At 35.3% G+C, this 72,089-nt stretch overlaps 2 protein-coding genes and 1 long non-coding RNA gene across 3 annotated transcripts; all 3 read left to right on the forward strand.

Moving 5' to 3' along the window:
* Positions 1 to 15,968: 15,968 nt before the first annotated feature.
* On the forward strand, positions 15,969 to 16,983 carry LOC145112488 (Tautomerase/MIF superfamily protein). Its single transcript, XM_079048653.1, has 3 exons — positions 15,969 to 16,177; positions 16,381 to 16,581; positions 16,751 to 16,983. Exons 1-3 carry the CDS (start codon positions 16,067 to 16,069, stop codon positions 16,784 to 16,786), a joined length of 348 nt encoding a protein of 115 aa, XP_078904779.1. The 5' UTR covers positions 15,969 to 16,066; the 3' UTR covers positions 16,787 to 16,983.
* Positions 16,984 to 26,169: 9,186 nt separating this feature from the next.
* On the forward strand, positions 26,170 to 28,225 carry LOC145116742 (uncharacterized). Its single transcript, XR_013712284.1, has 3 exons — positions 26,170 to 27,066; positions 27,174 to 27,851; positions 27,945 to 28,225. It is a non-coding gene; the product is annotated as an uncharacterized LOC145116742 (long non-coding RNA).
* A 5,038-nt stretch (positions 28,226 to 33,263) lies between these two features.
* Positions 33,264 to 34,385, forward strand: LOC145112647 (uncharacterized). The gene is made up of 2 exons (XM_079048787.1): positions 33,264 to 33,757; positions 34,361 to 34,385. Exons 1-2 carry the CDS (start codon positions 33,264 to 33,266, stop codon positions 34,383 to 34,385), a joined length of 519 nt encoding a protein of 172 aa, XP_078904913.1.
* Positions 34,386 to 72,089: the final 37,704 nt, after the last annotated feature.

The following is a 72,089-nucleotide window of genomic DNA, read 5'->3' on the forward strand; positions in this document are numbered from 1 at the left end:
TTTATTATATACCAAGATATGCTATTCAAAATGATACATACTTTCATAAAGTCAATACATGAGGTATATAAGAGGTATGGAGTCAAAATATTTAACAAAAACCAAATCCCTCTCTTAAAGAGAGGGACCTATGTTTTTGACTACCAGCTAATCCAAGTTGGTTTGTCTTTCATTTAATTTATAACTAACTAGTTATACGTAGTAACTAGATGGTTACTCAAAGTGACCAAATAAGTGTACATGGCTTATATATTCATACCTTATAAATATAACTAATTTTTCTTCTCTTTTGTTATTATTGATGGGTTTTGAGGATCATTAGACCACATTAAAGGGACATTGAAAGAAACATATTTCAATCCTCAATAGGCCAAAAAAATAGATCTATAAACAACCTATCAATTACAACTTTAATATGAGGGAAATCATACCTCTTAGGATTTGTAGAAATCCTCATAGATCTTTGATTGATTGATGAGAGTTTAAGAGTACAACATAGAACTCTTTTTTTGTAGTCGCACCCAAGGCACTTAGGTCAGCAACACGCGACATCAAGTAATCCATCGAACACATTGAACGAGAACTCCAAAATACGTAGCTGTTGTAAACAGTTCTGCTGCCACATCGTGGCCATGAAGCCACCACGAAGTGTTGTCTAGAACTTGGTGGTTATGGGAATAAAGAGAGGTAGCTGGATCTTTTGTTAGGGTTTTGAGTAATCTCATCATCTAAATTCGTCCATAGTGTCCTTTATTTATAGGGAAGGATATAAAACTGTAAAAGATATTTATCTAGTCACCTAATAATTATCCATACAAATGGTAATTATCTGACTACTTAAATTATCTTATTTTATCATCTAGAACATTCCAGAATTTCTAGATTTCATTTAATTAAATGAAGACTATTACTTAATTCACAAATCAAGTCCTGATATTTTCCCATGTCATTTATTACTTATTTCAATCCTTGTGTTTAACCCAAAAGGACCCTACTATTAATAGTAATATTACCAATTGTTGTGACTGTGGACACTATTCTCCACCATTCCCACTTGCACAAGCTACCAACATTATATGGTCTAATATTAATTAGTAATGAGTAGAGAGTATACAATCAAAAGTATCTATTATACTCACAACTTAGAGTCGTGATACAACCCATATATAAGTGATCAAATATTACTTTGTTCTTAAGGATATCTATATGAATGTGATACATGAATATATTCAATATCAAACATTCAAGATTATGCTCCCCAAAACTTAAATCTGTCAATCAAAACAAAACTGCATAATTGATCCATTAATTCAGTCTGAGCATGACCATGAATTTTAATGTCAATACCGAATCATTAAGGGGCCCAAAATATATCGAATCCAAATATTTAAAGACAACATGAACAAATAAACTTTGACTACATAGATTCCACCTATTCCTTATGTCATATCTAGTCAAACCCTGTAAGATTGCCATTTATGAACAATGTTGGAGAGAAACCAAGACACAACAGATTGTAAGAGAACAACTCATGCATCTCCATTTGAAGAATATATGATATTACCATCTTAGAGTTACTTGTGACAGAATGCATGAAGTAATCTCTGAGTACGGGTTACTCCAAAACTCTAGAATATCCATTTAAAGTACTCATGAGTATTGGTTGCAAGCTTTGCTATGTTTATCTCCATGAGCAATCTTCAAATGCTCCATGACAATCTTAAATCACTACTACTTCCAGAAGTAGGACTGATTGTGGAAGTTTGAATAAATTAATATTTTTAAAGTGGTTCTAATGTAAATAAGATGATTTATCTTCATCAAATATTAAATTCTCCACTCAATAATCATCAAATCAAATAGAACTTATATTGCTTCAGTTCCTAAATTAAAACAAACTAAACTAAAAGTGCTAAGGTTAATACACATGTAAGTCTAATGATATTAGATATATATGTGACTATTAACCTTGGTTACTGATTTTAGTTTAAAGGAATGAATCGTCAAGATTCTCTTCATTTGACTATGACGTCCTCATAATTGTGAAGGTACTTACTAAGTATTTACAATGCGATTTATGTGACTTGGGATCTTTACTTGAGGTAAATTGAGTATTTACAATGTGATATTATGTGACTTGGGATCTTTACTTAAGGTAAATCACCTTACAGTCACCGGAAACTTCAAGAGAACCACCAATGATTGAATACAATATCGGGGTCACTAATAAATTTCTTTTAGACACATAGTTTGTCTTTGCAATCTAACCAAATGCAATATACTCTAAGCTTATTATCAAATCCAGTTATGTGTATTACTTGGTACTCTTCTATGTTAATACTTTATTATATATTATGAGCAAGAACTCCGACTGCTAAACGGAAGCGTCTCTATTGATAAGGAGCTCATCATCAATGTAACTCTTTCATTGATTGCTTCCATACTAACAAGATTATCACTTTCATCCTTTTAGGATTCCAAAGAATATTATTGGTTCCTGATTTGTTGATTATAGCTAAAATGATATTATACAACTTTTCAAGCACAAGGCATACAAGTCATTAGATCCAAAACATGTTATGAATTTTACTAGCACAAACTCTTTAAGAATTCTACATCTCGAGTTTCCTCAAGATTCCGAGTATTTGGCTTAAATCAATGATTCACTTAGATCTATCTCCATAGAATCTAAGTGTGTTTTCTTGATTCTCTTATGTGTTTCATAGAGAAATAATTCCTAATTCATGTAAAGCTTTTACACTTAGCAAGGTTAGGACATCATTTCCTATTTCAATACTAGGGACAACATTGCTCCCACTATATTCGATATATATATGTACTATCTTTTATTTCTCGTAATTCAACTTTTGAATTTCTCATCAAAGCAAATGATCCAAACATAAGATGCTTGTTAGATTCCATCAATGAACTTTTCAAGCTTACATATCTTTCAAAACCTATCTTGGTTTGAATATATGTGTGTTCCTATCCATGCTTGTCATTTTTTTGAAAAACTACAAACACTATATGGTTTTAACACCAAGTGTTGGATCAATTCAACTTTTAGTCATAAATGGACAAAATCTCATTGCTCATAGCTTCCTCCAATTTTGGCTTATTGGGCCTTCCATAGCTTATGATAGTTGATAGACTCTGATTACAATCTATCAGTGACTCATGGAGTCAACAAGTTCCTTGAAGTCTTTTATTAGATCTATGTGGAAGAGGTGGATGTGTGTCTTTTTCTTAATAGGTTTTAACCTCTGATTAAGTGCCATTGTTTTTCTTTAGGTTCTTTGATTCTTGAGTCTTATCAAGATCAATGTACTTGCCACTAGTTCTTCTAGATATCAAATGTATCTTTCAAAAGACTGCTCTTAGAGAAACAAATACTTTGTTCTCATAGAGTTTCCAAAAAAATATTTGGGGCATCCAACAAAGAAAAACCTATCTCACAAACCATTCGGTAAGAACTTTCTTACGTTGTACAAGAACAAGGACTCTTGTAACACTTATTCATGGTATAAACCGTGAAATGTTTGTAAGCATAATACGAATCATTAGTTACAAATCCGACAATGATTTGTTTCTTTATCCAACTATATTGCTTATGACAATACTTTGGTTTGAGACGAGTTGTGAAACTGTTTCACAATTCCCTTAGATGATTGTTAACCTTTTGATCAAGATTCTCACTATCCTATTGGATCTGAGTTCCTTATCTTTTGACAATTGTCTCTAAACTTCATTTTGTGACCAATTTAAACGGACAATTAGCATGAACTAGTTCCGACAAATGATAGCATCATGAAGTGATGTGTTCATCATTTATCTTGATACTATGAGATATGTAACAATCATAAGACTTTGGTCTAATGATTTCCAAAATTCTATCCAGTTGAATATTTGGTGATGTACTTCTCATTCACGTATTCAAGACTATGATCTAAACATTTTGGATCAACATGTTTCGTGGTTAATTTGAACGTCTAATTAGTATAAACTATTTCCAACATATACTTTGCCACCAGGTGGTGTTAGTGTCATCATTCTTGGCAAATAAGATTTGCATTTATCATTAGAATTAGGTCAATTGATTTCCAAAATCTGATCCAACTAGATATTTGGTAATGCAACTCTTATTTATAGGTCGAAGAAGATGATTCCATAATTGCATTTAATCCAACAATGAATCTTCATTAAACTACTCTTACTCTACTAGTTTCAAAATTTCATGACTTACTTTTAAGTAACAAAACATGTGAAATATTGTATATTTAAATAAGCTAGAACAATCTTACAAAACATTGTATAAACAATTTTAATCGTAAGACCTTAGAGTTAACATTTAAGAGAAAAAATCAACTTATAATCCTAAGGATGGTAAAGGGACTTGATTCGATGTCCTTGATCATAATAACTTCTCTATGTTATAGTATATTACTTCCTTTTGATCACTGCATATTGTTGAAAATGTCGGTACTCATCCTTTAGTGCAACACTCAAGGATTTGAAGTAATATTCCGATAGTCTTATGGATTCATTATTCTGATTATAGGCTAAACACTTGGAAGAACGAAGTAACTCTTGATCTTTAAAATTATTATGGGGCCTCATTCTCGATGAATAATCAACTCTTCTTAACTTTCAGTATATTTCAAATACTTTGGTCATTTGTTCTTTTCTTATTTCTTTCCCTTAATAATCAACTTAGCCTGTCAGAATATGTCTCAAAATACGGCTACCAATTTTCCTTTGCATTAGATTTTTTAGTTGGGTACACCAACTTAGAACACCTTTCTTGCCTATGGAAAATTTTCTTTCTTCTTCATGACACTTCTTTCATGATAGCTAATCATAAAGCATTTGAAGCTTTGAGTTCTATTCTTAGCCATGTTTGTCCCAAAAGGTTCTCAACATGCTATGCAACTCCATAATGGATCTTTCCAAGTTTTTCATGTGTATTCAGAATCACTTGATCATAGCCAATTCCCAACGGGTGGAATTCTACGTTTCTTCAATCTTGTTAATGTACTTAACTCTTTGAAACTTGGAGTCTCTCTGTTTTGCCATGTTAATTCCAAAGGTCCTTAAAATGCAATGTAGTTCCACAATGGATATTTCCAAATAGCTCATATCAGAATCACTTGATAATATACACTAGTTGGTTAATTGGTTATGTCACCATATTCATCTCCCAATGTGATGGAATTCCATAGGCTTCAATTTGTATAGTTAACATTTGCTAAGATGGATCTTTCCAAGTTGTTCATATCAAATCAGAATCACCTGATTATATGCACAGGTTACCTAGTTGGTTATATTTCCACAATAACCTCCTAATCTTGGTGGAATTCAACGTTGCATTAATTTTATAAATGTACTAAGTGTATTTGATACTTGCTACTTCCTTCAGCTAAACAATAGCTGGAGGAACCTCAAGAAGATCTTCACTAAAGGTACGATCTTTCATTTCGTTTAAGAGAGCTATTCTCAAACACGAGTAAGATTAACCATGCCTACTAGTTTATCCTTTTAAAGGCTTCGTAGCAATTAACTTTTAGTTGATACTTTTATGACATCATTCCTACTAGTTTATCAAATCATTTCAAATAAGGCTAGGATCCATATTTCACTCCATGACGCGAAGTGGATTAGCGAAAAATCGCACCAAGAAGCTACTTATGTAGTCAAACAACTGCCAACCTCAATATTTATTAGATTCCTAGATCTTTCTAGATTTATTAACACTATGTCAATAGCATGTTAATATCTTTTTATGCTCATTTAGCATTCGTGACTGAATTAGTCGAGGATCATGAATCCAAATTGAGAATAGAACATGAGAAGCTACATGATATTCAGCTAAAGTAACGCTTTAGAATTGCGATTACCATATACCATACTTCGATAATTCTCATTTGACGTGCCAGTAAACCACCATACATAACGCCAAAAGAATATACGGTAAGGCATAGTTTCCATGGGAAGCATAAGATTCACGTTTTTATATAAAAAAGGATTTTGTTTTGATACTTATAATGTTAGTACTTATAACAAGCCAAGTATCCTATCAAACCATTTCGGCAACTCTACTCACAAAACACAAGATGGCGGTGAAGGTGGCGATAAATAAATGCCACTTAAGAGCCGATCTCATTGGGAATCCAAGAGACCTCCTTAAACCTTCCTTTTAGCATTTAGAGTAGGTGAGCGTAGTCATGGTGAGACTGAGAATGCTTTTAAACATACGAGGACACAATGTTCATATATATATATATATATATATATATATATATATATATGTGTGTGTGTGTGTGTGTGTGTATGTGTGTGTGTGTGTGCATAGCATAATTTAAACCATTTAAAATTTACTGTCTATTAACACTAATTGGACACACGAGGACGTAATGTCTATAATTAATACATTCAATCAAGATCTAGTTCCTTGACTTTTAATTAATTAAATAAATAATTAACTGACTAATTAAACCAATAATGCTTTCCAACTATAGTAGAGGTGACAAATTTTCATGTTGAACTAAATCGAGGCAGATAACTTAATGGGAAACAACGAGGCAACTAATATATTTTATTTTGTGACGAAATATGTGAACAGTGTCGCCACGCCGTGACAGAGAGATCTCCATGACATGGTGTAACACGGAACCGCGTTTTCTGATCAAACCCACCACGTCATGGAGGAGGACCTACCACGTGGTGGTGATTAGAAAAAATTATGCATAGTCGATTTCTCAAGTATCCAAGTTTCTAAAACAATTAAAAACATTTAACATTTAGAAACTAGATCAGATCTAAGCATGAAAACTAAATTAAAAACATAATAATGGAAAGCCTAAAGTGCAATAGTTATGTACAGACTGGTCTGATACCACTGATGGGTTTTGAGGATCATTAGACTACATTAAAGGAACAACGGAAACAACATATTTAATCATCAATAGGACCGAAAAATGGACCTATGAACAACCTATCAATTGCAACTTTAATATGAGAGAATTCATACCTTTTAGGATTTGTAGAAATCCTCATATATCTTTGATTGTTGATGAGAGATTAAAAGTACAAAGTAGAAATTCTCTTTCATAGTCACACCCAAGGCACTCAGATCATCAATGCCCGACAAAAACCAATTCATCAAACATGTTGAACAAAAAATCCAAAATTCGTAGTTGTTGTAAACAGCGCGATCACATCGTAGCAATGAGGCCACCACGACATGGTGTTTGGAACTTGGTGGTTATGGGAATAAAAAGAGGCAGTCAGATTACTTTTAGGGATTTGAGAAAATCTCATCATCTACTCCCGCTCTTCATTCATCTTCACCAGTTGCTCTGTTAACCCTTGGACCTCAGCTAGGAACTCTTTGCCTTTCTTGATGAACTAATCATGGTCCTATTGGCGTTGGACATCTAGTTGTTGGATACCCATATCTATACGTATAAGGATGCGATCAGCTGTGAAATTTTCTCTTATTTCAATTGCCAGGACTCGTTCTTCCAAAGATTGTAGTGTAGCCGGAGCGAGGGTCTGCGGTGGCTTAGAAGTTGATACTGCAGCCAATATTTGGTCAATTGCTCCTTTAAGTTCAAGGAATTCTTTCCTTGACACAACTGGCTTCTTCTTCTTTTTAGGATTGGGTTTTGAAGTGGAGTGTTGAGATCCACTTGACTCATCCTCTTCAATAAACATTAGGAAGTATTTACACTTCCTTTGCTTTTGCAACTCGCCCTCTTTGTTATCGAAATCAATCCCAAAGATTTGTTCTTCGCTAAGTTGCACCTCGGTGCCATCATCGTTAGAGTCTCCTACTTTAGTTGATGTAGAAACAAGTCTTGATCCTCCAACTTGGTTTGGTATAGCTTTATGGGCTCTCCTCATCGTTTCCTCCGTTTTCTCTACTTACTTGGGATTTCTCTCCAAGTCATTAGCCATTTTGGCATTGTGAAGGAAGTTTGCCTAATATAAAGCAACTTGGTGATTTTCTTCTTCCTTCGTTGTTGTTGTTGGGTCTGTCTTGCTTTTCTTGCTCTCAGTGCTCTCTTGAAAGCTTCAAACTTCTTTTTCATTGACTTCGTGCTTGGTTGATATCGGTTACAGCTGTCATCTGAAACATAACCATCAAAACCGGTAAACACGGGGGTGTGCCCCGGGTTCATGGATCCTCGCACAATGGGGCTCCCTGTGTCTAATATGCTTGTAAGTAATGTTGGCGATATAGGATTTCTGGAACTTCCTCAGTTTCCTTGGTCTTGAACCAAGTTTGGCCTAGGTTCCGTTCTGTCTAGGGCCTCTGAAAAAAGGACCATGCGGTGCATTCAGTGTTTGTTGTGTATGTGTTATTGAAAGAAGAATGTAGTTCATCTCCTCGGGTGAAATAACATGTAATTTTTTTATCTCGAGAGAACTTGGGATGTTTATTGATACCAGAATCCACTTGGAATCCTTATTGGGCTTTGTAGCGGAGTGGATGAATGAGGTTTTCTCAAGTAATTCAACGTTGAATCTAATGGCTACCAAAGTCTTTTGAGAGGCTCTTGTATATGCCTTGGATTGCTTTTGGCTAACCGGGGTAGGGAGTTTCAACTTTATTTTGCGGAAAATACCTTTGAAGTTTGATTGCTCAGGCTCTTCGGTATTTACATTGACTAGTTCTTTAGAGATGATGGGAGTTTGTTCTTGCTTAGGGTCAGTAGTGTGAGTTTGTTCTTCGGTGGGTCTAGGCTCTTCAGTGTTCATTAGGCCTCCAATATGCATGGGCACTTCGGTACTGGTTTTTGATTTCTTTGAGGCTCCAATACGCTTTGTTACTCACATAAAGCTTTTTAGCAAGAAGGAAGAAGATGAAGATCGTTGATTAGGGTTCAGAAAGCGTAAAGATTTCATGGAAAGAAATTAGGGTATTTAAACCTCCAGATGTAAAACCTAGTTTCAAGCAGGAAAATGATTTATGTATGAATGTCTTTGCAAAATTCACACAAATTAAGTTTAGTCGAACCCACTAATAAAGTCCTTTTGATATATGTATGAATGGTCACACTTCAACTGTAAGACTTTATTATTCTAGAAAGGGGATTTTGATTTGGATTTAGTATTTGGATATTGGAACATTGTGACAACAACTACTATATAATATTTTGATATACTAGGATATTATCATAACATCAATACTTTTTGTGTTCTGTATTAACATGTTTAATCCATGAATAATCTTATTATTTTAAAATTTCATAGTTGGTTATAATTGTGGGAGCAATTATGAAGAAAGACTAATGTGAATTGGATTGGTTGAATTTCACTAAGTGAAAGTAGGAAAATGGTTGTAACCAAGTTTCGTAGGTACTTGTCAGAGAGCTAGTATTGAACTGACCCCCATCAAGATCACCTCATGGATTGCTATCATGAATGATACTTGATTAAAAGGTACTATTTTTGTATTCATAAACACCTAAGATACATAGTGGGACTTAAGTGTAAGGAGTGCTATGTTTTGATATGATCAAATGTTGGTCCTTAATCGGGCAGTTATAAACGCCATTTTAAGGTATAATGTGAACTATGCAAGAGGCTTGTGTAGTCAATATGAGACTTGTTCCTATCATATGTTGAGAGTTGGACATCTAAGGCGCCTTACCAAAAGTTGAACAGCAGATGAGATTGATTGCGATTTGTATCTCATGTTTAACATGATGTCTGTGACAAAGGGATAACTGATAACTTACCTTATACACCAATTGTAGCTATGAGCTTCTAGGGAATTGGGCGTTGATAGAATGATCTTTTTACATGCCAAAACCGTGAGTATTATTAACATACTTATTCTCTCTTGTTTTTGCTTTTACACTTGAAAGAACACTTGTATTTCTCTCTCTTTAAGTTCATACTTTGGTTATGAACTTAAAGCATAATAGTTTTAAGAGTTTTACACGACTAACATCTTAAATCAAGTTGAGCTCTTGTTGGTGTCTCAAAGATTTCCACATTCTCCATCAACTTCCAAGCCTCCCAAGAGGACCCAACGAACTACAAAGGTTGTTATTTCTTCATTTCTTTCTTTGGTTGTACTTTTATCTTTCCATTACTTGTAAGATGATCCTTGGTGGGTGTAATTTGTATGTTATTTTTCGAAAAACACAAGTGTTCCGTTTTCCATTTTACTAGTTTATGAAACTAATTTTGAAATAAAACCCAACAAATTCGTAGCATTTTATAGTAAAATTTGGGATGTTCGCCGCATACTTGGTCGGGGGTGTTGAAGTGGCGTCATCTGGGTGGTGACATCTGTCATGATCTTGTCGTATATCAGAGGCGCGTCACACACCTTGTTGGCGGGCGCACCTGCGCACGAATTTTTTTTATAAAACTTCAAAAATTCGTATCTTCTTCATACATGCTTTTTTTTCGATGCATTTTATATCCATGTGGGTCTACTTTCATTCAGACTCCGTCGGCTAATTTTGACTTTATTTTTAGAGTTATATTTTTAAGAAGTTTAGACTATTAAATTCTGTTAAAAATTCATAACTCTCTCGTACAATATTCGTTCTCGACTGTATTTATATCAAATGATAGGTACTGACGAGATCTTCAACTCTCATTTAGATTGTTTCGACTAAAAATCGACCAATCTAAAATTTGATTTCTATGCTTACACACCTGCGCTGAAACTTCGAAAAATCATAAATTCCTCTCACGAAGTCAGATTTAGGCATTCTTTATATACACGCTCTTGGTTTTATGAACACTACGACTTTTGTTTAGATTACTTAGGCTAGAAAATAATTTATCAAAATTTCAATTTTTAGGATACACAGAGTTGTGTCGGTTTAATCGTGAAACTTCGAAGCAACATAACTTCTTCATACGAAATCAGATTTCAGATTTCTTGATATGTACGAAATCCTTGTCACATACAATATAATTTTGGTTAAGGTTAATTATCCTAAATAACCTTCTATAAAAATGTCGTTTTTTTGCTTATTATATCTTAATTGCTAGCCTGAATATGTGGGCATTACAAGCTTACTGGTCCAAACTATCTTGATTGGATTCATTCGTTACAGATCACCCTTAGGTATGAGAAGAAAGATTATGTTCTGGATGATGATATACCTAAGGAGCCTTATGAAGAAGCTATAATTGAAGAGATTGTCGATTATGAAAAACATCGTAATCACTTGACTCAAGTTGCATGTCTTATGTTGATGGCCATGGTTCAGAGCTCCAAAAGAACATCAAGAACCTTGGGGCATTCGACATGAATTAGAAGCTTAAGAAAGTGTTACAAAAGAAAGCTAGACATTAGCGATTCGATTTCATGAGGTCTCTTCTAGGGTGCAAGCTTCAAGAGGGAGGATCTGTCACTACCCATATTCTTAAAATAAAGGGGTACATTGACATGCTTGAGTGTATAGGTGTTCCATTTCCTTAAGAGTTGGATATATATACGTAATGCTCAACTTTGTAAATGGTTTGTATCATCAGTTCATCTTCAACTTTAATATGAACACTATGGAAAAGACTTTGATGGAGCTTCTGGTATGCTGAAGACCGCCAAGGCGAGCATGATCAAGTCTCGCATTGTCAGCTCTACTACTCCCGTTATGGCCATTAAGGAAGGTGGTTTCAAGATGAAGAAGTGTTGGTTTTTCTATGCAACTATACACTAGATTAAGGCAACAGAAGCATTCAAAATTCATCCTAAGTGTTCACACACCCTAGGATCTAAGTTTTACTATTATTGCAATGTACTTTTAAAACTAACCTAACAAGCTAAAAAAGGAAGGATTGAAACACTAACCTTTTGAGAAATTGAATTGTGCTTAAAGCTTGATTCCTTTGATCTCTTGTTGCTCTTGGAAAGACTAGTACCCAAAGTAGAGTACCTCTAATGGTTCACACCCAAAATCCAAGAACCCTAGAAACTAAAAGAGAGATATATGAGAGAGAGAGGTGGGATCATATTTTTCAGCCTTCCAGGAGGTGTATTAGAGCCGAAAATATGAGCACCCCAAGGCCTCTTTATATAGATGTTGTCATGACAAGATAACCTTGATTTGAATCAATTATATATTAAGATTTAATCCAGATTCAAATCTATTCCTTCTCTGTTACTTGTATTGATTTTGGAAGCCTCCAAGGAGCCTCCCAAATCGTCCACCACCTTTTGGTTCCAGAATGTTCCCTTTTTTCAACTACTGGAGAATTAATACTTAGTCTTTGCACCTCCATGTTAATTCCAATTAATCCCAAATTAATTCTAAATTAATTCTAATTAATTTCACCTAGTTTCTAGTTAATTTATTAATCATGTAATAAAATAATAAACTATTTTCTCAATCCTCTAAAATTATTTCTAGCTATTATTGCTCTTGAGGGCAACCCAAAAAAAGAATTTGCTATTATTCCCAAAGTTACACCAACTAGTTATGATATTAGATACCTATTTCCAACAAGAAGACATCTCATCCCAAAACAAAGGGAAATGGCAAAGTTGGACAGTCCAACCCAAACCCTTAGAAGGTAAACTCTGACATAACACCTATAAGTGACCCTAATGAGGCCATCTGCCTAAACTTCCAACAAAAGGGACATCAAGAAGAACAAGCCTAATAAGATTAGCACCTCATGTATTTTAACGACCGAACTCCGTTTTGCTTCAACTTTTGATTCTTAGATCCTTGACACAGGATATGTTACTCACATTTGGTCTGATATGCAGGGACTAAAGTGAAGTCGGTAGCTAAGGCATGGTGAGCTTGACTTGATCATGTGAAACAAGAGAAAAGTTGGATAATTCACAATGATGTGGCATTGTCGACTTGGTCATATAAACAAAAAACATATAGACAAACTCTAGTTAGATGGGACCTTGGAATCATTTGACTTAGAATTAGATGATGTATGTGAGCGTTGTTTGCATGAAAGATGAAAAAAACGCCATTCACAATTAGCTGTGAAAGAGGCAAGGATTTGTTGGACAATTCACAATGATGTGGTTACTGATGGGGATTACAAACTTATTATGTCTAGTGGTTTTTCAATTAGATTATTAGTTTGTTACTATTCACCTTACATGGAACGAAACATTATTTCCTTTCTTGCATTGTACCGAGATGCTTTTACATTTGGAATTCATAATGGTAGTATTTTGGTTTTCAAAATAAGTGTCTTTATTTTAAAAAAAAAACCCCATGCAATGGCATATATGAAACCATTATAGGTTTGAGGGAAATGTTAGCTTAATCTAAAATGTTGATTCTTCCAAGGATAATTTTGATAAATCATGTTTGTGGCATTGTCGACTTGGGTCTTGTTTGTTTACCTCTTAATTGAAAAATTAAGAGGTAACCTCTTAAAAATTCAGATATAGCTTGTTTGGTATCCTCTTATAAAATACATTTGAATTTTATAAATGTCTCTTAAAATTTCAGACTTCAATAAGCATCTGAAAAAGAAAGAGACGTGTGCTGCCCTCCCTAGTTCTCGCTCTTTTTTTTTTCTTCTCACGCCTCCAGTTTTTTTTCCCATTGACGCACACGGCCACACCTCCATCCGATACTGAAGCTTTGTTCCCTCCCTGCCATCGCAATCGTCGGCCTCCTCTCCTCCTCTAGCTCTGTCGTCGGCATCTTCTCCGCCCCAGCTCTGATTGCTGCGCCACAACGACACCGACTCCACCCATGACGACTTATCCAGGTAATGTCTCCGACCTCCCTCTTTCTCTTTTTATGTAATCTCTTTCTCTATGTAATCAGATGTGCTATGTCGATTAGGGCTTGAAATTTCAAGTTTTTGTTTCCCCTAAAAGGTACGACTTCACAGAATCGTTGGTTTTTTTTTTTAAATCACAGCTGGAATCATGTGTTGTATTTGTTTACTGTATATGTTGAAATCAGATGGGTTATGCTAATTAAGCGATGTGTTCATCAAGAAACCCAACCAGAGCTCTAAATATATCACTAGAGGGATTGCTTATTTGATTTTAAAATTCATGTAAATATATTTTTTGATTGGATTCAAGAATTTATCTTCCATCAATATATTCTTCAGACCCTTTTAGACCTTTTTAAGGTCTCCATTTTTTGAAAGCAGATATATAAGTTTTAAAAGTTCTACAAAAAGAGTAGAAGAAGATAAGAGAAGGAAAAGGTTATTGATGTGAAAAAGCTGAATAAAATGAGACGTGAGAATGTATCTGCTTGGACAATGAAAGGGTTGATTAAAGTTGTAATGAAGTCATGGTTTTCTTCACTTTCTAATGCACTTGAGGAAAATGAAGATGTTGTGGGACAAGAAGAACAAAAGGATGGGATAATTACACAGGAAGCTATTATGCTGGTTATGCCATATTTGAGACACAAGTATTTATTCACATTGATTTTTGTTTGGATTCTATGTATACAAGTAGTATTGGTATTGATCAAATATATGAATTTTGACCTTATTTGATTTGTATTTGTGTTTAATTTTGATTTATGTTTAATTTGAATTGTGTATGGCGTTTATATTTTTCCTTATAATTATTCAAGAGGTTGATTCGATTATTTTATAAACAAAAACTTTGAACTTAGCAAAAATTAATATAGAAGGGTAAAACGGTCATTTTCATAATTCAGCACAACAATTCAGAGGTTCCAACCAAACAACATATTAAAAATTCAGATCTTAAAAATTCTGACCTCTTAGAAATTCAGACATCTTAAAAATTCAGATCTTAAAAATTCAGACCCTGCCAAACAGCCCCTTGGTCATATAAACAAAAAACACATCGGCAAACTCTAGTCAGATGGGACCTTGGAATCATTTGACTTAGAGTTAGATGATGTATGTGAGTCTTGTTTGCTTGAAAATATGAAAAAATGTCATTCACAGTCAAGGTTGTAGAACTCGTTACTCGGTACCTGTTCGGCCGACTACCGAGTAGCGAGTACCCGGGAGTACTCGGGGAGTACTCGGATTCGGTAATTCATGTAGAAATACTTTTAGGGAAATTATATATGTCAAAATCATAAGTTGATTGAAATATATAACAAAATTAGATACATGTGAATTCACAAAAGCTAAAAAACACATAATGGTCTTACTTCATGAATAATTACTGTGAAATTTACGATATATATGTACCAATAATCACATGTGTGTTAAATAATAAATCATTAAGTATATTATACATATTAATCACTGAGTTGATCGCGTTTTACAACACTACTCAGTTCAGTAAGGGGCTGATCACGGAGTACCCGATATTCTGTAACTCGTCTCGGTAAGGAGCCGAGTAGCGAGTACTCGGAGGAGTAATCGGCCAATTCGGCGAGTTTTACAACACTGTTCACAGTTAGCTGTGAAAGAGGCAAGGATTTGTTGGACAATTCACAATGATGTGTGTGGATCGTTCAGATCTAACATGAGAAATGATGAGAGATACTTTGTCGTATCTACTTATGATTTTAGTAGATATGAGTATATTTATTTGATTAGAGTTAAATCTGAAACCAATGTTGTAGAATTTATTACGTTAAAGATTTTAATATTATTAAGAAGACAAAAAAGGAAACTAAAAGTTCTTTGCTTCAAATTTCTCTGTTGTGCTTTTGATTCAAATAACTTTTTCAAACTCAATGATACCAATTTCTAGTGTTCTATGATTGTATGAGATTTATTTTATGTTTAGCAATCAAGTTAATATGAATTCTCCTTATACTCTTGGGCCAAGTAATAAATCAAAATAATTGTTCAATTTTTTTTTCAATATACATTAAGTAGTTGTACGTAACACATACCTTGCTCTTCTTTTGTCCCCCACCTCCATGAATGATACCCAAGAAAAGTTATATAAATTTTTATTTCGTTTATTAGTAATTTGGCTTAAAAGGCTATATAAAAGAAAATGGATCGGCCCACATAAAATAACCCACCAAAGAGGCTCTCAATTTATCTTAATCTTTAAACTACGAATTTGAGGCCATCCGTTTCTTTTAAAACTTCTATCTTCTTCAGAAAACGGTGGCCTGTAGAAATTCAACAGAAAAATTAGGGGAAAAAGATGCCAACGTTGAATCTCTTCACCAACATCCCAATAGACCCAGTGATAGCCTCCGACATTCTCAAGGATGCCACTAAAGCTGTCGCAAAGATCATCGGAAAGCCTGAGTCAGTTAAGTTTCATAATCAACCCTAAAGTAATGCTCTCCAACTGTTTGTTTAAATGTCTCAATGAATAGCTTGAAGTATCTTACATTGTTGCACCTCATTTTTTTTACACAGTTCTTTTATTTTTTCCATTTGAAAGAAACAAAAGTGCAAATACAATCGTTTAAAAATTTAATCACTTACATAATTTGTGTCAAATTTGGGCAGTATGTTATGATTTTGTTGAATGGTGGTGTGCCAATAGCATTTGGTGGCACCGAAGAGCCAGCTGCATATGGTGAAGTGATTTCAATAGGGGGACTTAATTCAACTGTCAATGGAAAGTTGAGTTCAACGATTGCAGAAATACTTGAAACAAAACTTTCTATAAATAGTTCGCGTTTCTATATCAAATTTTACGATGTTGAGGTATTTTTTTTTTATCTGGACAGACTTTCTAAGGCTATTTTTAGTTAATTAAGATGAGGAGGAAATCGGTCTGTACAATACATGTCTAACACAGTACAACAATGTCCTGTCCTGTCCTATTATGTGTTCATCAGGACAGACTTTCTAAGGCTATTCTTTGTTGTTTCAGCGATCGTTTTTTGGGTTTAATGGATCGACATTTTAAGTGGAACGTGAATACAAGGATCATATTAGTGGTACTTGTCTTTGGACAAAATTTATCATTATTGTTAATGTTGTAAGATAGTGTTGTAATTTATTATTATTGTTCTTGTTTATTTTACTCTTCCTAGTGAACTTTTTTGTTTAATAAAGCCATTGAGAAAATATGAGAATTTATATTCTTGTCTTTGAATTCATAAACTTGTGTATTGAAGTTGGTTTTCAGATTTACAAATGAATAAATAGAAGTATCTATATATGTGTGTTTTTGGAAAATAATGTAATTTCATTTTATTTAAATTTTTTAGTGTTTGGTAGGGGTGTGCATAAAACCACACAAACCGCAAGCAAACCGAATCGCATAATGCTATTTTGGATTTACGTAGTGCGGTTTGCGGTTTTTAGTTACAAAATTGCAGACCGCCAGTGGCGAATCTAGAACAAAAAATCATGTGGTTCCCAAATTAAGTGAAGCCAATAAAAAAATAACAACACTTTTGGCGGTCGGGTCGGGTCGGTCATGTACCTTAAAAAAACTGAACTGGTTCAATTGGTTAAAAACGATCGGCGCCACCGATTAAAATTTTTAAAAACCGATTGAAATATAACTGAAAAACCCGTACGGTTTAAGAAAAAACTAGTTGATTATTTGTTCATTGATAAAGCGGCGAACGGAGAGTAAGAGTCTTTGGCACGTGGGCTTCTTTTTATTAGAGCAATTTATTTATTTATTGATATTTTGAAAGTGTCGATTAAGAATAGTTAAGTTTTTGTTATCAATCTCATAATTTAAAATAACAAATTGTCCTTAATAACTTATATTTTCCTACTTCTAAATTTTTTTTAAGACATTTTTTTATAAAACAAACTCTAGGTAGGTCTTCTATTTTTTTTTAAAGTAGTTCCTAGTTTTTTTATTATATATATTGTAAATGAAATTAGGAACTTAGTAGGTCCTAGGACCTACCTAACCCCTTGCTAGATACGCCCCTGCAGACCGTTGATTTATATCATAATCTTAATTTCTTCCAACCGTACAACTGTTATATAAATCGTATATATGTTTGGGAAACTAAAACATGTAAATATTTGTTTGCGTTAATCTCTACATAAGACGATCAAAAAGTGTTAAAAGGAATAAACGTTATTATTTTAAAAATATCTACGGTTTTTATTTTCAAAAACAAAAGTATGTATAACTCACAACATTACTAGCTCTTCTAGACATGTTGGACCTTATGTATAATTCGTTATGCTTTAATAAGTAAATATTTACATGGAAATTTACACAAGAAGTTATTCTTATACTTCTTCTGATTAGTTTTTATAAAATTGTTTTTTTTTTTGGAACAACAAAATTTTATTAAAAAACTAGCAAGATGCTAGAAAAGAAACATTACAAAACAAGACAAGTAGAAACAGGATTATGTAACCACATGGTCCATCCTATCTTAACCTTGCTACACCTATTGGAAATCCAAAAATCAGACTTATGCACAATATTACCAAAAGGTAAGATTTCCTAGGAATAACCGTTCCAAAAATGATGGAATTTCGAAAATTCCACAAGCACCAAAAAGTTGTCATAATGACCGTATCGAAGACCTTCCTTTGTCCACTCCATAAGTTAACCGCATCTGACCAGTCTACAAGAGACTGCATAGAAAACTAAACCGGGCACCGGACATTCCACCAAGTAGCAAACGGGTCCAAACCTCAATCAATTCGGTACACCCAACAAAATATGGCCAACGGATTCATCAACAGATAAAGAACAAATAGGGCATAAGATCGAATCAATGGTAATCCTGCATATTAAGATATTAATCTTAATAGGGACGAGATTATTCCAACGAGTTTTCGTGCCTCCTAAAAAAAGCATACAACCATCAAGGAACCGGCGAGCAGAAAAAACCGAAAAAGTATCAGAAACATCAAGAATCCAACCCAACCTGTCAGTGGCCTTAACTAACTGTAAATCCTGCAACAAGATACATAAACCATCCCACTGAATCTGCTCAATACCACCTCTAGGAGTCCGCTTGAAGTTATCCATTCCCCAGCCATTATGAATCCTCTCCCTGACCGACCCCTGACCGTAACATGTCCAAAACTGTCCAACACATAGATCCGATGAAACGAAACTGCAAGGGGCAACCCTCCTAACCACACGTCATGCCAAAAAGACATAAAACTTTCATCACGCACCCTAATAGGACACAAGGAGTGGAGATCAAACCCCTGGTCACGAAGTTGATACATCATACGAATGATCCCATTCCAAGGTCAGATCCAAGATCTCTTCGGCTTCAAGGAAGTACACCCGTCGTCTTTACCATACAAAGCCTTGATTAGATGGACCCACAATAGATTAGGAGAGTGAAAAAATCTCCACCACCATCTAAAAAGCATAGCCCGATTAAATGAAAACAGACTACCAATTCCAAGATTGCCTTCTTCTGTGGAAGCTAGCACCCTATCCCACCGAATCCAATGCATTCTTCTCTCTTCCAAATCCGAACCCCAAAAAAATCTAGTCCGCATGGACTCCAACTCTGTCAAAACTAATAGTGGCGTAAGAAACGAGGACATCAAATGTCACACCCCCGGCCGCCGACTGAAACGACGAGGTGCGTGACATAAATTAGTAGTCACAGTTACTGAACATACATTGAACAGTACAAATATAATCTTCTATTATTACCAAAATAGAAATTACATTGACCATGACTATTGCTAAATCACGACACACGCTAACAGTCTGGTGTTTATAAAGGTATAATATAAGTAACAGAGAGTATTCCGAGCGAACACTTCCGACCTGCTAAATGACCTAAGAATAAATGCATTAAGATACGTCAACAAAATTGTTGGCGAGTTCTACAGGTTTTGACACAAAGTATAATTATAACCAAAAGTGCATTATAAAATTTAGTTGGTTGATCAACTTTTATAAATTTTTACTTTTCTATCAAAAGTATAAAATAAGTGAGTTATAAAGGTGTATTTTGTTCTCATTTAGAAATATCACACATTGAAATCCAAAAGTACAAAGTTTGGCAAAAAATATATATAAATAAGTCAGACTTATATCAAAAATGCATTTTTATATAAAGATTTTGAATCTCAAATTATATAAAAATAATATATGTTACCCTTTGTGAGAACGTAAAATAACCAACTTTACTCTTGAAGTTTCATACAAGAAATGGTATAGTTTATATGTAGAACCTATAAGTTTTCAATTTATAAATTTTGTAAACTCGTGTCGTGGCATTAATCAAGTGTTATCTACTTAATTTGGGAACTGACACTTAACCAGTAGGGCAGACTCCTCCCACATAAATATTATATTCTCGTATAATAACAAATGGTTTATAAAAATATCTTATTAACTATAAGTTATTAAAACTTAATCAGTCGTGTCATGATATTAATTAAATATTATATGAATTAATTTATTGTATTGACATTTATCGTTTTGGGTCAAAATTATCCCTCTACATACAGTCTCTTTCAACTAGTATAAGTGAAAAAAAAAACCCCGTATAAACCCAATATCGATTCTATACGGTAATGAAACAAAACTGGGATTTTATAATGAACTCATAACCGAACTCGTGACACTACACTTTTTGCATCGGCTCCATAGTAGGGCATGCTTAAGTCATTCACCCCGTTATAACACGCGATAATGTTCAATGGTACTAACATCAACACATAAATTCGTCACGTCAGACGTTAGTTGTAGCTAGCAACTCCAGGCGGGCGGTCAAACTGTATAAGATCAATAGTATAACAATTATATTTGTCGTTAGTCGTTTCTTGCAGATTAACGGTTATAAAAGTAGAGGGTTTTCACCAAGACACACAGTCTTAGTATACCCAAGAAGATAGCCCAAATGGCTTAGGAAACGAACATAATTCATATGACTTTAGAAACAACGTGACACCTATAGGGAGACCCTAGAGTGTTGGATCCTAACAATGTGTCTAGGCATCCTAGTCCTAAACTTCCCGTTATAAGATTGTTGAATATTTGTGATTTTTTTATTTAGGAATAATATTTGATTGAAGCCTTTTGGTATTTGAGATACGTAAGACTTAATGGATTTCCAAATTTCTATTGTTTGTTATGACAAAATTTGGGTAGTATAACGACTGCTTTTATAATATTTTCCAGGTTTCAACCAACGTGAAACCAACAATTCTCATGATATTTATAATTTACGTGATCAATACAGTACAACATTTCGCAAATAACGACTTTTAAGACTTTAAGTCGATCATGTTATTTATTGCAATAGAAACCCATAACGTAGTAAAAATTAGTTATATTTTTATAATTAATATATAATATATTAATAAATTTTACATTCATTTTTACATAACTTATGTATATTAAAAGTTAAATTTCGATAATTTTAACTATTAATTATACGATTTCATAAATTTGACTTCTCTACCAAATATGACAATGTACTTTCATTTTATACGCAAATAATATTTTTGGTCTTGCAACACAAACGATGGGGGAGGGGGTGTTATTATAGCAATTTACTTATAATCACAAAATATTTTTCTTTATATTATAAGTTACAAAAATATGAATTGTGTTATTATAGCAATTTACTTATAATCTTGTGATTTTTCTTTATAATGATATGCATATTTCACGTAGAGTATAAATATATCATCTTTTAACAATCTACTTTAACTTAATAGATTTCTTGGTGATTTATCACCTTTTTAGGTTGTTATTTCATAAACTTTTGACCAATAATAAAGTATGATTCTATTTTGTATATAAAACTTGAAAATCATCAAAACTTTAATAGACACGCATATATTCTCCCCCAAATATTAAAACCGTAAAAGAGAGGCCGTAGAAACTCACCCTTGAAGCGTGAGTTTGATTTGTTTGGATATGGTTCGTTTTTTAGAAGCTTGGCGTGGGAAACCGTAACTTGACACTCTTGATCTTTGAAATACTTTCGATGCCGTTTTATAATAATTTAAACTAAAGGAATGGTTTTTGAAATACTTTACATTTAGAAAGGGGCTGATTTGTAATTCATATAACACCAGGGCCATTGTTGTAATTACTAAATCAAATGGGACCTAGTTTGTAAAGATTTGAATCAATGGTTGATTTTGATTTAAATTACCACTGGAGGGACTGCTTTTGGCATATTCACCAAATATACATATGGGGGTGTATATCAATCGTCTCCATCAGATCGTAAAAGGGAAAGAAAAACAAAACGACGGAGGTTACGGGCAACTAGACAATTGTGAGTAAGGGGGTGTTTGGCTAAGCTTTTCAAAACAACTTATTAGGTTCCACACCACTATAAGTTAAAAAAGTGTTTGGATGAAAGTAACTTATTCCGGTGGGGAACCTCTAATAAGTCATTTTTTCATAAGTTACCCTACACCTACTTATTAACTTATAAGCTAATAATTTAATAAGTTATAAGCTAATAAGCAATGCCAAACACCCCTAAGGGGAGGGGCAACCACCAATTTTCGGCGACCCCTTTGGCTCTCTTGACCCATCGTCGTTAGCCACCGTTCGAGGGCTGGTTTGGTCTTGCAACACAAACGATGGGGGAGGGGGTCTTCACCTTCGTGTCTTGTAGGAGAAGAAAAAGGAACGAAGGCAGAAATCGAGGGAAGGTGTTTGGGGTTGCTACTTGACTGGATAAGGAGGTAGGAAGGGGGTAGATCTGGCGGTGTTCGATTGAGAAAAGAGGAAGACGATCAGAGGCGGAAGCTGGTGGCGATGGCAACCCCTTGGTTCACTGGTAGTTTCTCGATAGAAAAAGGCCCTTGGCGGCTATTTTGGTGACGGGAAAGCATCATGCAATATCAGCAGTTCCGGGGGTGTTTATGGGTTGCTTGTCTACAAAAAGGGGGAGAAGAATGCTGTCACACCCGGTTTTCTGGCGAGACTGTTCGGGTCTTCTCCTAGTTGTCGGCAGGAAGAAACCGAGGGAACAAGGCAGCAACAATTAGCTCTTATCAGTGGGTGTTTTGCTGTTTAATTTGAAAGGAATGAGAGGCAAACAGGGGTTGCTGCCCCTTTGCTCACAGGAAAAAGCAACCACCTCCAGTGATGTTTCTTGACATCAACACAAAGAGTGGGAAGTGAGGTGAGGAATGATTGAGTGAAGTTTGTATGATCTAATATAGATTTGTAGGTTTCTTTGATGATGAATTTTTGTACTAAATATCTTAGAATGATCCTAAGAGTACTACATATCTTCTCTAAATCTTGTGCATGTGAAATGGAATGGTAGTGTGTGTATGAGGAGTGAAGATCGAGAATGAAGGGGAAGGATTAGAAGCTGGACATTATCATGTACCTAATAGATCATTACTTTGACAGTTTAGGTGTACTACAATATCTATTAGGATTTATGCATGTGGGTGATGGTTTTGAAGTACTTGGAGCAATATCATGTACACATAATACATATACATCAATGCATTATGAGTTTAATCTATATGTATGTGTATGATATATAGAGAAATCGAGATTTGGAACTAGAGATGCCATAATTGTCATGCTAGTATTTGGTCTTTTGAAATTATACATAATACATAATCTCTTATGTACATGTATTTAGGTTTTCATATATAAATACAATTATATATCATACATATATTCGAGTATTTGCAAGAGTAAATAACATATATATGTTTTTATAAAAATTACGTTATTTCAGTCGCCTTAATTTACAATAAATCAATTTGATTCCTATAATCATCTCATACGTGTCTAACATGATGATTCAAAATATACACAGAAATGAAGTTAGTATACCCGAATTCATGTTTAAACAATAACTAGAGTTTCACGTTCAAATGGTTACAATTCAATATATTTCACGAAACCAGTCAATCTTTAGGATATAAATGTTGTTAAAATGAAATCAATCGCTAGACACATATCCGAGTTCAAAATTTATTAATTTACGAGAAATTAAGCATAACACAACCTCATTTGTTTATTATAATACAGTTGTGACGTACAATAGGTCCAATTACAGTGGACGTCACGACGTTAGTCCGATGATTCCGAGCCATTTTTACCGGTTGTTACATCAAATAACTCCCTAAAAACCAATAACCGACGTAATCAACTTTAGGCATCCACCAAATGAAAGGCTTTTAACCTTCCAAGAGGATAATCTGCTCCGAGAGCGATCTAAAATGGAATTCCAAGCAGAGACACTAGACACTAGACATATCCTGTCCCATCGAAACTCCAAGGTGTAAAGAGACAATACCATAACGTCGTGAGCATAAAAAAGATGAGAGATCTCAATCCCAGATGTAGATATACCCCTAAAGGCATTAGCTTGTTGAGCCCTACCCATAGCAACATGAAGATCCTCCATGGCAATAATGAATAAGAAATGTAACAAAGGATCACCCTGTCTCAGACCTCTCTGAATCTTGAAATCATCAGTAGGAGAGCCATTCACTAACAATGAAGCTCTAGCCGATCTCAGAAGCTCAAGAATCCAACTGCACCACCGATGCCTAAAAACCATGATCTCTATAATCTCTATCTGGTAATCCCACGACAAAAAATCATATGCCTTCTCAAAATCCACCTTGAATAGCATCAAGGGATTTCCAGAAGCCTTACTCCAAATCACAATTTAGTTTAACAAGACAGGACCATCCAAAATTTGTTTACCTTTAATGAAGGCAGACTGCTCCAAACTAACAACACTATCAATCACAATTTAGTTTAACAAGATAGGACCATCCAAAATTTGTTTACCTTTAATGAAGGCAGACTGCTCCAAACTAACAACACTATCAATAACATTCACCAACCTATTAGCAAAAAGTTTACCAATAATTGTGTATTAGCACCCAATTAGACTAATAGGTCCGAAATCTTTTGTAGTCTTCAGATCTCGCATTTTAGGAATGACTATAAAAAACGAAGCATTACATCCTTTTGGGATGGAAGAATAAGAATAGAAGTGCAAGATACACGCCACCACATCATCCTCAACCAAATCCCAATATCTCTTTAGAAATCCGAAAAAAACCATATGGACCCGGAGCCTTAGACGAACCACAATCCCAAACTTCCATTTCGATTTCCTCTCGAGAAAATATAGCTTCGAGGGTAGAAACCTGCGCCAACGAAAGAGTATTAAAGTAACCAACATTAGTTTTGGGATGGAAACCCCTTTGATACAAAAAGAGAGAAGCATAATAAGAACGAAACTCCTCCTTAATCCGAATAGGATTATCCACCCACACCCCATCAATCAAAACACCCCGAATAGCTAATTGTCTCCGTTTACGATTAACAATTCCATGGAAATAACTAGAATTCTCATCTACCACAATACTCCACCGAATCTTCGCATTCTGAGCAACCTCACTCTGAGATAAGTGGTCTAAATCCATCAATTATTTCTGAAAAGACACTCGTTGCTGTCTCAACACAGCTGAGTCCTCATCATCCATGAGACGAGCATCAATGACCTCAAGAGAATCAAGTAACTCCCTCCTCCTATTTTTACTTTTAACCCGATTAGTCGCATTCCAAACCCTTAGGTTAGATTTAAGAATATGTAATTTCTTATTAAATATAACCCATGGATTATTAGTGCCCAACCCCATCAACGAACTCGACCACAAATCCCGAACCACACCATCAAAACCGTCCATCTCAAACCAAGAATGGAAAAGACGAAAAGGTGTCGGGGCATAATCAACTCAGTGCTCCAACAAAAGAATAGGTCGATGATCAAGGATTTTATTTTCCAAGACCAACCCCGTGACATGAGGAAACGAAAGAAGAAATCCCTCAAAAACCAAAAATCTATCCAATTTACTAAACTTAGATCCCCACTTATCGCTCCAAGTGAACCTCGAACTCCTAAAGGAACATCAATTAACCCAACTTGATCAATGAAGTCGTTAAAAGATCTAGCAGCAGCTGGATGGAAAGTTGACCACAATCTCTCAGTCTCGTCCCAAACTTCATTAAAATCTCCCATAATAATACATTCCCCATCAAATGAAGTTTGGGACCAAAGCTGTCGCTTGCAGTTAGCTCCTTGAGGAGCATAAACCACAATAAATAATACATCTAGACCCGTAATCAGCCACACCGCCTTCACCGCAACAAACCAAGCAGAAATGGCCACCCTATGGGAGATAGAATTAAGGTCCCAAATAACAAGAATAACGCCCGAAGCACCACACGAAGGAGACAAAAAATGCATGAATGACAAATTACCCCAAAAGATCTCACCAAACTCAAATTAACGTCCTCCATTTTTGTCTCCTATATAGCAAGAAAATTCACCTTATAATGGTGACACAAACTTCTGATCCAAGACCGCTTGTCTACTCACCCCGCTACTTGTAAATTAATTAAAAGACAATTCATGGGACATGATGTCTCTCACCATGACCTTCAACAACTTGTTTCAATCGATCAAAACACCCATCCATATTATATCCCATTGCTTCACCCATTTCCACCGTTTTTTAAATTCAATCAGAAAATTATTATTATTGAATGACACATCTGAGATACTTTGATTATCATTACCAAAAGAATTACACGGATTAGAAAAACCCGGAGGATGAGAAAGATCATCCTCATCAACCTCGACACCTGACATACTTCCAAAACCGCCCGCGAATCTCAAAGGAATTTCATTTGAACGAACCTTCATGTAAGGATGAGAATTAACAACTGGAGGTACCGAAATCGTGACAGAGCACTCAGAAGTGTGTGTACCAAGTTGCTATTCAGAACCGAAAGCTAGAAGTTTTTTCTGCCAAGGGGACAACAACATTTTTCGAACCAAGAGTAGATAATCGAATTTGCTCAGCAGGAGAAATTGTGACCTCAGGAATAGACAGGACAAGTGCTCTCAAAGAATCAGGAATAACCGGGTCAACTGAAGGAGGATTCATAACCTAATTTTTCTTGGCACAACCCACTGAAATAGCTTTGCAATTTTTTAGAATTTTCACATAATCCATTTTTTCATTTTCCATCCTGTGCAATGTTTCATAAATATTAAATGGGTCTGAGGAGTCTTCATTCTTTTCAATTGACGAATTGACACTTTCATCATCAGGAAAGCGGTCATTATCTGCAACTTCAACACCCGGAGAAGATGAATCAATGGATGAAAAATAAGGGGTTCATCTCGGGGCTTCTTCCACTCGAATCTGGAACAACACCCCATCTACACCAAGTTTTAGCTCCTCTGAACTAATTCCAAGGTATGAAGTCAAGATACAAACTCAATTTTTTTGTAGACATCATCTACAAGAACATCATCAAGTTGAACTACATTTCCCCCATTTGACCATAATTATTCTAAACGCAGATTTACTCCACCCAAACTATACGATCATCTGGCACGAAGTCTCTATCCTAACCTCGTTTTTCTGTGACCCAATGATCAATCTCCTCACAAGCCATAAATTTTTTACACGCTTCCATAGATTTAAATTCAAACATTACCCAAAGTCATCCAACATAACAGATGTCAAAATCAGCAAAGCCTTCATCAATGCATAGCAATCTAAGGTTGGGCAAAGTAAGAAAATCTCTAGCCTTGGCGAGACAAGCAATGTTTTTCTTCTCAACAACAAAATCCCCTGCATGGAGTTCTATAATCTCCCCAACATATCTAAGGTTTGTTCATTCGAAGAATAACCTTTAACCACACTAGCATATGAGTTTCCAAGAAAATGTTGTTTTTCCACTTTAGAACGTAATCCAGTAGGAGGAGGAGAAGAACCTTTCTTGTCAAATCTTGGGATGGAAGAAAACATTTTATAAGAACCAAACCAGATAGCACATAATCTACCAACTATATCATCAACATTAAGAATGCCTTTATATCTAACAAAACCAAAATGTTTGCCAAATTGAGATTTCTTATTAGAGATGAAGATATCAAAAAGTTTTCCAAGGCGAGAACAAACCCTCCACAGTGCATTGAAACCTACTGATTCAGGAAAATTCGTAATGAAAAGAGATTGCACATCGTGACTTACAGGTACGTGATTCCTATGGGGTCCAATCCGATCAGTTTTAACATGCTCCTGATGTTTCTATTTCTTATTCCACGTATCGTCATCGTTTCTTTTAGTCTCCATGCGTAACATATTAGGCCAAGCAGATCATACGAAATATCCCAAGAAAGCTTGAACGAAGGGAATAATCAGACAACAGTTGCCGGAGATCAAAACCCTACCGGCGTTTGTACCCGTCGGTGAAGGGACCAGAAGGTTTCAAAATACCATCTGACCAAATACAGTTTTTATAAAATTGTCAGTGGCTTGTTTGATGGATTAGTGTTGTTTTGGACAAAGTTTGTAGCTACTTAATACTATTAGAAATAATATATTTTTAAGATCTTAAGACAAATAATTAGACTAGTTACATTTAGTCTGATGCGTGTTAAACTATTTTTTTTAGTTATTTATCAAACCGCACTAAAACCGCCCGCACCGTTCTAAACCGCACCGCACCGCATAACGCGGTTTAGACCATTTACGGTGCGGTTTTGACTCTAAAACGCACCAAACCGCACCGTGCACACTCATAATTCTTGGATCTATAATAGCTTGTATATACGGTATCTCTTTTATTTGTAATTTTAATTCTATCTATTTCGTTGGTTTGATTATAATTATTTAAGGTTATTGTTTTAAATTTAGAACAAATAATATAAATGGTGCATTTTTATAATGTATAGTATTTCAATTAATAATGTATGTTTGTCTTTTTGTAATTTTATTCATTTCATTTACGCTTTTTATGAATCAACAAGGCTGAAGATGGGAATTAACAAGGATGTGGTAGAATTTGTATAAGTAGTGATGAAAATGTGTTTGGAATTCTACAAAAAATGTATAAATCAATCGAGATATGCTTCTTGAATAGGTTGGAAACCTCTTGATGTTTATTGAACTACTACGCCAAAAAAAATCCCCTCAATGAACTTGACATATAGAGACGATTTCTAGTGGGAACTACAAATTTATGCGTAGATTTAATTATCGAATATGGAAAGCCCACAAATTGGATTTGAGAGGTTGCCATGCTTCACATGAAGCTTCAAGAAATAAACTAATTCGTTGAATGATTTTTGAACTGTTGTTGTGAATCCAATAGAGAGAATCTGGTTATGTCAAAAATGGTTTGAAACATATAGGTTGAGGTAGCTGTGCGCTACGTGAGGGTCGCTAGGCCTCGCTAAGCTCGTTGTACACCGCTGCTAGCTCTCGCTCCAGGAGGCTAGCTAAGGAGAAGGCGTCATCGCTACAACGAGAGGAGAGAGTGAGGAAGGTTTTGATTTGATTGGGCTATTCAACTTTTGACCACAACTAAACTTACCAGTTTTTTTTTTATTTTTATTTATTTTTATTTTTATTTTTATTTTTTCTGGTTTTTTATTTTATTTTTTAACTCTTTCTTTTTTAATAAAAAAATACCGTTTTTTTATAAAAGAATTCAACATTTCAAATTTTAATCCAACCTCTCTCTCTCTCTCTCTCTCTCTCTATATATATATATATATATATATATATATATATATATATATATATATATATATATATATATATATAGAGAGAGAGAGAGAGAGAGAGTGAGAGAGAGAGAGATAGGTTCGGGTGTTTTAAGTAAGCATTGTGTTATTGTATGCATAAATGTGGGCCAATCAAAATTTAAAATATAAATAAATAATTAAATAAATAAATAAGGGTAAGTAGGTAATTTGATAATTAGTTTCCACAAATAATATCTTATAATTATGGTAACCATTGACTTCAGCTACTTGGCTTTTTAAAACCACCGTAACCCTAATCAACCCATCTCCAGCCGTCACCTCCATCCTTATGCCTCCCACCACCGGCCGCCACCCTACCCTCTTGCTCCTCCGAGTACCGTATCCAATGACATAAAAAGCCATTATTATATCTTTTCGGAGGCGGGAGGAATGACGTAAGCAATGACATAAAAATCCATTATTATTAAAGACACATTATTGAAGACATGTGGCCTTTCAATATGGAAATGATTTGTTATTGTTTACATAATTTATGTGTCGGTAGGAAGTTTAGATAGAATAATTATTAAGTGTGTATTATATTATTTGATGTAACATAAAGTGTGTAAGTCCCTCAATAGTCTAGGGGGCTATAATGTAAATAGGTTTGTCATATTGCAATCAAACGATTGCAATTCAATTATGTACTCGGCTCCTTTGAGCCTATAAATAGGGCCTTTGCCCATATGAAATAAACAAGCTAAATTTGAGTGTTTAAGACTTGAGTTGATCTCAATCTTCTTTTGTTGAAATAGTTTGTCTATTTCTGAATAGCAGAGCCCTATCCAAACATATTCATATAATCATTCATATAATCATAAACAATCCATCATCAATCCATTCCGACGCAACATTCAGGTACAATTCTATCCTAATTATATTAATTCTGTCATGTCTTTAAATGAGCAAGCATCCTTATGCCTCCCACCACCGGCCGCCACCCTACCCTCTTGCTCCTCCGACTACCGTATCCACCGCCTTTCTGTCCCAACCAGATGGCGAGATTGGAGAAATCCAACAACACATCCCCTTTTACCGACTTTCAATAGACGTTTTGGAGAAGCTCTCTCTCTCTCTAGTCATCTTTATTGTTCACTGGAAAAACCAAAGAAGAAACCGGAGGCTGCTGCCTCCGATCAAGCCTCACCGGCCCTCCTATCTTGACGAAAAAGCAAGCCTAAGAAGCCCCTGCACCATGTCGATCTCGGCTACAGGAGCGAAAAATAAGATATTGAAAGAGTTTTTTTTTATTTCTGGTATTGCTCCAATTATAGGTTCCATATATCCCTTGTGAACACTACTAATCACTTCATCGACCATCTTCATCTTCTTTGTTCAAATTAGGGTTCTTGATTTCAGTTTTTCATTTGTTCTTTTTTTGTTTAATTTTCCAGGTGAGTTTCAAATTAGGGTTCTTTATTTCATTCTTGTTACATGGGTATGCCTGAGTGTAAGCTTGGACTGAATGATAGAGTAATATTGGAGGCACAAGGACGAACTACAAAGGGAAAAGCCATTGACTTGGATGACATTAAGTTCCACCAGTAATTTTTCATTTTCTTTTAAATCTTATATCACATATTATATATATATATATATATATATATATATATATATATATAGTTTTTCATTTTCATTGACTTGGATGACATTAAGTTCCACCAGAACAATATCATTTGTGCCTCCAGATGGAGCATTTGACCTGATGACATATCGACTTAGCACTCAAGTGAAGCCTTTGATATGGGTGGAAGCTCAAATTGAAAGGCACTCAAGAAGCCGAATGGAAATTATGGTAAAAGCTAGGAGTCAATTCAAGGAGCGTAAGTTCTTGTTGCAAAGGTTTGATCCTCTCCATAGCTTGTCTTTTTTCTGATTCTTTTGACAGGAAATGATTAATTTGCTTTTCATTCGAATTTTTTTTTCCTGATTTAACACTTCATTTATGTGGACAGTGCAGGATCTTGACAAGGTTGAATTCTGAAAAGGTATCAAGTATGTTTATGTAGATGATTCAATGAATGATATTGGTGAGATTCCAATTCTATTGGAATGGAATCACGAATTCCAATTCTGTTGGAATCACAGAAGTTGATGCTTGAAGAACAGACCACAAAATTGAAACAGACCACATTATTATTTTAGAATGTATTAGTCGTTGTTAGATTTTAATGTTTTCTTTCCCGTTTTGATTGTTTTTTAGTTTTATTCTTTAACAATAAATGTAATTCTTAACAATTGTTACCCGTATTCCATAAGAAATAATGTATTTTTTTTTATTCTTCAATTGATTGTTCAAGAATTTGTTATTCTAAAAGAAGTGTTTAAATTCATGATCAAGAAATAGGTTCAAGAATATTTTTATTATTTATGGTTCAAGAATATTTTTATTTTTGAATATACTCATAAACATATTCAGTCAGAATGTCTGAATTAAAAGAATTATAATTCGTAAAATCAGATTTTTAAAATTCATAGAATCTACGATCCCTTCAAAAATGCAATTTTCCTTTATTAAATCTATATTAATATACTAAATTACCCTTGTAATTAATTAAGATGATATTTTCAATTATATTTAATTCAATAATATATATTAATCACTTTCTTAAAATAAGTAAATTTGATTGGCCCACATTTATGTATACAATAACACAATAATTACTTTGAATAGAATAACCTAAGCCTATATATATATATATATATATATATATATATATATATATATATATATATATATATATATATATATATATATATATATATATATATATATATATATATATATATATATCAGTGTGAAAATTTTTCAAAATCGGCCGATTAACCGTTTGGTGGCCTTGAACTGATTAGTATTAAGGTGCTTAGCGAAAATTTGTCAAAATCGGTCAAACTCGGGTTTGGCGGTATTCGGCGGTCATAGGCGGGAAATATTTAAAAAATCAAAATTTTTAATTTTCAAATATCACACCAAAATATTAAATTTTCAAACTTTTAATTATCAAATTTTAAAATATTATACTAAAATTTTCAAAATTTCAAAATTTTAAAATTTAAAATTTTCAAATACTTATTTTTTAGGATATATTAAATTTTTTTAAAATAATTTTATTAATAATTTAGGGTCCTCGATTAATCGCCGCCTAGTCTGATTAATCGCTTAATGTTAGTCAACCATCGAGCTACTGCCGAACGATTTTCACAGTCTTGATATATATATATATATATATATATATATATATATATATATATATATATATATATATATATAACCATTCACCTTTCTTATTTCAACACACATACATCACAATACATCTCTCTTCCAAACCACTCCATTAGTTTATAAAAAAAATGTCACGTTCGTCCTCGTCATCATCATCATCGTCATCTTCATCGGACGATGCTCTTGATAGCGTAATACAGTGAGTCATCTCCGTACGTAATATGATAGAACAACATGTTTACAACCATGAAGCGAGCATTGTGCAACGTAAATGAAGAAGATATGTCTAAAGACAGCATGCGACAGCCCACCCACGTCTCATGCATGATTATTTTGACGAGCATGCTCTCTTTCAAGGATATTGTTTTCGTGGACGGTTCCAGATGCATAAAAATTTGTTTATCCGTTTTGTCAAAGTGTGAGTGCAGTGTCCGAGTATAAGCGCAACATTCGGACGCAAGAGGTATGTTAGGTTTTGATCCAGTTCAAAAATGTATTGTTGTATTTTGTATGTTACCATATGACACCCTCCTGATGCACTAGACGAGAGTTTTTGGATGTCTGCACATACCACACGAGAAAGTCTTCACGAATTTTGCAGATTTGTGATGTCTTTGTACGGTTTACGATATATGCGTCATCCTACTTCTAGTGACATGCAAAAGTTGTATGCTTATCATGCAAATGTGCAAGGTTTACCTGGGATGTTAGGAAGTCTAGATTGCATGCATTGGAGATGGAATTTGTGTCCAAATGCGTATCATGGACAATACACAAATGGAAATTATCATTATCCTACAGTTGTACTTGAAGTAGTAGCCTCACAAGATTTGTGGTTCTGCCATGTGTTTTTCGGTAGTGCCGGTTCGATTAACGACGTTAATATTCTCAATAATTCACCAATATTCAGCAATGTGTATGGCAATACTGCCCCATATTCGTCGTTTATACTCCGAGAAACGGAATACAATTTTGGGCACTATCTTGTTGACGGGGTATATCCTGACCTTTCTGTTTTTGTTAAACTTTTTCATGTCCGGATGACTCTCAAAGGAACAGATTTAAGAGAGTTCAAAAAAGCTAAAAAAGATATCGAACGAGCATGTGGAGCACTTAAAAATCGTTGGTAAGTACTTGCTAAACCATCATTATTTCGTGATGTTTCTACTGTGACAGAAGTGATGTACACATGTATCATATTGCATAATATGATACTAGAACATGAAGGAAAAACGATATGTGTGTACAACGAGAATGAAATCATCCCCGAGACACAACCACTTGAATATGGTGGTCAAGAATGGATATGAGGAATGATGATTATCAACAGTGTAGTAATCTATGTCGATATTTACCACCATGTGACCGATCATCTTTAGACGATTGACAGTCTTGATCTTAATATGCCACCGAAAGATGAATTGAAAGGCCAGTATTCGGAGGAAGGCCCTTTTTTTAGTTATGAAGTGTGTGTGTGTGTGTGTTTTATGAAGTGTGCTTTAGTTATGAAGTGTGTTTTTTATGTATTAAGTCGTGTTTCTATGTATTAAGTCATGTTTCTAGGTATTATGTCATGGATTGAATTATTAAGTTGTGTTTCTAGGTATTTTAAGTTTTAATTTATTGTAACATTTTTAATTTAATATAAAACTAGTAAAAAAAAGCTCGTGCATCGCACGAGCCTGATTTTTTTTTTTTGGTTTTTTTAATGTGTTGTTTTGTTTAGCAGGTCATCTAAAAGATCGAAAGGTTAAGTAATATATGGATGTTTCATTTGGTAGTCTTCGTAAAGACAACGAAATATACATACATGGAAAAGAGAGCAAACGATATGCAAATTAAGACTATCTACTTCAGCCGTATTCATCGGGAAGGTTCCTAGTTGTTTTCTTGTGGGTGGAAATGGTGTTGAGCGGTTCATTTCAAAACCCTATAACAGGGGTAATAAAGTCAGAATGATGATAAATAAGAAACTTAAAATCCATATGAAGACTAAATCGTTTATCATGCCTTACCTTGTTGGCTGCAGTTGCATGTTCAACTAAAAACTGGATTGATTTAGGAGACATCATAAGGAAAATCCAGAAATATAGATGTATTTGTCCTTTTCAACTGTTCAAAAACATTTGTATTTTTTTTACTAATGTTAGCATAGGTGTTGTTTCCATCTATAGACTTATTCCAGGGTATTTAATGTTGACATATAACACCAGGTCCACCTGAGAACATGAATGGAAAAGATTATCATTTGTAACAGGTTGGAGCTAGCTGGAAAAGGATGTTTCAATTTTAATTTTGTATTATGATTTACAAAAAAGAATTGAAAAAGGAAGCAAAGGTGTATCCAACTCCTTTTTTTCATGAATAAAATCGTTGCATGCTTTCATGGCCTAATGCGAATTTAGCCTAAACCAATGCCCATGGGTAGGGTACATGGCGACATTGAACTGGAGTTGGAAAAAGATGTCTATCAATGAGGATTTATTCTAACTTTATCTTTTTTATTATGATTGAACTCAGAAATCAAAGTAGTAGCCCAAGAACCCGTGACACTAACTTCGTCCCCCGAAAAAACAAAACAAAAAGTGATCTTAAGAGAGATAAACATATCATAAATAAAGATGCTAGGAAATAAATCACAAGAATAGAATTTGAATAAAAGTTTCATAAAGCAGAAAATCACATATATAGAACTTGAATAAAGATGGATTAAAGCAAAAAAACCAAAACAAATAATTCATACTTGTGGAGGAAAAATCGGAGATGGAAACATGGATATACCTGTATGAGATCATCACCTGAATCATTGGGCATTCCTTTTGAGTTAGAGGTGTTTGATACACGTAAGAAACTTGGTTAAAACAGAACATCCATACAATATTTAACCCTAATTTCTGCAAACCATTATATTCTACAACATAGAAACATAGAAATTAGCATGCCTCAATTTCTACACAAATTCATGATTGTAATATGTTGTAATCCAACATTCAAGTATGCTTTTTTCTTGTGAATTAATTATTATATAATACTTTAATTTCAATTTTGTTTGTTTTTATATATGTTACTATGTTGAATGTATACATTTTTCATAACACCCATTACACATATAACCACATGTAAGGTAGCTAGCCTCCCTTTCAAGATAGACATGTTTAGAATTATTGTCACATCATCGAAACATCATCATAGTTGGCTACATGCATCATAATCAGTCATAAACTCATCCTAACTAGTGGTCATGCTTATGAGAAAAATGTTTTTTTCAAAATAACCATATTTTCCCCATTAATAAAGTTATTTATGAAATACATTTCATGAAATGCATTTGTATTGCATATACTAAACACATAGCTTATGCATGAAGAACTACACATAAAGAAGAATCAAAATACATTATGTATAGTAGAGATCTTTTCTTGGTAATAAACTCACCTCAACTTGTTACAATACACTATTTCGCTTCCAGTGTTATGTGGATGTACAATTTTCACCTAAGGATAAACATAAATCAATTAATTTCTAACTAATTATATTTTAATCGTCGTAATAATAAGATTTAATCCAAAACATATCATTTTGACCCTTACATGTTATCTCTAAGATAATGTAAAAAGAATAGAAGAGGTTGGAGTTGAATTTTATCATCAATGAATAGGTTCATATTCCTTCACGTAAGATTACTCAGGCCTAGTAAAATTAGTCATGGTATCCACTCAATTGAGTGGAATTGACATGACAACGCACTCACGTTTTAACTTTTACCAAGTTTCCAAAATGCATCCAATTGACTTTTAACCTCGGTAACTCAACTTCTAATGAACTTAGGATTATTAACTAACATTTAAATATTAGTTTTAAACACAAATTAATTAACATCCTAATCATAATCATTTAACCAATGATTCATTTCTTGATGAAAATCTAATGGATTAAGGTTTCAAAACTTTGATGACGTCTATTGGAAGTCACAATAGCTTTCCACATATGAAATTAACTTAAAATAATAATTTAGTAGCATCAAACATGAACCTAATTGATGATTTGAACTACACTAATGATATATGTCAAATTTTTAATGGATTAAAACTAAATCATGTTAAATTTAAACTTGAAACTCCATTGACGCTCATGCAAGCTTGTAAGATCAAAATGAATCAAATTGGAGTTGATATCTTCATAAGTTGAACTAGGATAATTAACTAACATTTAAATATTAGTTTTAAACACAAATTAATTAACATCCTAATCATAATCATTTAACCAATGATTCATTTCTTGATGAAAATCTAATGGATTAAGGTTTCAAAACTTTGATGACGTTCTAGTTATTATTTATGCATAATCATCAATCAAAATCATACTGCAATGGTTAAGAACATCATTCCACAATATAGGGTTTGAAAACTTTTTCAAAACTTTGGTTTATTCACATTCTAACTTACTAATCACAAGTTGAAGCTAGAATTGTAACCTAAACATATAATCATCATCGAATTTTTAGGCCCCGTTTGATACGCATCTTTCCAGGTCCAAACAGATTTTTCTGGCTGAATGGACCGGAAAGACTGTTTGATTTGCACAAAAGAAGGGGTCTTTCCCAGTAAGATAGGTCTTTCCCAGAAAGCCCCAAAATCATATCTTTCTGACTGAATGAGTTGGAAAGACAATTATACACCAAACCCCACCTCTTTCTTTCTTTATTGGATTATTAATTTTTTTAAATAACTTTTTTTAAATTTATTTTTTATTGAATTATTACTTTTTTTCATCATTCAGCACAGTTAATCAGATGTACAATCAAACAACATGGTTTCTTTCCCAGTCAGAAAACTTTCCCAGACAGCACTTTACCGGACAGCACTTTCCCAGACAGAAACTATCAAACGGGACCTTAGTCCTTATCACAATGCACCCTAAAATTCAAAATTGTGAAGGGTTGACTAAGCTATAAGTAGAATTGGTTAAGATGAATGGAGATTTGTTATCCTCATCTAAATTGTTTAAGGATTCAAGTTCCAAATCTTCAATTTGACTTCGGTATAGATTTAGTTTCAATAGTGCTCATAAATCGCCTTCCAACCTCTCTCAACTTTCCCTAAATCATGAAAACTAAGAACAAGAAGAAGGAGAGTAGTCGGTTTATGTTCATAAGTTTGGCATCTTGATTTTGATCCCTCAAATTCTATTCCACTCACTTGGATCCAAATCAACCCTAACTTCACAAGTAGCTTTTTAATTTACCGATTTAATCTTAACCAACTTAAGTATTAACACATTTAGTTCTATAAGAGTTGAATGGGTTAAATACAAGTCATACATGTTTAATTCCACATAAGTCGAGTCAACTATTGATTTTATAAACTTGACTCATTTTTTTATATATTTTATTCATTTTATTTATTATTTTTAAATTGATTATTTTTAAATTATAGTTTTATTTAAATAAATTTAAAATTACCCTTACAAGAAGATATTACAAAAATAGGGGTCTAACATCAATTTTTAAAAAATAGTATAACTAGTTAACCAATAATCAGGAACATGTTAATAACATATTATTTTTTAGAAAAAACATCATAAATGGTCCCTGTGCTTTCTCCAGATCTGAATATTAGTCCCTAATGATAAAACATTTCACAGATGGTCCCTATGCTTTCAAAACTTTTGATGTTTGGTCCTTTTTGCTAACGCTATTAGCTTTTGATCGTTGACTATTATTTGATTATTATATTCGGAGGGCATTTCCACCATGTCGCTACCACAGAAACCTTTTATGATGTTTTGTCTTATTTAAAAATATATATATTATCTAATTTTCAAAGGCTCCCACCCTATCTCTCTCTCTCTCTCTCTCTCTCTATCTATCTATCTATCTATCTATCTATCTCTTAAAAACAGACTTGCACAAACTCAGGAACAACCATGGAAGCTGAGAAGAGCTTGGAGATTTATGAATTCGAGCCCTCTGAAGATTCCTACTAAATGGGTTTTTACATTGGAAACCATTTCTCCAACCTCATAACAAGCAGGCTCTCTTAGACTCCATTTTCAAACCCTTGGAGTGATTTCCTCCATTAAAAAACCAATAATTTAACAATAAAGCTTCCGATTGTGAGTTTGAATACTACAATATCATTTTTTTGCAGGTTCACAATCTCAGATTTTTTGCAGACCAAACCTAGAAGAAAGATTCTTATTATACATTTGAATACCATGCAAAAAGTCTAATTCAAATCGACAGCGACTCACAAATCCACCCACCGACCAAAGCGAATCGTTTTTTTCACCCACTGTTCTGATTGAGGCTCGCCAGCACCCTCCCTACGTCAAGCTAGTACCGTCGTTCACATCAGCAACGTATCACCACCACCTCCTTCGATTACTAGGGATGGATAAAACGAAATTGAAGAAGAACAACAAGAAGTCGCCTGATATGCGTGTTCCACCCCCAATCAACCCCATCAAGGCTGGGTAAAAAGATGAAGAACAGAGGTACCACTTTCCCAATCGGTTATCAGCAAAATACCAAAAAAAATGTTGCATTCTTTTTGTTGTAAGCGTCGATTGATGATTGACACAAAGGAACCCAAAAAAATTGAGAGACTTGCAAGTTTATGTAAAGAAGATGATGAACAGAGGAAAATCCTCCGTTTTTTTACTAGGGCTCAGTCAAGAAAAAAAGGAAGATGAGAGCTTTGTTAGCAGTCACCTTCGTCATCTTCTCTTCAATCATATGCAACACCTAAACCATCACCATCTCATACCGAAACCATCACAAAGATGACCTACCTGCAAAATCAGAGTCAAGAGAAAATCTCCCCCATTCTTCGATTTTACCCTTTTACATAGACATGTTCTTGTAAGTGGGGGGGGGGACCTCGATTTCTGGAGTGTGTATATGTGTGTGTCACGATTTTTTGGGTCTCAATTTTTATAGGGGTCCATCTAATTAGACCCTCTCTACTATCTAAAATGACCCCCTAATCATTGAACTTTTTTTTTCTTAAATACTATCATTATAATATAATGATAATCTTTTTACTTTATGATTTTTTCTGTAATTATTAATTAATTATGGAGTAGTGATGAAACCTTTTTTTAATATACAAATTACAAATTTTACTTTAATCTATTTAATCACAAACTTTGCTAAAATATATTTAATGAGATAATTTTTATGTTATCAAACATTTAAAATAAACAGCTTTTATATATTTTTCATATTATTTATATACAATTTATAAAATCATTTTTTATAAATATATTATAAAGTACTTATATATAACTTATGTACAAAAGTCACTATCAACTAAAAGCATTCAAATGATAATTCATAATTTGCAGTATGTGTATTTTTATGTTAATAATGTTTCGATTTTATATAAATAAAAATATGATGGTTTATTATTATTATTTTGAAATTAAAATGATAATCCATATGCTCCTTTATTGCGCGCTGAAATGAAATAAATGTTGGTATTAAATTAAATAAGTTTTAGTATCGACAAGACATTCACCTTCAAAAAAATTTGAAAAAGTAAAAATGGCTTCGAGGTAGAGACTAAGGTAGAGACTGCAATTGTAAAAGTATATGAAATTATAAAGTAAACAATTACAATTCCCAAGGTCTGAAAAATCATAATAGTTGGGGTCCAATAAGTGAATATGTGGTCTAATTAGTAAGACCATTTTTACAGGGATTTGAGGTTTGAAAGAGGGAAGATGAAGGCTAGTCTTGTAGATGAGAGAGAGGGGGGGGGGAGAGAGAGTGAGAGACTATGAGAGAGAGAGAAAGGATGGGACCCTCTGAAAATTAAATTATATATATATATATATATATATATATATATATATATATATATTAAATAAAACAAAACATCATAAATGGTTCTTATGGTAGGGAAATGACTGAAATGCCCTTCGAATATAATAATTAAATAATAGTTAATGGTCAAAAGCTAACAGAGTTAGCAAAAATGTTTAAACATCAAAAGTTTTGAAAGCAAATGGACAATACGTGGAATATTTGTGGAAAACACAAAGACCATTTATGATGTTTTTTCTATTTTTTTATGTTGACAACAATACTACCCAACAATTAAGAATTATAATATAAAATAACTATATATATATATATATATATATATATATATATATATATAAACAGTTAAAACTAACTAATTATTTTATTGAAATGTTTGGAAGAAGACAAAATAATGTAATAAATTAAACAATTAAAAATATTTTTTTAATTTAAAACAATAAATACACAAAACAAATATAAGCAAATAAAAAACAAATAAAAATGATGTTAGTAGTGGTATGTTTGGTAGGTCCATGGTATAATCATATTCATAAATTACAATTATATAAAATAACTTATAACATTAGAGCATCTCTAATATATAAGTTTTATAAAGATTTATTGTATTTACTACCTAGATTTTTAACTAATAAAATGATTGAGAAAAAAAATCTCTTAACCCAATATATATAAATTTGTATAAATCTTTTTTTTTTATACGTTGAGAATAGCTTATTGGGGAAAAAAGTACAATAAAAAATAGAAAAAAATAAAACTTTTGTTTAAAACATGTTTTGCCAGGAGATCATAATTTTTTTAATGATCTATTCAAAAGGTAAAAAATTTACATCAAAAATGCTCTTCTAATCACGATAAAAACTCACAAAATGGTAGACTAAACCCAAAAAAATCACAAAATGGAAGACTAAACCCAAAATAAAACTTCAGTTTTCGGAAGAAAAAAAAAGAATAAAAAAAGAAAAAGGAAAAAGGGAAAAGGGAAAAGCTAATCATATAACACGTTGCATTATCTAGTAGTTAAGTACAAAACGTTGGAAATCAACTAAAATACTCTAAAACGAAAAACGGCCAGACTTGGTGGTTGACCTATTCACACCAATTTCCAAAAGTCGTGGTCAATCGCGTGCTTCTAGACATAAACTTGATGACACGTTTTTTTTCAAGTTATTAGGTAAACAGAATAATAGTTGTGCTAGATGTGTTAAAAAGACACCCCATATTAGAATATGGACACCCTAATTAATTTTTTAAATATTTTTATTGGCTGAAATTGTATTATTTTCCGAAAAAACTGATTATAAGCCGTTAATTATTGGTTGACTTTTTATAAAAATGTCAATAGGATGTCTTATTAGCGACACCCTAGTTGTGCACATGTCATCAAGACTATTTCCGTGTTATATGTATTTCAGTGATCAAAGAAACATTTTCGTTTGTCTATTCTTTGGTGTCCGTGTTTTTTTTCTTTTTTTTTTTTTTTTGGTAAAGATTTAAAAGATTGATATAGTTTTTAATTTATACATATTTAACCACTTAGATTTTTTTTTCCTTTTTATCAATATTTGACAATTTTTTTTTGTCTACATTCAATCCTTATTACCGGTTAGTCCAGCTTAAACTGGAAAAATGACATAATATGGTAATATATTTTTAAGTTTTACATATTTAGTCCTTAATATTTTTATACACATTTAGTTTTTATAACTGGTTTCTTCAAATTTTGTTCATGACATTTTACGTGAGACAATAATTAACGAGGTGTTCTCATACGTGGCTCGTCTTTCACTTATATCAATAATCTAATTCAGGAGTCCATCAAATAATGATGGTGTCGTAGTTTGCTCCAAACAAAAGATGTATTCGTCTTTGTTTTCATCTATCCCCACAGTAGACAACAATATTTTTTTCGATTGTTTCCTCCTAACTAGACGTGTCAATGGGGCGGGTTTTGACCCCGATTCGCTCCAAACCCGTAAGAATTTAACGGGTTTGGATTTTAATTATTGATTCGTTTACCCGTTTACGATCCATACCCATTTACCCTTTTAGCAAATGGGTTGGGTATGGATCATGGTCGATTCGCTCCACTTATGACCCGCCCCATTTTATATATATATATATATATATATATATATATATATATATATATATATATATATATATATATATATATATATGACAACAAAATATACAACTCGATGTCTAAGTAAAATGTGATTTTTATTGTATTGTACTTTGAGTATTAATTAATGTACATCTTGTTTAAGTAGACACTTTATCCTTTTGAGAAATATTACTTTGTGGAACACATAAAAAATACGAAAATTGAATATTATAAAAGGGTCGGGTTAATGGGTCGGGTATTCGTTGATTCGGTGGATACGAGTATGGATTCGAATATTCAAGACCCTGAGGGTTATTGGAGCAGGGTGGGTCATGTTTTTATTTTTTTAAACAGGTTTGGATCAATGGTGATTCGCTCCAAACCCGCCCCATTGACAGGTCTACTCCTAACTCGAAGTTGCATTTCCAAGACAAAAAAAAACACCATGGCAAAAAGTTTCATCTATCTCCATAGCAAACAACGAGATTCTTTGTGATTGCTTCCTCCCAACTCGAATTTGCACTTCTGAGACAAAGAATTTGGTTGACTGCTATGGAGATAGATGAAATCGAAGATGAAGTCAACTTCTGCTTGGGGAAAACTAGGGCACAAACATTATTTGACCGATTTGTAAATTAGGTTACTACTATAAGTGAAAGACGAACAACGTATGAGAACACCTCATTAATGATTGTCCCACGTAGGATGTCGTGAGCAAAATCTGAAAAAAACTAGTCATAATGATTAAATGTTACAAAACATTAATGACTAAATGTGTACAAACTAAAAAATATATTACCATATTAAGTTATTTTCTCGGCTTAACCTGAAATAGCTTGTTATAAGGACTGAATATGGATATAAAAAAAGCAAGTCAAATGGTCAAATATATATAAAAAAAAACCTTAATGACTGAATATGGATATAAAAAAAGCAAGTCAAATGGTCAAATATATATAAAAAAAAACCTTAATGAATATGAATATGTACAGATCAAAAAGTATATTACTCTTTTAAGTCATTATCTTTTTTTTTCTATTCTTTCGTAACCAAATATAAAAAGCACAATTTACTTTATTTATTTCATAGTAAAAAAGCAACACACAATCATTTATCAAATTTATCATGACCATGTACCTATAAAACATGAGGATTATTAGTAAAAAAAGATATTTCCTAGTTCGGTTGGAGTGTATAATCCATTTAGAAATTACATTGAATAGCAATCAAAATAAGATTATAGATGGAATTCATCTAAAAAAAGAACATATACATGTTTGTGTTTAAAGTTAGCGGTATACCCAAAACAAAATGGCAAGGGTAGTATATGTAATTTTAGGGGTAGCGCACTGTGAAAATGCAGCATACCAAAAAATTTCCCCAAAAATTTCAACACTCCAAAAAGTTGAGGAATAGCATAGGCAACCCTAAGCTCCCACTAAGACCTGCCACTGTTTAAAGCCCATATAAACTAAATGTAGAATATAAACATGCTTGCAAACAAGAATACAGTAAAATTAGTATTATGATTAACCACTCATGCTTTTCCAACATTTAGTTAAACAACATGTAATCTTTTTTATATATATAATTTTGCGCCTTACCATTGATTTGGTCAAAAAATGAACAAACAAGGTTCGACCAAAGTCTATGAGAGGTTGTGATGTTCATAATAATGCAAGTATAATATGTTGATCAAAGTGACACAAGTTGTTTACAAGGAAACCTCTTGATCCTTGCTAGGATCTCCAACATAAAACCTTGGGAGGTGATAATGACCACCTGCCTTGATGATTGTATTGATTAAAAAATGTCGATTATAGAGAAAATGTAAAGAGTATAAGTACAAGTATTGTTGTTCTGCTAAGTCTTGTGTGTAGTGTGATGAATAAAAGTGATTTTTATAGTCTAAATCTAATAACATGAACTCCGAGAATTCTAGGATACTCCGAGATCAACTTATAGACATTATTTGACTTGGTCTTTCGGGTCTTTTGCATGGTTGTGACGACTATTCGTTGAGAATAAGTCTTTGACTGATTATTTCTACACATGGGAGAGATAATAGAGTATATAACCGTTATAAATATTTGGAAAACAATAGTCAGGATCCTGATGTATGTTTGGGATCCTGAGGTTTGAGGATTCTGATCGTAGTTCTGAGATCTTAGCCCTAACAATCATATACACACAATTGTGTCAATGTAACTATTAAAATTAATATATATATATATATATATATATATATATATATATATATATATTCAAAATCATTTCCCCTGTATAACCATTATCACCCTATTTTTCACGGTCCACAATCCATATCCAATATTTCTCTTTATAAGAAAGTAAAAAAACTAAATTAACTTCTCATGTTCATTATATTGGTACCCTAAATCGCTCGTTTCTTCTAGTCAATCATCCCCCTTAAATTTGACACCCCGACTGACATCTCTCAAACATCTCGTCATCCGTCAACTTGACCAGCTACCTTGCTTCCGACGACGCTCCATATTTCAGCCATCATATAACCATGGTACCTTGCTTCCAACGACGCTCCAGATTTCAACCATCATATAACCATGGTGAATGAAGCAAAATCCAATGGTGCCACAAAATGGATGGATGTAACAGTTCTACAAGTAGTAAGTTATTATTCGATACGGGGGATCTCAATCAAGCTAAACTCTCTCAATTGGTCTTAATGGAGCGTATTGTCCAAACCAATCTTGAAAGTTTGGATAAAAATAATTACTTAACAAAGAACCCTCCAAACCCTAAAACCTAATAATGGAAGCTTCATGAGAGTCAAATCGGGATGGCTCCATGGAATGTTATGAAACCCCATGTTTTGAGTATTGTTGTAAACTACCCTACAAACACAAAGAAAATGTTAGAGCATTTATGTTCATGGTACTTACCTCATACTTACCCCATAAAGGAATCGCTAACTCATGTGTATATGGTACTTACCTCATACTTTTGATGTGACTAAGGTGAGTAAGGCCTCATAAAGTATTACTTTACACTCTCAAAATTGTCAAAAGTGTAACACCCAAAAATTTCGAACCAATTTAAACTTTCAAAACATGTCAAGTTCATCAAAACATTACAACTTTGTTTTCAAAATACATTTTTATCAGAGTATTCCCAGAAACATAAACATAATAGGAGGAGCTGTACGATCATGCCTTCGCCTTGCCGCGATCCCCTGATGTACCTGAAACAATAAACTGAAACTGTAAGCCCGAGAGCTTAGTGAGTTACCCCCAAAATACCGATACACATACAGTCCACATAACCATGTCACACCATGACATATCATAACAAACTGAACAGAACAACATGCAATGGGTCCACAGCTTTACAAGCTGGATTACCCATGGGTCCTCAATATGAGTCTGGAATGCCTACCGGGCCCTCAGCTCGTATCTGGAGTACCATCGAGCCCTCAGTACGAGTCTGGAATGCCTACCGGGCCCTCAGCTCGTATCTGGAATGCTCCCGAGTCCTCAGTATGAGTCTGGAATGCCTACCAGGCCCTCAGCTCATATCTGGAATACCCTAGGGTTTGTTGGCTACCACACGGAGCAGTACAACCTCAACCCATCCCACATAACATATCAACATGTAACAGATAATGCACATACAGGTAATCAATCAGTATCACAGGTAGTCCTACAGACCTACCCTCTAGCATATCAAACTAGCATGCATAACCAACTTATACTCAACATAATACAACTACTAGGATATCATATCCAATGGGCCGGCCTTGGTGCCTTAGACCCCTTAGTATAGTGAGGATAACTCACCTCGCAAATGTCGACCCGAAAGATAAAACCCAACTCTCGAATTACTTGGCACAGGCTCCACCACCTAATACCATAGCACAATATACTCATAAGTCCTTAACCTTATAAGGTACTCCATAACTCACTACTCAACCCCTGCTCAAAGTCAAAGTCCTCAGTCAAGGTCAACAGTCCATGTTGACCTTACTCGCCGAGTACCCTCGGCTACTCGTCGAGTTCCTTGAAACACTATCCCACTCGCCGAGTCATCGAGGTGACTCATCGAGTTTCTCCGATTCTCGACCAAACTCTAAGGCCACCCGTCGAGTTTTCCTTTTTGCACACGACGAACACACACACACACACACATTCATAACTTGGGGAAAACTCATCCGACTCGCCGAGTTGTTTTTCAACTCGCCGAGTCTTATGGTGATCTTCATCGGACTCGCCGAGTTGTTCATCCAACTCGTCGAGTCCACGGCCATCTTCATGTGACTCGCCGAGTCAACCTTGCGACTCGCCGAGTTCATTCAGTCCTTTTTCCATACAAACTTGTTTTGAGCCATGCAGCGGCTCCAAATCACAGATCCAAGCTTCTAGGGCATGCTTATCACGTAAAGTTGCAAACTTTACGTGCATGCATGGCTATAAGGGCTCTAAATGCCTATTTTAAGTTCTTAATGGAACTTCATGCTGAAGAGGGACCTTAATCATGACCAAAACTGAAACTTTATGCTTATAGAATCCAAGAAGGGTCCAAATCTGAAGTTACAACCTCAGATCTAGCCCAGAGCTCATCTTTCCAACTTAATATCTCACCAAAAACCCTAAAACTCAACCAATAGAAGAGATTCACAAAGAAAAGGCAATTTGGTTACCTCCAGAAGATGATAACTGAGATAAGAGTTGATTCCCACACTCTACTTGCTCCAATCTCCTTCTCCTCTAAGCCTTCTCCCTCCAAGGATCCTCTCTTCAAGCTTCAAACACACAATGGGCACACACACACGTATTAGGGTTTTAAGGGGCTCTCAAAGACTGCAAAGAGGCCATAGGAGGCTTATCATTCCTTAAATAGGGTGCAAAACCCCGAGATTTAGGGTTTCATCTGCCAGCTCCTACTCGTCGAGTCCCTTAGTGGACTCGTCGAGTGGGTCACTAAACACGCGTTCCAACCCCGCTGCTACTCGACGAGTAGGGCAACCAACTCGTCGAGTAGGACATTAAACCAATTAACCTTTTATTTAAATCCATACCTGGAATCGGGGCGTTACAAAAAGAAATGAAACTTCTTTTCCATGTCACTCCTGATGTCAAAGTTCAAAGAAAAACATTTACCTAAGATAGATGCGATAACATTTATGAAGGGGTTATCTTCTAAATATTGTAGTTTTGGCTATCTACTCAAGCTTTAGAAACATTAGAAAGGAGGATACAACACAAATACAATGTTACCACCATAAGCATTATAGGCATACCATATATACTTGTAGTTTCTGTTCATTCTTTCATAATATAGTATATGATTTTTCATTCTTTTTCTTGTTTCATGTTTGTCATTTAGTTTCCAACTCATGTTGTTTGTGTAAGAACCAAAAATATAAAGAGATTTAACTTTGGTTCAAATATTGACCAAAGGGTAATTTGGTCATTTATAATAATTTTATAAGTTTATGAAGTTGTGACTTCAAGAAAATGGACAAGCTGACTTTAAGTCACTTATATGAGGTTAGATAAGTAAGTTCAAGAGAAGAAATGCAAGAGAATATGCACTTAGGCCAAAATGGTAAAATAGGAATTTTATGCTTTTGGGACAATTTTATGACTTAATAAATTACGACCCATATTAAGTCAGCGAGAAGTGACTTCATAGAGTTGTATAACTCATCCCCACCTTTGCATGGATATAAATATCATAGAAAATGGGTTTAAGATGAAGAAGTTATACATGTTTGAAGATTGGAAGAAAATGTCCCAAAGATGTAATGGAATCAACCTTGAAGGCTTGCCACAGCGTGGTAGGAGGAGGCGGTGATTTAGAAAAAGTCCTCATCATAAGTGGAACACAACTTACTTTTCTATGGCGTGGTATTATGGGGTACCTTGACGTGTTGGCGAAAGTAGGTTGCTATGTGAGAAAGGCACAACAGCTCGGTTAGAGGCCGACCACAGTTTTAGAGCGCGCACCACAACACGGTAGCTATCTCACCACGATGTGGTTTTGTAGATCAGAAAACAATTTATAACTTTTTAAGTGCTCATTTTGACATATTTATTTTCTAATTCGATGGAGAGCTTATGATGGGTGATTTTGGAGCTGGAATAAGGCCAAGAGAGGATAGAGAATCTGGATTACCAGGATTATCATCCTCTCCACATTAAGGTAAAACTTTCTCCATTTTTTTAAATCTTTAAGCTTTAATGGTTAATATGTTAGTTTGGTTAGAATTCTTGGTTTGATCAACATATAGATTAAGTATGGTGCTATTGAGAATGTATAGAAGCTTTAATCAAGCTTTGTAAGTAATTTCCCTGGTGAAATCAATTCATTGAGAATTAGGGTTTGAAAACCTAACTAGTGAGGAGTATGATTGATGCATTAAAGGTTAGAGTGTAATGAATTAGGTATTATGGGATGCTTAATTCATAGGTTAGAATGTATTTAGAAGTAGAAAATGAGAATATTGAATTATGATCCATGGAGAGGTCATTTTGACATAAGAGAGGGATTATTTCTTAATAGGCTAAGACAAGTTCTAAGGAACTTGATGTGTTGTATGATTACGACTTGAGCAAAGAGGATGGATCTAGATGCTCTCATTCTCTCTCTGGATAATGTGTATATGCTTTATACACTTATGTATGAATATATGTATATGCATGTATGTTTAGATGTAATGGCATAGATTAATGCCCACAACTTATTAGTTGAAGGTAATGAAAGGTTCTATAATTTATAACCTTGTAGGTGACTATGTATGTATGAGTAGAAGTTTGTGGTATTATAAGTAATACCTATAAGATATAAATGAAGAAAGAGTAGGATTATTTATATGATAATCCTGTTAATGAACATGTTGGTATGGTTAGATGAGAAGTATATTATGATAAATACCTAAGAGAGATTGGATGGAGTTAGAAAATAATTATATGTATTATAATCATGATAATAAGTATGTATGAATTTTAGATGATAATGGTAATGTGTAGAATACCTATATGTTAGTAAATGAAGGTATAGAATAAGTACTTGATGAGTTAAGTACTAAATGAGTAATAGAAGATATCTTGATGAGATAAAGGGATAGAATGTCCATGAGAAAAGTGTTATGTAAGGAGTCACATGAAAGTGTTATAAAAGTGTAGAAAAGACGATTCCTTCAGAAATGAGATAGAGATTCCTACGGGAATAAGAGTATGGTTCCTTTGGGAATGAGATTATGTTCCCTACAGGGAAAGAGGTGATGATTCCTGTGGGAATAAGATTATATGTGTTTTGGTAAAAAAAAATAACAAACTAATTTCGTAACAAAATTAGTATGTGTTGTGTAATGTTGGAAATAAGATGCTAAAAACTGAAGTACTTAAGTTTTAGAATATGCCGAAGATCTTGGCAGTTCCCAAGATCCGAGGTGGAAAATAATGGTATTGAAAGATCTAATTAATGTTTATAGTGAGTCGTATAATGAGCTTATATGACTAGATATAACTGTTCGGTTTTGAGCACTATAACACTCCTATGGTGCACATGCAACCCTAAATACTTTGGATCTATGTTTTCTCTATTATACATGTATATTTTCAATTTTTCCAAAGCATTGTCCTAACTAGCATAGAAATTGCTAATTGAATAAAACATCTAGATAGATGACATACCTTTTGAAGGACTTGTAGTTCTTGACCCTTGAAAGCTTGAGCACCTCAAGTGTGATGCCTCTAATGGTTCACAAACACCAATATACAAGAGGATGATTTAAGAGAATAATCTGTTTAGCTCAATGAGATGGTGCAACCGATTTTGGTCTATGGAGGGTTCTATTTATAGTGTTGGACATGCTAGGGTTACACTTGGTAAACCCTAATAACCCATGACTTTCTGTTAGGGTGCAAAGTTATTCATGTTTGAATTTGTAATGGTTTGACTTTTGTAAACCCATTTGCATGTGGTGCTTTAGCCTTTTGACTCATGAGATAGAGAGTGAGAGAGAGACATGTAAACACCTCTATATAAGGTGGGTTCATACCACTTATGGAGGTGTGCTTGAGAGGTGTAAAAGTGAGTGTGTAAGTGTGTGTTATTTATGTAGATGTAGATCTATGTCCCTTTTTGTGTAACACCATACATATTCAATACATCTCTTCAACACCAAAATCACCATGTTCATTGTGCAATCTTTAATTCTGCATGCCAAACCATGTTCTATAATCACTACAATTGGTATCAGAGCGGGTCTTCAAAGATCAATGAGATTTTTTGAAGAACGATTCTCGGTTTGGCAACATTTGTCACAATTGGAGCATTTTTGATGATTTGTGTTTGATGAAATCGGTTTTTAGACTTAGAAATCGACAATTGACTCTGTGATCTTGATGAAACTAATCAAGAACTGTCAAATGTTTATGAAGAATATGTGAAGAACTGTTGGATAATCATGTTTTGATCTAGATTTTATCACTAGAAACATCGATTTTGTGTTTGTTGACAGTCAATTTAGAAAAGTCAAACATAGCAAAAAGTCAACTTCGATTTTTGAGTAATGAAACAAAGAATTGAATGCTGAAATTATTGGTTTTGAGTTGAGAACAAGATATAGATGTCGAAATCATGACTGATTGGAGAATTAATTTCGAAAATCAGTTGGATTTATGTTCTTGTGTCGAACACAGTTACGATATTGAAGACGAACAGATGGTCAGTTGTTGATCGGTGGTTTGGGGACGAATCGACAAGGTTAATAGCTTGATGTCGACTTTGGAGTCAATATTCGAAGGATTAGTGAGTCGCTGTTGATGATGTAGCTTCGAAGATCTGGGATCGAAGATCGATGGTCGATAGATGGGTTTAAAGTGGAATGGGTTTATTGGAGTCGGATGAAATTTTTGGACGTTTGAACGAAAACTGTGATTTCGTTAATGGGTATTGTTTGAGAAGATGATTTTGATCGTTAATGTACGAAGGGTTCTCGTATGGTCGTGAACTGGGAAAAGTCGACTTTAATAAATTGATTGTCAATTTTAGTCGATGTTAGGTTGTTGCTTGGTATTGACTGAAAACAGAATGGTTGGATTGAATAACGAAGGGTTGGAACTTCGTCACTGTGGAACGAATGATTGAAAGCTTGCTAACGAAGAATGAAGGCTGTGAGATCGATTCAGACACTAAATGATTAAGATGTCATTCAGAGGCTTCGAATGCCTTCGTTTTTGTTAACATGGGTTATAGTTTTGGTGTTCCAATTGAACGAAGGGGAGAGAGAAAATGGGCAAATGATTTCGTACGAAGGGTGATGAAGTTTCGTACGAAGGATGATGAAGTTTCGTGCGAAGGGGAGAGAGAAAACGTTTCGTACGTTGAAAGGAAATTGGGAAGATGAAATTTCATACGAAGGGTGCTGTGATTTCGTATGAATTGGGGAAGAAGAAAGCAGAGTTTCATAAGTAGTCCTTAAAGTTTCGTTAGTTTAACATCTTTTTTCAACTCTTCGTATGATTGGGACAACATTTCGTATGTTTTGAAGAAAAGTGCAGAAGTTTCAAAATCAGCCCCTGAAGTTTCGAAAATTTGGCGGTTCATACCTAAATTCGAAAAAGGACTGTTTTTGCTGAGAATTTGAAGAAAATGCATTTCAAGCCCCTGCAGTTTATGCAAATTGACGCTTTCTACCCAGCTTTAGAAAAGGGGGAGAGTTTTGCATTTTTGGCTGTTTTGGGCGCACCGGGTCACTGCAGAATTTTGAAATTGACAATTTCTACCCATTTTTGAGAAATTTTGTCAAAGGCGGTCCGTGAACGAAGCTAAAAATTGAATATTTTTTGGGTTTTCCGGATTGAAGCACAAAGTTTATGCCACATGTTAAGGGGGAGTTTTGACACGAAAAATTCCGAATAGAGCACGTTCTCTTTCCTTGAAGGTTTTATAATCAAATTTCGATTATAAAAAGGGGGAGAAATTTATATGGAAATTCGAACTTGAATTTTTCATATTACGCGGATTTGAAGACCGAAGTGACCTTGAATTTTTGAAGTATACGAAATGAAGCGATTGGAGATTCGGAAGTGATTTCATTTCGAAATGGGTTTGGTTTAATTGAAGATTTTCGGGGTGTGTTTTTATGCTCAACTTTTGGGTGATTATTTGGAGTTTGAGAAGCTCTTGATCATTCGTTGATGCTTGGTTTGTATGGTCTCACATCCTAGAGCCCAAATTGAAGAATCATGGAAGAATTGAAGATTGAAGTTCGTTTCGACATGTGTCACCCTTGAGGCTCGGATCGCGTAGTTGCTCGATTTTGGAAGATTTGAAGTGGGTCATCCATTCCTAACTTTGAGGGGGAGAATGTTAGGGTGCAAAGTTATTCATGTTTGACTTTGTAATGGTTTGACTTTTGTAAACCCACTTGCATGTGGTGCTTTAGCCTTTTGACTCATGAGATAGAGAGTGAGAGAGAGACATGTAAACACCTCTATATAAGGTGGGTTCATACCACTTATGGAGGTGTGCTTGAGAGGTGTAAAAGTGAGTGTGTAAGTGTATGTTATTTATGTAGATGTAGATCTATGTCCCTTTTTGTGTAACACCATACATATTCAATACATCTCTTAAACACCGAAATCATCGTGTTCATTGTGCAATCTTTAATTCCGCATACCAAACCATGTTCTATAATCACTACACTTTCCACATCCTCATGCTCCATGGGTTTAACCTCCATGGATTATCCATGGATTAGTTTAGCCCATGATCATGGATCATTAGCCCACACTACAAGAATGATTGATTTATATAATCAATTCCCATATATTTAATTAGTCTCTTTTGATCACAAAATTAATAAATTAATTCTTGATCAATACTAATTAAATAATTTCGTATTAATATATTATACTTATAATATATCAATAAACCATAAATAACATTATTCTCAAACTTTATCCTATCAAATTGCACTGGTGAAGGCAACCCAAAAGGACCATGCTACAATCGGGTCAAGTACATACCAGTTATAGTTATAGGCTTAGACACCAAATCCAACAATAACCCCTTACGACGCTTAATTGGACGTCATGGATAAAGAATTAAAAATACATATCACTCGCTTCATTGATCCGTTGAGGTTGTAGCTAGCAACCACAGGTGGGGGTGTCAACTCGTATAGATCTATACATATGTATCTCGCTCCGAGGATTAATGGTTATAGTGGTGTGGGTATACTAAGTGGTTATACTTAGGTAATGAGTGGCGTCTCACTATAAAAGACATTAACTAATGTACACGAATAACTCTCAACCCTAACTTATGTGTGGATAAGTCACTTGGCAAAATGATTTATGTTGCATAAAGTGTATAAAAGCCAAGTATGTTTGATAAGTATATACGCAAAAGTGTACGATACTCGCTTAAATAAATGGTAAGTCTCATATTAGTGAACATTAGTATATATATATATATATATATATATATATATATATATATATATAAGTTTGAAATACTACAAAGGTGGCAATGTCACATATCACACACACACACACACATATATATATATATATATATATATATATATATATATATATATATATATATATATATATATATGTGTGTGTGTGTGTGTTTGAAAAACAAAACAGGAAAATTAATCTAGAATGACGATTATGTCCTTGTTTTAGAAAAATTATAGAAAAATCATCGGGAGACAGAATTAGGATACGTAAACTCTCAAGGTTTAGAAATTGAGTTTACATTGTCCCTAATTTTTTCCCTGACCTGATATTTACCCTAACTAAGATGTAAATAACCATTTTTACAGACCGGTCCGAAAAGGACTGCAATGATATGCAGTTTCGAAAAAATCATAATAAATTGTATAAAGATCATATGAATGTGTGTGAGTAGTCTCGGAAAAGGTATCAATCTTAACTACTTGAATACAATACAATTTTTCAAACCATAGAGTTTAATATGGGAAAAAAAGGTCTGGAACAGACCACAATTTTTCACATAAAAGGATAACATTTTGTAGTATGTTTTCAAGAGTGTTTTTGCATAAACGAAATATGTGAGCATGTGTATCCCCCATCCCGCCCCAAAATGTAAAAAAGCTTTAAAAGGGGCCTTAAATACTTACCTTTGATACGTGAATTTGGTTTAGACTCGAGAATGTGATCGTTTCCGGAAAGCACCTCGAGAAAACACAAACTAGAAACGACTTAAAGCCGGGTTGTTTTGGACTTGAAATAACCCCCGAAATAACAATAAAAACTTCGAAAATTGGACTTGTAAGCCACATAAAAATGTCAAGCACAAGGTGGAAGGTGGTGGTGGTCGAAGGAGGGGCTGAAAGAGGTGGTTCTTGGTGGTTGGCAGTCACCTCCATTGGTGGTTTAAAACCGAGAAAGAGAGAGTAATGGAGAGATGAAGGGCTGGTGGTTTTGGTGATGAAGTGAGAAGGTTAAAAGCTCAATTTATAGTGTTTATAAGCCTCACAAGTCCATGCTAGCACCATGCTTCCTAAACTAGTCAAACACACAAACACAACCATGCTTTGTACTTGGATGAAGAGTGTAGTTAAAGAGGTAAGGTGGTGGAGGTGAGGAAGGGGGAAGGAGGAATATTTGGCTGATTTCTTTGGTCCCCATGCAAGAAAGGTGGTTGCGGTGATGTCATTAATCACAAAAAGTCCTAAAAACCTTCATAGATTTGTGTGCAAAGTTCCCGACTACTAGTATATTTTCAAAAGTGGTGAATGATAGAGTCGAGTTCAAGGATTCCAAAAACCCGATCGGATTAAATTTTTTGAGTTGTAGAACTCTGGAAAACCAAGTTTAAAGATTCACATCTAATTGGTCTGAAACGTTCAATTTTTCAATTTTTACAAATATTTTTACTAAAAATATTTCGAGTGTGGAATTAAATAATAAACAATAACCTGAGTCCAAAAAATGATCTCGAAATTTCCATATGAGGTGTGCAAGTGCCTCACGGATCGAAACGGTTTATACAATTTAAATAAAATCAGTATTATATTTGTGTGGTTTCTTATAACGGTCGTATCTTTTGCATACAAACTCCATTTTGGATGTTCTTTATGTTTTCGGACTCAGGTGAACATGTACTACGAGACTAAAGTGTTTTCTTTTCTCACAACCGCTTAATATGGAATTTCATTTTTTCATTCGTATTAAATAGGGTTAGAGTTTAGGCTTTGTGATTTGTTGAGATTTTCCACAATTGTAAGTAAGATAACATCTTGTATCTTATTTTAGTTGTAATGACACTATTTATTTTCCAAAATATGCATTAAATCTCAGTAGGTTAGGTTACAAAGAGGTTTGCGGTGAATTGACTGTCTATAATTTTAGTCCTAAATTTCAGGATGTCACATTACCTCCCCATTAAAGGAATTTCATCTTGAAATTAGTTCGTTTCAGATTATTTTGTTCCACTAGTGGAGGGAGCACCACTGAACAGTTGCAGGTAGTTCTGTTTCATCTGATCCCCGCATTCCCAAGTAAACTCCGACCCTCTACAAGAGTTCCATAAGACCTTTACTATAGGTATGCGACTTTGTTTGAGGCTTTTGATTTCTCGATGCATGATCTCCTCCAGTTCCTCCACGAAGTAAAGTTTAGTGTTTACCTAGATCTCTTCGAGAGGAATAACAAGGTTCTCATCAGAGAGACACTTCTTGAGAATACACACGTGGAAGGTATCATGAAATTTGTTGAGTTCTTGAGGTAACTTGAGTGTGTAAGCCACCAGACCAACCCTTGCTAGGATTTCAAAAGGTCTGATGTATAAGGGATTTACTTTACCTCATTTTCCAAATCTAATTACACCTTTCCATGGTGCGACCTTTAGCCGGACACGGTCTCCTACTTTGAATTCTAGGGGTTTACGTCTTACATCAACATTGCTTTGCTGACGACTACGTGCAACCTTTAATCATTCCTTTATCTGAACAATATTTTATGTTGTTTCATGAATGATCTTAAGACCAGTAAGTAGAGTATCTTCAACATGATTTTTAGCCAGTTAAGTATCTTTAACTTCTGCCCAGCATATCAGAGAACATCATCTGCGACCGTAAAAGGCCTCAAATGGAGCAGCCTTTATGCTAAAGTGATAACTATTGTTGTATGAAAACTCAACTAGCGGTAAGTGAGTATCATATTCATTACCAAAGTCTATCACACAAGCGCGAAGCATGTCTTCGAAAGTTTGTATCGGTCTTTCACTCTATCCATCCATTTGAGGATGACATGCAATACTAATGTCCAGTTTGGTTCGTATGGACCTCTACAATGATTGAAAAAAAATCTGGAAGTGAATCTGCTATCTTGGCCCGAGATAATAGGTATTGGCACACTGTGTAGTCTGACTATTTCCTTGAGATAGGTCCTGGTGATTTTCTCCATCTTGTTAGTTTCTTTGATGGCTAGGAAATGGGTAAACTTGGTCAAACAGCCAACCACTACAATGGTATCATAACCACTTGAAGTTTTTGGAAACTTTGTTATGAAGTCCATGGTTATCTGTTCCCGTTTCCATTTCGGGATTGACCGTTGTTGTAGTAGACAAGATGGCTTCTGGTACACTACTGTGACTTTGGAGCAAGTCAAGCATTTACTGACATATGTGGTAATCTCTACCTTCATATTGGGCCACCAATAAATCTTCTTAAGATCGAGATACATTTTATCTGATCCGGGATGTATCAAATATCTCAACTTACGAGCTTCATTTAAGACTAGACTCCTAAATTCACCAAACTTTGGGGGTCCAAATTCGCTTCATGAAATATCGTGTTCCGTCTTCCTTGAGGTTGAACTGTTGATCCATCCCTCGCATGTTTTCTTCTACGATATTCTCGGGTTTGAGCGCTTTCAGCTGAGTGTCTCGAATTTGGGTGGTGAGATTAGAGTGGATTTTTAGGGAAAGAGCCTTTACACGATGTGGATTTGCTCGTTTTTTCTGCTTAAAGTGTCTGCTGAGACATTTTCTTTACCAGGATGATAACAAATTTTGTATTGGTAATCATTTAGCAATTCGACCCACCTTCATAGTCTCATGTTGAGCTCCTTCTGATCGAGGATGTGTTGAAGGTTTTGTGGTCGGTAAACACGACAAACTTAGTTCCGTATAGGTAGTGTCTCCAAATTTTTAAGGCAAACACTATAGCTCCCAATTCTAAGTCATGCGTAGTGTAGTTGGTCTCATTTGGCTTAAGTTTTTTGGATGTGTATGCAATGATTCTTTTGCATCAATATGCATCCTAATCCTTGGTGAGAGGCATTGCAGAATACTACAAAGTCTTATGTTCCCTATGGAAGACACAAAATTGGTGCACTGCACAATAATTGTTTCAGTTTCTGGAAGGCAGATTCTTGTCTGTCTCCCCAATCAAACTTCTTGTCTTTTTGGGTTAGAGAGGTGAGAGGGTTGAAAATTTTAGATAAGTTCTCGATGAATCTTTGGTAATAGCCCGCAAGCCCTAGGAAATGGTATACTTCGGTTGTCGTTGTTGGTGCCTTCCAATTCCTAACCGCTTCGATTTCGCGGGATTAACATGAATCCCTTTACTACTGACCACATGGTAGAGGAAATGCACTTTGTTAATCCAGAACTCACATTCAGAGAACATTGCATAAAGTTTCACCTTTTGTAACAGTTCCAGAATTAATTGCAAGTGTTGGCTATGTTCTTCCTTGGTTCGAGAATATATTAATATGACATCGATAAACATGATCACGGATTTATCCAAATAGGGTTTACACACCCGATTCAAAAGGTCCATGAATACAGTTGGTGCGTTGGTCAGTCCAAAGGGCATAACCAGGAAGTCGTAATGACTGTACCGAGTCCCGAATGTCGTCTTTGGGACATTTGCTTCTTGAACTATGAGTTGATGATAACTGGATCTCAAATCGATCTTTGAGTAATAGCAGGATCCTTGTAGCTGATCGAACATGTCATTGATCCTCGGGAGAAGATATCAGTTTTTGACGGTGAGTTTGTTTAACACTCGATAGTCGATGCACATACTGAACGATCCATCATTCTTTTTGACAAACACTACCATAGCTCCCCATGGTGAGAAGCTTGGATGGATAAAGCCTTTGTCAAGAAGTTCTTGAAGCTGACTGGAGAGTTCTTGCATTTCTAATGGAGCCAGTGATGGGTTTATAAATAACAAAAATCATATTTTTTGGCGGAAAACATAGCACCCTAAGTTCGCATACACCCTAAAAGATCTATGTTGTCACTATGATATGCAAACAACAATTTTATTTCAAGAACCCTAAAGTACATTGCTATTTTCGATTTAGGAGAAGGAATAATAGAAAACATGCCTTTTAGTTTATTATTATAAATAAACTAGAAATCCTTCTTTGTAGAACATCAGAAAGCCAACACCAGAAATCTCATGCCTCTAATGGTTCACACCCAAACCCTAGCAGTTAGAAGCTTATTGAAGAGAGAGGAGATGGAAAGATTTTTGGAATTACTTTGGGAATTTTGAGTGCCGAAAATATGAAACCCATGAAGGGCTTATATAGGTGACTAGAGGGGCTTAGATAATGCATGTTTCCTTGGATAAGCCTTATCCCTTTTGCTTTCCCCCCAAGTTTCCTTAGAGCCCAATAAAAGCTCTGGAAACTATCTAGAATTCTTCCAACCCTCTTGGGAGGTTCTAATATTGGTCAATGCTCAATAGTTTGAACATTGTCACCTTTAGTCCTTTCACTTTTAATTATTCTAGTTAACCCCAAAATTAATTACAATTAATTTATGATTAATTTATAATTAAAGAATATAATTTTGAATTAATATATTTTTCTCAAAACATATTAATAAATTATTTATTTTGATTTCTAATTAATTTATTAATCATATAATAAATTAATAAATCAGTCGCTCTCTCCAAATAGCACTCCAGTCTCTTACTAGGTTTGAGAGCAACCCAAAAGGACTTTGCTAAATTTAGGTTTATAATAACTTAGTTAATGGCTTAGACACCTAATTTAACAATCTCCAACTTGGATAAGTATTTAACTAAATTACAACTTCCAAATTAAACAACAAAGTGTGCTTTCCAAAGCAACTGCCAAACTTTGATCTAAACAGACATTAGTCCTTAGATAAGTGATCAAATATTCCTACGTTCTAGTAGATATCATATAGATACAAGAGATAGATTAGAATCAATCTCATTGTCAAATTTTTGTTTCCTGATTTGTGATGACGACATAAGACTTCAAATTAAACACATCAATTGAGTCCTGGTTGGGCCCAACACTAAAAGTCAACACCAAATCACCAAGGGGCCCAAAGATACCGCCTTTACCGTTAGGGAAAAAGGAACGGATAAACTTTCACTTATATGCTTGTATCCTTTACTCACCAAATCATACATGACACTGCGTTTTATAACATCATATTACTGATGTGTTTTCGAAGCACCAATGCACGACCGACTTGTAAATTACAACTCATATATCTCCCTTTCAAGAATATAGGATATTATCGTCCCAGAATTACTCATGTTATAATATATGAAGTAATTCTCTGAACGTGCGTTTATCCAATACTTAAATCTCCATTTCTAAGTACTCATGAATGTTGTAGCAATACAATTGCTATATCTAACTCCCATAGACAATCTATAATCCAATTCATGACAGTTTTAATTCACTATTTACTTCCCAAAGTATGAGCGACTGTGGAATTTGAATAATTAAATTATTCTGGAAGTAAAACATGCAAATTGAAACACAAGAATAAATAATTGACAAAAACAGTAAACGAACTCATAAATAATCTATATTATTTAATCACCAAAAATCAATTACATTTATTTTGTTACAAGTTTTAAAATAATGATCTAACTACTAAAACTAATATCATCTCTCAACCCAATGCTCCTAGCATGCTGATTATGCTTGGCCCTACTTAGAGCCTTCGTCAAAGGATCTGCATGATTCGCTTCTGATGATACCCTCTTCACATTCCTTGAGCCTCTCGTCTAACGAAAGCTTCACAACCCCAGAATTTGATATGTGCTAATGAGGAAACATTCCTTGAGCCTCTCGTCTAACGAAAGCTTCACAACCCCAGACTTTGATATGTGCTAATGAGGAAAATTTCCATGTCCACATTTCATGAGGTTTTTTAGTAACCTTTTTCATAGGTACAAGATTGAGGATATGTGCGGCTGTCTCTAAGGCATACCCCTAGGAGGAAACAAGAAGAGTGGCTCGACTCAACTTGGAACGAAACATGTCCAACAAGGTCCGATGGTGCCTCTCAACCACACCATTAAGTCGTGGTGTCCTTGGAGGAGTAAATGGTGAAACTATTCCACATTGCTTGAGGTAGTCGTGGAACTCGATACTAAGATACTCTCCTCCTCTATCAGATCGGGAGCATCTTTATCTTCCTGCCTAATTGATTCTCGACTTCATCTTTAAACTCTTTGAACTTTTCAAAGGTTTCTAATTTATGTTTGATAAAATAGATGTAACCATATCTACTATAATCATTCGTAAACATTACATAAAACCGATTAGCTTCTCTTGTGTTAGATTTGAAGGGTCCACACACATCTGTGTGTATGAGGTCCAACAAATCTTCACCTCTTTCACAAGACCCAGTGAAAGGTGATTTTTTCATCATGCCCAAAAGACAAGATTCGAATTCATCATCTAGCCCTAGGTTAAATGATTCCAACACTTCATCCTTTTGGAGTTGGGCGATGCGTTTCTTGTTAATGTGCCTAAGATGACAATGGCACAAGCATGCCTTGTCTAAACCACTAGATGAATCAATGTGAAATACATTGTTTCATACACACCATTACAAGATAAGGCTTCAAATATAAAAATGCCATTTTTATAAACCAAAATTGAACAAATCAAATCATTAAACGAGTAACGAGAACCTTGTATGAAATGAAATAATGTTCCGTGTCATTTCTGACGAATAACAACAATCTATCAAATCTAAACTAACATCACTACTAAGCAATAGATGATTAGTCGCAATCTTGGTAACATGAGAATATCTCCTATTTCCCATGATCAGATTCATCCTCCCATGCTCAACCTCCCTAGATTCTTTTCGCACATGCAAATCAGAACAAATGTGAAAACCACATCCTGTATCAGGGACCAAAAAACGAATAGATTGTGAGTTATTATTTTAAATAGTGTATATACCTGCTGACGATGGCTTCACCTTACCATCCTTGATGTCTTGCAAGTACTTGGGGCAGCTCCTCTTCCAATGGCCTTTGTCATTGCAATAGTAACAAGTGGCCTATTTGGGATCACTAACAGATGGAATGTCTGAGTTGGGCCTTGCATGTGGGCCATTACTAGATGTCCCTGCATGGGTTTTGTTCTTCCTGTTAGCTTTGGGAGCAACCTTTCTCTTCTTCCCTTTTCTTTGTCGAATGGCAAGAACGGGAGCACTAGAAGTAGTAGGGACTTGATTCTTTCCCTTCATTCCTGAATGAGCAGTCTGTAGTTAGTTATGAAGTTGGGACAATGTAGTTTCTGTGTTGTTCAAATGATAGGTCAAAATGAATTGATCATAACAACTTGGCAAGGAGTTTAATAAAATGACAATGACCAACTCCTCGTCGAACTACACATTGAGCATAACAAGGCGTTCCACATACCTTTGCATTCTCTGCACGTGGTTGCATAAAGACTCTCCCTCTTTCATCTTGCAAGCCATAAGAGCTTTGACCACTTCATATTTCTCTTGACGAGCTCTCTTGTGGTACTTTTACACAAGATCATTGTTCATCTCATATGTCCAATAGTCCTCATAGAAGCTATACAATTCGGGGATCATTGTAGCGACCATTGTTAAGGCTAGGATCTCAGAACTGGTATGAGATCCTCAAGTCTAAGGATCCTCAAGAGCCCAGGATCCTCGAACCTTAGGATTCCCAGATATACTCTAGGATCCTGACTGATATTTTTTTAATATATTTATAACGGCTATATATTCTTTTTCATTTCTCACATGTGTAGAAATAACCACTCAAAGTCATATTCTCAACGAATAGTCGTCACAACCATGCAAAAGACCGGGAGGACCAAGTCAAGCAACGACTATAAGTTGATCTCGGAGGATCCCAAAATTTTCAGAGTTCTTGTTATTAGCTTTATACTATATATATATATATATATATATATATATATATATATATATATATATATATATATATATATATATCGCTTGTATTCATCACACAACACACGATTTTTAGACAGTATACTGGCACTTGTACTCATATTCATTACATTTTCTCTGTAATCATTCATTTCAATCAATAAAATCATCAAGGTCGGTGATCATTATTACCTCCCAAGGTTTTATGCCGGAGATCCTAGCAAGGATCAACTATCAAGGGCTTTCCTTGTAAATCTCATGTGTAATCTTGTTCTAATTTCATTAATAAGTTCACTTACAACACCACAGCCTCTCATACACTTTGGTTGATATCCCTTCAGTCGATTTTTGACCAAAACAATTTGGCACCCACTATGGGGACGTAGTGTTCAAAATCCCTCAAAAAATCATGTCTACTCAATAGACTATGTCCTCTTCCACGAGTCCTCCCATCTCCTCTAAAAACCTTCCACCACCACCAGCTGAAGCTCCCAAGAAAGTCTTTGAAACACCAAAGAAAAATACCTCTCCGTTTACCCTAGGACCCCAGGATCATACTGTGTTGAATTCCAACAATGAGATCTTTGCTATAATAAAGAGACTAGAGCGACAAGTCGCCCAAAAACAGGAAGATAACAGGACGATCCTCAAGGAAGTGGAAAGAATAAGGACGAAGATCCACAAGCCTCAGGAGGCAGCGCCCTCGGTCTTGCAGCCTAAGATCCTAAACTTTGATAACTTAGGATCCTCAACAATTCGTCGCGAGATAGGATCCTCAGTACCGGTCTCTATTCCCGCTTGGGGTGCGACTCCGAAGGACCCAGCCCATGTGACTCAGGATCCTAACGAAACCTTTGTTACTCCCAATAACAAGGATTCTGGTAAATCCATTAATAATAATAATTTTACAAGTAACTCGATGGATCTTGATATAGGTTTAAGCCCGATCATGGCTAAGGACCTACAACAACCAATGCAGATGATCTCAAGCGTACCTAGAGTTGTTCAACCGATACCATAAGTAACCCCCACAAGTCACAGGATCTCCAGATTCATTCCAGCGATAGCTCATACTGATGTTCCAAGACGCTTCCAGACCCCCAGCATGAAGCCCTACGACGGCAACACAGATCCTGAGGAGCACGTAGCACAATACATGGAGAGGATGGAAATTATTCTCATCCCCATTCACTTGAAAGAAGCTTGCATGTGCAAGGGCTTGGGTTCTATCCTCACAGGATCCGCTCTAAAATGGCTCCTTAACGTTCCTCCTTATTCGATCACATCATTTGCTCACTTAATTAATTTATTTAGTAATCAATTTTCTTGTAGCAAAACATTCGAAAAGATCACTAGTGATCTATATCGGGTAGTTCAAGATCCTAAGGAATCCCTTAGGACTTTTGTGAACAGGTTTGGCAGGGAAGCTCTGAATATCCCCAATATCGACATGGAAACTGCAGTTGAAGCTTTCAAAATGGGCTTAAAGAATGATTATCCCTTCTATGAAGATCTCGTAATGATCCCATGCAAAAGGATGGATGAAGTCAGGAGCATGTCATTATGATTCATCAGGCTCGAAGAAGACAAGGAGATCCAAAAGAGGAGAAACCCACAAGCTCTTATGATCACCCCAACAGGAAGGCCGATTCCTCGGTCCAAAGATCCTATAAATCAAAACCTTATTCCAAACCCGACCATCATAGGGTTAACGCCCTTGAAGATGAGGGAGAGGAAAAAGATTTCCCTAAGATTGTTGACTATTGTTTTTCTGTGGATAGTTCAGGTGTGATATTTTCCATGCAGGATCTTGGAGACAAAGCAAGATGGACATGAAAAGGAGAAAAATCCACCGCTTGGAAAGACAAGTCCAAATGGTGTGCGTATCATGAGGACTTTGGTCACATCACAGAGGATTACATAGATCTAAGGAAGGAAATTAGCTATCTCCTGGGAAAAGTATACCTTAAAGAAATCACGGGAAGAAGAAATGAGGAAACTAAATAAAAAGACCAGGATCTTCGAAAGACCAGGATCCCCTCCAGCTGACACAAAGGTAATCAATGTGATCTCTGAAGGATCTGGCATTTCTGGTACCTCTTACTCTGCAGAAAAAAGGCATGCCAAGGTATCCAAAACGGAGAAGGAAAAGGGACCACGGAAGAACACAACGATCACCAACGAAAAGGAGATCATCTTCGACGAATGGAACAGGCAGGACATCCAAGATCATCACCATGACGGACTAGTGATTACTCTCTACATCGCCAAAACTTCGTCAGAAGGATCCTCGGTTAACATCATACTCCTAGAAACATTGAAAAGAATGAACATCCCGGAATCTGAGATAGTTACAAGATCCTCAATGCTAATCGGATTCAGCGGTGAAACCAAGCACACCATCAGCAAAATAAAGCTACCAATCTACATAAAGAGGGTAAATTATGTACAACGTTTTTGCGTCATTGATACATCCTCTTATAATGTCATACTAGGTAGACCATGGATCCACGAAATAAAGGTTTTTCCATCAATATATCATCAATGCGTAAAGATGCCCAACCCATGGGGGACAGTGAATATCACAGGAGATCAACAAGAATCCAAGGAATGCTACAAGACTTTGATGAAAACCTAAACAATACAGCGACAAGCATAACAGTTAAGGTAGGGGGCACGAGACGTGCTACAAAAAAAAAGAGCATGATATAAAAGAAGTGCCCCTCAACCTTGAGGATCTTGAAGCCAAAGTTCTCATAGGATCCTCAATGCATGAACAATTCGAACATGATCTCATAAGGTTCATCAAAGCAAGATGCAAGACGTATGCATGGAAGCATGAGGACATGAAAGGTTTCGATAAAAGCATAATAACCCACAAACTTAATATAGATCCATCTTTCAGGCCAATACACCAAAAGAGAAGAAATTTTTCACCGGAAAGAAACCAAGTTATACAAGAAGTAGTAGAAAAGCTTCTCAAAACTACCATGATCAACGAGGTGAAGTTCCCAAGATGGCTAGCTAATGTGGTCGTGGTACAAAAGAAGAACGGTAAATTAAGAGTGTGTGTGGACTATACGGATCTTAAAAAGGCTTGTCCCAAGGATCCTTTTCCCTCTACTACACATCGACTCCATGATAGACGCGACATCGGGTCACGAATTACGGACGTTCATGGACGCATCGACAGGATTACAACAGATCCATATGGAACCCTCTGATCAAGAAGACACAACGGTCATAACTCCAACATGTATCTATTGTTATACTGCCATGCCATTTGGTCTTAAAAATGCAGGAGCAACATACCGAAGGTTGGTGAAAAAGATGTTCAAGGAGAAACTGGGGGACACGATGGAAGTCTACATCGATAACATGGTGGTCAATTCCAAAAAAAGCTGAGGATCACCTCTAGTATCTTGAAGAAGCCTTCGACATCCTAGACCAATATAACATGAAGCTGAATCCCTCCAAGTGCCACTTTGGGATGAGATCGGGTAAGTTCCTGGGATACATGGTGACCAAAAGACGAATCGAAGCGAGCCTGGAGCAAATCAAGGCCATCCTTGATCTTAGATAACCATCCCCAACAAAGGATATCCAGAGATTAACGGGAAGAGTGGCAGCCCTAAACAGGTTCATCTCAAGATCCTCTGAAAGATGAAAACTTTTCTATGACATCTTGAAGAAGAACAAAAGATTCGAGTGCACCCAGGAACATAAAGATGCTTTCCAAGAACTTAAAAGATATCTAAGTTCACCACCCCTGTTGGTAAAAACATTAGACGGGGAACCACTCCTTTTTTACCTCTCAGTATCCTCAAACGCGGTAAGCGTTGTACTAGCTAAGGATCTCGATGGGGGCCAACATCCCATATACTACGTAAGTAAAAGTCTTCTGGATCCTGAGACCAGGTATTCTCACCTTGAAAAACTCATACTTGCATTAGTAACAACTTCTACTAAGTTAAGACATTATTTTGAAACACCCCCTATAATTGTAAGAACTAACTATCCAATCAAGAATGCTATGCGAAAACCAGAAATGTCAGGAAGAATGGAAAAATGGTATGTGAAGTTAAGTACATACGACATAAAGTACTAACCAAGATCCGCCATAAAGTCTCAAGCATTGGCAGATTTTGTGGCTGACTTTAGTGATGATCTAAGAGCTGAAGTTGAAATAGAAGCCAAACAACTTCTAGAATAGGAAAACATGGGAAGGTGGACGCTATTCACAGATGGAGCATCGAACCAAAGAGGAACTGGCTTAGGGATCATACTAAAATCACCACAGGGGGACATCTTACCCAAAGCATTCAGTTGTGAATTCAATGCAACCAACAACGAAGCAGAATACAAGGCGCTAATCATGGGACTACAGTTAGCCAAGGATCTTCAGGTATTCATCGATTCTTTACTACTAACTAACCATTTTAATGGATCCTATGCATTGAAAGGAGAGAAGCTAGATCTATAGCTCCAACACCTCAAAAACCTGGCCTCAGCATTCAAAACATTTAGCCTAAACCAGGTTCCTAGAGAAGACAATGCTAAAGTAGATGCTTTAGCCAATTTTGGATCCTACTTAAGGATCCCTCCGGAAACCAAGATCCCTATAACCCACATATTGATCCCGACGATCACAAGGAGACTATCGACGTCGCCGCAGTCGAAGATCCTGACTTCACAATCCAACATCGGGATCCCAACAATCAGGATCCCTCTTTGACTTCAGGATCCTGGATCCAAACCATCATGGAATACCTCCATAATAGCACAATCCCTAAGGAAGAGAAAAGCGATAGAGCATTCAGAACAAGGATCTCAAGGTTTGTTATAATCTAAGGTAAGTTGTACAAGAAATCTGTAGCATGTTTGTTATAATCTAAGGTAAGTTGTACAAGAAATCTGTAGCAGGACCATACCTCAAGTTCCTAGAAGATCATGAAGCTGCACAGGTCCAAAAGGATACTCACAAAGGAGACCGCGACAACCACACTGGGGGTAGATCCTTGTGTTCCAAAGTATTGAGGATAGGATACTAATGGCCAACCATGAAGAAAGATTCATTCATTCATGCCCAGAAATGCGACGCTTGCCAAAGACATAGCAACATCCTGCACCTACCAGCGAAACCTCTACACCCTATCATTTCCCCTTGGCCATTTATGAAATGAGGAATGGAAAAGTGGGTAAACTACCAGTAGCCCCCAGTGGAAAGGTCTTCATGCTAGTGATGACTGACTATTTCTCAAATTAGATAAAAGTTGAAGCCTATGTCCAAGTAAGAGACAAAGAGGTAGTCTCCTTCATTAAACATAACATCTTGACCAGGTTTGGGATCGCTGCTGAAATTATATGCGACAATGGATCCCAATTCATAAGAAAAAGGAGGAGGGAATTTTGCACAAGCTGGGAATCAAGATGGTGATGTCTACTCCTGTCCACCCTCAATCCAACGGCCAAGCAGAATCCAACAATAAAATTATAGTAAACAACTTGAAGAAAAGGTTGGATGAGAAGAAAAGAAGATGGGCAGAAGAACTTCCTTTCGTATTGTGGGCAGATAGGACCACTTCCAAGGTTGCTACGGGCCAAACCCCATATACATTAGTGTTAGGGACAAAAGAAATGATCCCCACTGAATTGGTGATCCCCATAACAAGATACCTACTCCAGAACCAAGAGGACAACAACATGATCCTAGCCCAGGATCTCGATCAACAAAGGATCACAAAGATGTACAATAAAAATATAAAAGTCAGAAGATTCCAAATAGGAGACTTGGTACTAAGGAAAACATTCCAAAATACTAAGGATCCTAGTGCAGGTAAATTGGCACCTAAGTGGGAAGGGCCATATCTCAAAGATGCCGAAGTAGGAAAGGGGGCATATTGGTTGGCCATCCTAGATGGAAATATTCTACCGAGATCCTGGAATGTTGTACATCTCAAAACCTATTTCATGTAAGTAAAACTGGTCATCTCCCGATGCACTCAACGTACGCATAATATCCTTTATTTTTCATTATTTATCACCTTCAAATATCATTACTAACTTAAGCATCGGAGGGGCGTTAGCTAGGCTAATGCCCACCCCTAGCTAATGTTTGCTACATGCCAAGACTTAAGGATCCCGACGCTACAGGATCCTAACCTCTAAGGATCTTGGAGTTTAAGGATTCTGACGCTTAAGGATCCAAACCTCCAAGGATTTTTACAGGTGTATATTTAGAGATCCTGATATCCAAAGGATAACTGGCACACAAGAATCCCATGACTGAAAACATCCGATGATTCACGATACGAATCTACTAAGAATAGAAACTAATCATCTCTCCTAAAAATAAGGGTACTTAATCCCCTTTAAGGTTTAAAGAGTTAATTACCTCTTTCACAAGAGTTAAGTTTCATACACCTCGCTTGGACACATGATATCTAACTATGGGATGTGAAGAAGGGGATCATTTCATGCTTCAGTGACTTGACAACCATCTTATTTCTGAACATAAGTTAAGATCCTAAAGTTTGAATCTAAGGTTTATAACATTTACATGTTATCTTAAGTTGGGATCTTCCCCAAAAAATTCATAAGGTTTATAACATTTACATGTTATCTTAAGTTGGGATCTTCCTCGGAAAATTTATAAGGTTTATAACATTTACGTGTTATCTTAAGTTGGGATCTTCCCCAGAAAAATGTATAAAGCTTATACCATACGGTTTGGGATTTTCCCCAGTAATTCGCTAAGGATTATAACATTAACATTAACATGTTACCTTAATTTGGGGTTTTTCCCAAAAACTTGCTATAAAATCATGACATAAGTTGAAGATGGGATACTACCCAAAAAATAAACAAGATTCATAGTGTTATCATGCAGAGACTTTCCTCAAAGCTAAAATTAAGGATCCTTCTTGAAATTTGATCAGATAAATTCAAATGAAGATCCTTCCCAACATACTCCTAAAGCAAAGATCCCCTCGCATGAGGATCATACGAAGATAGGGAAATCATAAGATTACCAGGTTCTATCTGTCCTTATCCTTGAAAACCTTTCTAAGAAAAGTCTGAGGATCCCGAACTTTTTAGGATCCCAGACACTTATTATTTAGGTTATTAGTCTTTGAGTTGATACTTTGTAAGAATTTTCTATAATCACTTCAAAGGGTTATTTGTTAGAGTTAGTTATTCAAATGATTTCTATTGTTTATTACTTATCAAAGGAATTTACCACGGTTTTCAGGATCCTAACTATTCAAAGATCTCAGTACTATATCTATTGCGTAGGTTAAATGGGAAAAAGAAGGAAGATGCAAAGAAAAATACAACCGTTGCATTCAAAAAAGGGGTTGCATACCAACCCATCCAAAATAATATTAACTGTTTTACATCCCAAATAAACAGAAATTTATTTAAACTATTTTTTGTAGGCCTAGAACTTAGCCTGGTCATCATCGGCTGCGTCCATCTTCTCCCTTCCTTTGGCCAACTGCAATACAGGATCCTGATTGGCGGTAGCAGGCTTGCCAGTCAACTTGGCCAGTGCCTCACGCCAACCGTCCATGTCCCAGGAACCTGCATTCTCTAGATCCTCCGCATGATGGATCTTGGCCTCCCAAATGGCCAGCGCATTACTGGCTTTCGCATCAGCAATCACATCCTCCATCTCGAGCAAGAGTTCCTACTCCTTTTCAGCCTTCTCCTTGCTGAGCAGCTCCACTCTCCTCAATAGATCCTCGTTGGTCGCTTACAACATCCTTTCCTGTCCCTGAAGGGCTTGTTCGACCCTCTCCGATCGGATCCTTAGATCAGCGGAAACATGATCAGAGACCTAAAACAAAGACATAGTGGGTCAGTAAAAGTAAAGTAAAATATAAAACGAGAATAAAAACGACACTTATAACTTGGGAGAAAGAGACCAACTTTTGGAGCGCATACTCAACTTCGAGGTTCTCCAAGGATAGACCTACAGACTTAATAGTTTTCCTTTTCTGGGATCCCGGAGTCTTCACTCTCAATTCAATGACCAATCTTCTGGGAGGAAGAGAAGACGAGGTCTTCTCCTTTTTCACCGTCAGTTGATCCTTAGACATGGCTGTGTCAAGATCAGCAAGTGTGAAACGAGCACTGGAGCGGGTGATCTTGGATCCTAGATATAACAGATAAATGTTAGATCCTTCATCATAAGCAAAAACAATCAGAGATCCTTACCTGTCGAAATGGGGTCAGTAGCAGAAGAGGTTTCTTGGAAAGTGACCTTTTCGAATCGAAAGGATCTCTCGGCTTCAGGCAGGGCCAAGAACTTCTAAATATTCTCTTCAGAATCCTCGGCAACAGGGATGAGCTCTTCAAACTTGAAAGCTGCAAAAAAGCAAACAAAATAAGAAGAAGTGAATTCCAGGATCCTTATATTAGTATAAAAGAATCCTACCCTTCTTAACCCAAGCGTCCGGCAGGAGATCCCCATGAAGAACAGAGTCACGTACCACAAAAGGTATTTTTCTTTCCAAGCTCCGTCATTGTGTTTTGTATTCAGGACAAGAGAAGATTTGTGGGCTTTGACTTTGAGAAGAAAGCGAGAATTCCCGAAGGTCGTAAGATCGTACATACAAGCCTGTTCAGAAAGACCTATATCAATGTCTTTTGACTAATTCACTTGGTCGATCCAATATAGGATCCTCCAAATGATAGGCATGACCTGAATGTATGAGATCCTAGTCACCTTAAAGAACTCAGAGACGATTCGAGAAAAAGGGTATTTCAACCCCAAAGAGAAGGGGTATTCAGGGAAGCATATCCAGGTAGGAGAAATAAAGTTTGGTTGGATAAGAAGGTCGAGGGGCCTAAAAACGGCTCCAGGAGGGAAGGATCCATTAAGTCTCAAAGACTTAATGTCATCATCACCAAAGGAACACGTCTCCTCGTTGGAAAGAATCCCTTGGTCGACGAAGTCGTCTTCGGGAAGAGCTAAGATGTTTTTACGAGAAACAACCATTTTCCTACCCATGATAGAAGAAGTAAAAATATAGAAGAAAAAGAGAGAATTACCTTCAAATAAATCAACGATAATCGAAAGATAACAAGGAAAATTAAATAAAATTGAGAAACTAATCATCCCTATTTATACTAAAGGAATAGTTGATTTGACCGCTCATAACGACTAGTAATTCACCTGTTACAATTTTTTGAATTATCCTATTCGTTAAGGGTTAAATTTGAAATTTACCCTTATCTCTCTCTTCATTCATTTGCTTTAAGTTATCCCTTCAATATTCTTGAAACTAACTCACTTATTTTCAGGAATAACTTCGGGGCAATTCT

This window comes from Lactuca virosa, chromosome 5 (genome assembly GCF_052849685.1).
Source record: "Lactuca virosa cultivar CGN04683 chromosome 5, Lactuca_virosa_CGN04683_v6, whole genome shotgun sequence".
Taxonomy (NCBI): Eukaryota; Viridiplantae; Streptophyta; class Magnoliopsida; order Asterales; family Asteraceae; genus Lactuca; species Lactuca virosa.

What these genes read in the sequence shown, in the direction of transcription:
- LOC145112488 (XM_079048653.1), top strand. Translation starts at nt 16,067, where the DNA reads ATGCCAACGTTGAATCTCTTCACCAACATCCCAATAGACCCAGTGATA. An exon ending in TCATCGGAAAGCCTGAGTCA is followed by an intron (nt 16,178 to 16,380) that starts GTTAAGTTTCAT and finishes AAATTTGGGCAG; the next exon opens with TATGTTATGATTTTGTTGAA. An exon ending in TCAAATTTTACGATGTTGAG is followed by an intron (nt 16,582 to 16,750) that starts GTATTTTTTTTT and finishes TTGTTGTTTCAG; the next exon opens with CGATCGTTTTTTGGGTTTAA.
- LOC145112647 (XM_079048787.1), top strand. Translation starts at nt 33,264, where the DNA reads ATGCGTCATCCTACTTCTAGTGACATGCAAAAGTTGTATGCTTATCAT. An exon ending in GGAGCACTTAAAAATCGTTG is followed by an intron (nt 33,758 to 34,360) that starts GTAAGTACTTGC and finishes TTTGTTTAGCAG; the next exon opens with GTCATCTAAAAGATCGAAAG.